This window comes from Bubalus kerabau, chromosome 2, assembly GCF_029407905.1.
Source record: "Bubalus kerabau isolate K-KA32 ecotype Philippines breed swamp buffalo chromosome 2, PCC_UOA_SB_1v2, whole genome shotgun sequence".
NCBI classification, from domain to species: Eukaryota; Metazoa; Chordata; class Mammalia; order Artiodactyla; family Bovidae; genus Bubalus; species Bubalus kerabau.
In genome coordinates, this window is record NC_073625.1 from 89,176,829 (window position 1) to 89,248,917 (window position 72,089).

The following is a 72,089-nucleotide window of genomic DNA, read 5'->3' on the forward strand; positions in this document are numbered from 1 at the left end:
CATATAAATTCTTTTAGTACAAGAACACGGTATATCTTTCAATCTCTTTGTGCTGTCTTCAGTTTCTTTCTTCCATGTCTCACAGTATTCTGAATACCAGACTTTAACCTCCTTAGATAGGTTTATTTCTAACTATTTTTTTCTTTTTGATGTGATGATAAATGGAATTGTTTCTTAATTTCTCTTTCTGATACTTCATCCTTAGTATAGAGAAGTGTAACATGCTTCTGTATATTAAGTTTGCATCCTGCAACTTTACCAAATTCACTGACAAGCTCTAAGAGTTTTCCAGTTTCATCATTAGGATTTTCTATGTACAGTATTATGTCATCTGCTAAATGTAACAATTTTACTTCTTACTTTCCAATTTGAATTATTTTATCTTTTCTTCTTCTCTGATTTATATGGCTAGGACTTCCAAGACTATGTTGAATTGAAGTGGCAAGAGTTCGCAACCTTATCTTCTTCTGGAAAAGGAAGAAGAGGAAATGCTTTCAGTTTCCCACCACTGAGTATGTTAGCTGTAAGTGTGTCATATATGGCCTTGAATGTTGAGGATAGTTATAGAGCATTCTCTTCACACACCAATGTACATCTTCCTGGGTAATCTCACTCTGATGGATTCCTATTGTTCCAGTGCCATTACCCCAAAGATGCTACAGAACTTCTTTTCTAAAAATAGAATGATTTCACCCTATGAATGCATGGCACAATTTTATTTTTTCTGCTTGCCTGAAACTGCAGATTGCTTTCTCCTGGCAGCAATGGCCTATGATCGCTATATGGCCATCTGCAAACCACTGCAGTACCACACCATGATATCAAAGAAACTCTGCATTCAGATGACCACAGAGGCCTACATAGCTGGAAACATTCATACCATGATTCATGTAGGGTTTCTGTTTAGGTTAACTATCCATCAGTCAGTCAGTTCAGTCACTCAGTCATGTCCAACTCTTTGCAATGCCATGGACTGCAGCATGCCATGCCTCCCTGTCCATCACCAACTCCCAGAGTCTACTCAAACTCATGTCCATTGAGTCAGTAATGCCATCCAACCATCTCATCCTCTGTCATCCCCTTCTCCTCCTGCCTTCAGTCTTTCCCAGCATCAGGGTCTTCTCTAGTGAGTCAGTTCTTCACATCAGGTGGCCAAAGTGTTGGAGTTTCAGCTTCAGCATCAGTCCTTCCAATGAATATTCAGGACTGATTTCCTTTAGGATGGACTGGTTGGATCTCCTTGAAGTCAAAGGGACTCTCAAGAGTCTTCTCCAACACCACAGTTCAAAAGCATCAATTCTTCAGTGCTCAGCTTTCTTTATAGTCCAACTCTCACATCCATACATAACTACTGGAAAAACCATAGCTTTGACTAGATGGACCTTTCTTGGCAAAGTAATGTCTAGGCTGTTTAATATACCATCTAGGTTGGCCATAGCTTTTCTTTCAATCAGCAAGTGTCTTTTAATTTCATGGCTGCAGTCATCATCTGCAGTCATTTTGGAGCCCAAAATATAGTCTCTCCCTGTTTCCATTGTTTCCCCATCTATTTCCAATGAAGTGATTGGACCAGATGCCATGATCTAAGTTTTCTGAATGTTGAGTTTTAAGCCAAGTTTTTCACTGTCCTCTTTCACTTTCATCAAGAGGTTTCCTATAGGTCTCATCAAATCAATCACTTTTTTTGTGATGTCCTACCATTATATAGACTCTCCTGTGTGGAACCTTACATCAATGAATTGATGATACTCATCTTTGCAGAGTCAGTTTTGTCTTCAATATTACCATAGTAATAATCTCTTATGTTTTTATTCTTTTCACAATTTTCATGATGAAATCCAAAGACAGAAAAGGCAAAACCTTACATGTGCAGCCCACTTTCTCTCTGTTTCAACATTCTATAGTTCTTCCTTCCTTTTCATGTATGTTCGACCAAATTCAGGTAATAAAGATGATAACAATATATCTATATCGTTATATAAAAATTACTATATAAAAATAGCAATTTTTTATACTCTACTGATTCCCTTGTTAAACCCAGTTATTTATAGTCTAAGAAATAAGGAAGTAATAAGTGTTCTGAAAAAAATTATGGAGAAGAATTTATAACATTATGAAACAACTATCATCCAATATGGACAACTGATTGTAATGTCATTAAACTTTTTTCAAAATCAAGGAATACTGAGAAAATGGAAATGGCCATGTCATATATAACATTAAATTACTAAAACATGATGATGTATTAGGAAAATTAACAAGTTTAAAAGAAAAGAGTGTGGTAAATACATTTCAAAAGCTAAACTACTAGAGGTTTCATAAGGAATGAACTAACTACCCTTGAGATCACAATTATGTGAAATTATGTTTCAGAGTATTAGTTCAGTTCAGTGCTCAGTCGTGTCTGACTCCTTGCAACCCCATGGACTGCAGCATGCCAGGCTTCCCTGTCCAAGTAAGTTACAATTTTCAACAAATTCTACAAATGCTAAGAATTGAAGTCAGTATATATGAGGTCACCTCCAATTCAATATTTTTGGCAAATTTCAGGAATCCCAAGGCAAAAATTTGCGAACTCTCACATATCCCAAGTTTTTGATTATTAGACTTTTCTTAAGAAGAACCATGTGATACAAATAGTCTTTATGTATCATTTGATTCTGAGTCTGTTCAACAGGTTTTCTTTTAATATGAAACCAAACTGAATATATATTTGCTAATCAAAAACATTTTCATCTTTATTATTAGTCAATATTCTCTAAAATTAAGTATTTTTTTACTCTATTACTCTCTGAAGTAAAGTATCTATAAATTTGTGATTTAAAAATCTATACTTGAATATGATGGTATTTATATTGACATCACCATGGATGTGATATTTCTAAATAGTTTGATTGGTTTACCATCATATATGACAATCCAATACATAGATATATTCTTAAATAAAGTTTTTCTTGCTGATACTGTTACTTGTCTTGCTTGTTATTAGGAATACCACCAAATTAAGACTGACTCCAAGATAAATTATTGATACATTTAAGGCATTAACAAAAATCACCAGGTTCTGATCAAGCAAAATGAGGTGGAAAATAGTAAAAATTTAAATATAAAACAATATCAAATTTAAATTTAATTTTAAATATAACAATTTAAATTTATTAAATGCATTTATTATTAAATCATTAATCAAAAATTTAATAATTTAAATCTAAGACCAGATATGGACCTAACAGAAGCAGAAGATATTAAGAAGAGGTGGCAAGAATACACAGAAGAACTGTACAAAAAAGATCTTCACAACCCAGATAATCACAATGATGTGATCACTGACCTAGAGCCAGACATCCTAGAATGTGAAGTCAAGTGGGCCTTAGAAAGCATCACTACTAACAAAGCTAGTGAAGGTGATGGAATTCCAGTTGAGCTCTTGCAAATCCTGAAAGACGATGCTGTGAAAGTGCTGCACTCAATATGGCAGCAAATTTGGAAAACTCAGCAGTGGCCACAGGACTGGAAAAGGTCAGTTTTCATTCCAATCCCAAAGAAAGGCAATGCCAAAGAATGCTCAAACTACCGCACCATTGCACTCATCTCACATGCTAGTAAAGTAATGCTCAAAATTCTCCAAGCCAGGCTTCAGCAATATGTGAACCGTGAACTTCCAGATGTTCAAGCTGGTTTTAGAAAAGGCAGAGGAACCAGAGATCAAATTGCCAACATCTGCTGGATCATGGAAAAAGCAAGAGAGTTCCAGAAAGACATCTATTTCTGCTTTATTGACTATGCCAAAGCCTTTGACTGTGTGGATCACAATAAACTGTGTAAAATTCTGAAAGAGATGGGAATACCAGACCACCTGACCTGCCTCTTGAGAAATCTGTATGTAGGTCAGGAAGCAACAGTTAGAACTGGACATGGAACAACACACTGGTTCCAAATAGGAAAAGGAGTACGTCAAGGCTGTATATTGTCGCCCTGTTTATTTAACTTATATGCAGAGTACATCATGAGAAACGCTGGACTGGAAGAAGCACAAGCTGGAATCAAGATTGCCGGGAGAAATATCAATCACCTCAGATATGCAGATGACACCACTCTTATGGCAGAAAGTGAAGAGGAACTGAAAACCTCTTGATGAAAGTGAAAGAGGAGAGTGAAAAAGTTGGCTTAAAGCTCAACATTCAGAAAATGAAGATCATGGCATCCGGTCCCATCACTTCATGGGAAATCGATGGGGAAACAGTGTCAGACTTTATTTCGGGGGGGCTCCAAAATCACTGCAGATGGTGACTGCAGCCATGAAATTAAAAGACACTTACTCCTTGGAAGGAAAGTTATGACCAACCTAGATAGCATATTCAAAAGCAGAGACATTAGTTTGCCAACAAAGTTTCGTCTAGTCAAGGCTATGGTTTTTCCTGTGGTCATGTATGGATGTGAGAGTTGGACTGTGAAGAAGGCTGAGCACAGAAGAATTGATGCTTTTGAACTGTGGTATTGGAGAAGACTCTTGAGAGCCCCTTGGACTACAAGGAGATTCAACCAGTCCATTCTGAAGGAAATCAGCCCTGAGATTTCTTTGAAAGGAATGATGCTAAAGCTGAAACTCCAGTACTTTGGCCACCTCATGCGAAGAGTTGACTCATTGGAAAAGACTCTGATGCTGAGAGCGATTGGGGGCAGGAGGAGAAGGGGACGACAGAGGATGGGATGGCTGGATGGTATGACTGACTCAATGGACGTGAGTCTGAGTGAACTCTGGGAGTTGGTGATGGACAGGGAGGCCTGGCGTGCTGTGATTCATGGGGTCACAAAGAGTCGGACACGACTGAGCGACTGAACTGAACTGAACTGAACTATAAAGTCCTTAGAGGAAAACACCGAAGAACAATCTTCAACAGAAATTGCAACAAGATCTTTTTCAATCCATCTTCTACAGTAAGAGTCATAAAAACAAAAATAAACAAATGAAACCCAAATTAACTCAAAAGAATTTTGCACAGCAAAGGAAATCATAAACAAAATCAAAGTACAACTCACAGAATAGAATAAAATATTTGCAAATGATGTGACTGACAATGGATTAACCTCCAAAATTTACAAACAGTTCATGTAGCTCAATATTAAAATAAACAAACATCCAATCAAAATATAGGCAGAAGACATAGACATTTCTCCAAAGAAGACATGCAGATTGCCAAGAGACACATGAAAAGATGCTTGACATCACTAATTATTAGAGAAATGCAAATCAAAACTACAATGAGGCATCACCACACACCACACGGGCAGCATGGCCATCATCAAAAAGTCTACAAACAATAAATGCTGGAGAATGTGTTTCAAAAAGGGAACCTTCCTACATTATTGGTGGAAATGTGAATTGGTACATTCATTATGGAAAACAGTATGGGGGTTCCTTAAAAAACTAAAAATAGAGCTATCCCTTCACTGAGCATATGTCTGAAGAAAAACAAGGTTCAACAGGATACATGCACCCCAATGTTGACTGCAGCACTATTTACAATGGCCAACACATGGAAACAACCTAAATGTCCATCCACAGAAGAATGGATAAACAATATATGGAACATGTATACCATGGGATATAATTCACCATAACAAAGAATGAAGTAAGGCCATTTGCAGCAACATGGATGGACCTGGAGATTTTACTAAGTGAAGTAAGTCAGAGAGAGAAAGACAAATACATATAGAATCACTTCTATGTGGAATCTTTTTTTTTTAATGATATAAATGAACTTATTTACAAAACAGAAACTGACTTAGAAGACAAATTTATGGTTACCAAAGGGAAAATGTTGAGGAATGGATAAATTGAGTTTGGGATTGACATGTACACTCTACTATTTAAAATAGTTAACCTACAAGGACCTACTATTCAACACATGGAACTCTGATCAATATTCTGCAGTAACCTAAACAGGCCCTTTAATGGATCACTGCCTTGTGGCAAGTGGGTTTATGTAATTCAATGAAGCTATCAGCCATGCCAGGCAGGGCAACCCAAAATGGATGGGATATAGTAGAGAGTTCTGAGAAAACGTGGTCCACTGGAGGAGGGAATGACAAACCACTCTACTATTTTTGCAGTGAGAATCCCATGAACAGTATAAAAAGGCAAAAGGATATGACACCAAAAGATAAGCCCCCAAGTTGGAAGGTGTCCAATATACTACTGGGGAAGAGCAGAGGGCAATTATACTATAGTGCCAGAAAGAATGAAGTGGCTAGGCCAAAGTGTCATTGAAATGACACTCAAATATGTATATGTATGATAGTGAAAGTAAAGTCTGATGCTGTAAAGAACAATATTGCATAGGATCCTGGAACGTTATGTCCATGAATCAAGATAAATTGGACATGGTCAAGTAGGTGAATTTAATTAAGATGACCATTATATCTACTACTGTAGGCAAGAATCCCTTAGAAGAAATGGAGTAGCCTTCATAGTTAACAAGAGTCTGAAATGCAGTACTTGGGCACAATCTCAAAAGCAACAGAGTGATCTCAGTTCATTTCCAAGGCAAACCATTCAACTTCACAGCAATTCAAGTCTATGCCCCAAGCACTAATACCAAAGATGAGGTAGACCAGTTCTATGATGACCTACAAGGCCTTCTAGAACTAACACCAAAAAAAGATGTCCTTTTCATTATAGGGGACTGGAATGCAAAAGAAGGAAGTCAAGAGATACCTGGCGTAGTAGGCAAGTTTGGCTTTGGAGTACAAACTGAAGCAGGGCCAAAGGCTAATAGAGCTTTGCCAAGAGAATGCACTGGTCACAGCAAACACACTTTTCAATAACTCAAGAAATGACTCTACACTGGGACATCACCAAATGTTCAATACTGAAATCAAATTGATTATATTCTTTGTAGTTGAAGATGGAGAAGCTCTATACAGTCAGTGAAAACAAGACCTGGAGCTGACTGTGGCTCAGCTCATCAGCTCCTTATAGCAAAATTGAGGCTTAAAGTAAAGAAAGTGGGGCTGACACTATGTCATTCAGTTGTGACTTAAATCACATCTCTTATGATTACACAGTGGAAGTGACAAACAGATTCAAGGGATTCGATCTGGTAGATAGAATGCCTGAAGAACTACGGACTGAAGTTCATAACATTGTACAGGGGGCAGTTGGCACCCCACTCCAGTACTTTTGCCTGGAAAATCCCATGGATGGAGCCTGGTAGGCTGCAGTCCATGGGGTCGCTAAGAGTCAGACACGACTGAGCGACTTCACTTTCACTTTTCACTTTCATGCACTGGAGGAGGAAATGGCAACCCACTCCAGTGTTCTTGCCTGGAGAATCCCAGGGATGTGGGAGCCTGGTGGGCTGTCGTCTATGGGGTCACGCAGAGTCGGACATGACTGAAGCGACTTAGCAGCAGCAAAGAAAAAGAAATGCAAGAAGGCAAAGTGGTTGTCAGAAGAGGCTTTACAAATAGCTGAGGAAAGATGAGAAGCTAAAAGCAAGGGAGAAAGGGAAAGATAAACCCAACTGAATGCAGAGTTATAGAGAATAGCATGGAGAGATAAGAAGGCCTTCTTCAATGAACAATGCAAAAAAAAAAAAAAAAAATGAGGAAAACAACAGAATGGGAAAGACTAGAGATCTCTTCAAGAAAACTAGAGATATCAAAGGAACAGTTCATGCGAGGATGCGCATGATAAAGGGCAGAATCAGTAAAGACTTAACAGAGGCAGAAAATATTAAGAAGAGGTGGTAAGAATATATAGAAGAACTGTAGAAAAAAGGTCTTGATGACCCAGATAACCATGACAGTGTGATTACTCACTCAGAGCCAGACATCCTGGAGTGTGAGGTCAAGTGGGTCTTAGGAAGTATTACTACCAATAAAGCTAGTGGAGGTGATGGAATTTCAGCTGAGCTATATAAAATAAAAAATACTAAAAGATGATGGTGTTAAAGTGCTGCACTCAATAGGGAGTTGCACTCAAAAGTGCTATCATCAAATTTGGAAAACCCAGCGTTGGCCACAGGACTGAAAACAGTCAGTTTTCATACCAATTCCAAAGAAGGGCAGAGCTAAAGAATGTTCAAACTACAGGACAATAGTGATCACTTCCCATGCTAGTAAGCTAGTACTCAAAATCCTTCAAGCCAGGCTTCAGCAGCACTTGAATCAAAAACTTTCAAGTGTACAAGCTGGGTTTAGAAAAGGCAGAGGAACCAGAGATCAAATTGCTAACATACTGGATCATAGGGAAAGCCAGGAATTCCAGAAAAGCATCGACTTCTATTTCAATGATTACACAAAAGCCTTTGACTGTGTGGATCAAAACAAACTGAGGAAATTTTTTAAAAAGATGGGAATACCAGAGACTATCTTACCTGTCTCCTGAGAAACCTGTATAAGGGTCAAAAAGCAACAGTTAGAACTTGAAGTGAAGTAAAGTGAAGTGAAAGTCGCTCAGTCGTGTCCTATTCTTTGTGACCCCATAGACTATACTGCCCATGGAATTCTCCAGGCCAAAATACTGGAGTGGGTAGCCTTTTCCTTCTCCAGGGGATCTTCCCAACCCAGGGATTGAACCCAGGTCTCCCTCATTGTAGGCGGATTCTTTACCAGCTGAGCCACATGGGAAGTCCAGTTAGAACCTTACTTGGAACAAATGACTGGCTCAAAATTGGGAAAGGGGTACGAAATGGCTGTCCATTCTCACCTGTTTATTTAACTTATATCCAGAGTGCATCATGCAAAATGCTGGGCAGGATAAATCACAAGCTGAAATCAAGATTGCCAGGAGAAATATCAACAATCTTAGATATGCAAATGATACCAATCTAATGGCAGAAAGCAAAGAAGAATTAAAGATCCTCTTGATGAAGATGAAGGAGGAGAGTGAAAAAACTGGCTTAAAACTCAACATTTAAAAAAATGCAAACTAGTATAGCCACTATGGAGAACAGTGTGGAGATTCCTTAAAAAACTGGAAATAGAACTGCCTTATGACCCAGCAATCCCACTGCTGGGCATACACACTGAGGAAACCAGAAGGGAAAGAGACACGTGTACCCCAATGTTCATCGCAACACTGTTTATAATAGCCAGGACATGGAAGCAACCTAGATGTCCATCAGCAGATGAATGGATAAGAAAGCTGTGGTACATATACACAATGGAGTATTACTCAGCCATTAAAAAGAATACATTTGAATCAGTTCTAATGAGGTGGATGAAACTGGAGCCTATTATACAGAGTGAGGTAAGCCAGAAAGAAAAACACCAATACGGTATACTAACGCATATATATGGAATTTAGAAAGATGGTAACAATAACCCTGTGTACGAGACAGCAAAAGAGACACTGATGTATAGATCAGTCTTATGGACTCTGTGGGAGAGGGAGAGGGTGGGAAGATTTGGGAGAATGGCATTGAAATATGTATAATATCACGTATGAAACGAGTCGCCAATCCAGGTTCGAAGCACGATACTGGATGCTTGGGGCTGGTGCACTGGGACGACCCAGAGGGATGGTATGGGGAGGGAGGAGGGAGGAGGGTTCAGGATGGAGAACACATGTATATCTGTGGCGGATTCATTTCGATATTTGGCAAAACTAATACAATATTGTAAAGTTTAAAAATAAAATAAAATTTAAAAAAAAAATTAAAAAAAAAAAAAACAAAAACTAAGATCATGGATCTGGTCCCATCACTTAATGTCAAAGAGAAGAGGAAAAAGTGGACGCAGTAACAGATTTTCACTTGGGCTCCAAAATCATTGCAGATGGTAACTGCAGCTGTGAAATTAGAATATGCTTGCTTCTTGGAAGAAAGGCTATGACAAACCTAGACAGCATATTAAAAAGCAAAGACATAACTTTGCTGACATAGGTCCATATAGTCAAAGCTATGATCTTTCCAGTAGTCATATACGGATGTAAGAGTTGGACCATAAAGAAGACTGAATGGCGAAGAATTGATGCTTTTGAATTGCAGTACTGGAGAAGACTCTTGAGAGTCCCTTGGACAGCAAGGAGTCAAACCAGTCAATCCCAAGGGAAATCAACCCTGAACACTCATCTTAAGGACTGATGCTGAAGCTGAAGCTCCAGAACTTTGGCCACCTGATGCAAACAGCCAATTCATTGGAAAAGACCCTGATGCTGGGAAAGATCAAAGGCAAAGGAGAAGAGGGCGACAAAGGATGAGATGGTTGGATGGCATTAGTGATTCAATAGATATGAACTTGGGCAAACTCTGGGAAATGGTGAGGTACAGGGAGGCCTGGCGTGCTGCAGTCCATGGGATCACAAAGAGTCGGACACAACCTAGTGACTGAACAACAACAACAACAACCTAAACAGGAAAAAAATTTGAAAAAGATAAGATAAAAATGTGTATAACTGAATCACTTTGCTGTAACCTGAAACTAACACAACATTACAAATCAACTATACTCCAATATAAAATAAAACTAAAAAGTAAAACAGCAATACATAAAAGATAATAAAAAAAAAAGGGGGGTTGTAAATTAAAACCAAAACAGTGTCTTGTTACTCTCCTATAGAAATCATCAGAAGATGGAATATAACTGAAATATACAAGTAGATGTGATAATCTGGAGGAAACTCAGAGAATGAAAGAGAACTTGGTCAAGTACAGAACCAAGGGGAACACAAACACTGTAAAAGCAAAGAGAGAAACACAATCCAGCATTAAAATTGAGATCAACACTCAGGAAGACAGAAGCAGTGAGTTTTACCACAGAACCAAAGTTGAAGATTTTCAATAGTACCAAACACCACAGCTTGGTTAGGCAGATAATTAGATGCTCTTTGGAGTTTCCTTTTAGCATTGGTTTTGACCTTACTGAGACAGAGGGTTCAGGGAATTATCAGGGAAGGACCCAAACACAACAATTTTCAATTTTCCCATGCCCTATAAGTACATATAAGTAAGATACTGTAAATATCTCCTATATCATGTATGCATATACTTCAGCCAAACTATCCACTTTGTAATTTGGTCTTGCTATTTCAATCTTCCAAAATTTAACATATGCTTCCAGTCTGCTGTTTCTTTTCTACATGTGCTTCATGTAGTACAATCCTACTTATCCACCAAGGTTCATGTGAAATGATACTTTCAATGAAAAAATCTTTTTTTTTCTTTCAGGTCTCTATTCATTTTATTCTCCTTATTTTCATATTATATGTTTATACTTTTTTATACCACAGCTTGAGTTGTTTCCTCGTTACCAACGTAACTGTCTTCTCCCCACTAGATTATGAACTTCTTTTCAGGAGCCATTTCTAAAATCTAACTACTCCTTATCCTGTGCATATTCTACCCACAGTTGTTTCCAACACCCTATATATTGTAAATATTTGATTTAAGGTTAAACAGAACTGAAATTTGAAAAATCAATGCAGCTTGTATTAGGAATCTAACTCATTTTGTTGTCAGGAGCCCAAAAGATGTAAGACATGACCAGTGACTTATGAATATTTAGCCAATGTCTTTACAATCAAGACGCATAACACATACAATTAATATTTGATAAAGTCACAAATGCATTATAAAGGCAGGAAATTATCACAAAGACCAGGAAAAAGAAAACCTTTTAATTTAGAGGGAGGACTAGAAAAATCCTCAGGAAAGAGATCTCATTTGAGATCAAGAATGAGTAGGACTGGGGTGATAGACAGTGAGAAAAAGATATTTTAGATGAGGAAACATAAGCAAATTAATGAAGCAGGTGCACAGAGGAAGAGCGAAGGAATGTACATGGCCAAGTGACCTGAGGTGAGAGGAAGCAAGCAAAGTGGAAGCAAGATACAGACAAACTGTGCAGCAACAGGGCTGGCAAAATAAAGGGAAATTGTTTGTTTAAAAACGAACCAAAGACCATTTTAAATACATGAGCAAGGGAGTATTATCTTTTTTTCATCTTCAGACAAATATTTGTTCAGCACGTGAAAGTGTCACATATTATTCAAGTGTTAAAAATAAAGAAATGAACATAAGAGAGACATCTCTTCCCTCTTAAGCTCATAGAGGCTGGGGGATGAGTGACTGATTACAGATATACTAACAAATATACAGCATGCTGAAGAGTGATTATTAGAATTAAGGGGGAATCAGCATAATAAAGACAAATGCAGCTGCTGTAAATTTAAAAGAAAAGAGAATAGTCTCAGTAATTCATATGTAGGAATATATAATATTAATAACATCAAAGTTTCCAAAATGGGTTTTGGAGGACATGGAGCCAAAGTCAACTCACAGAGGGAAGAAGTTGATACCGTGGCTGAATCTTCTACACCTCCAAATCCAATCATCTTTCATAAACCATATTAATCCCATAAACATATTAATTCATCCAGTAAGAGGTGAAACCAACCTCTTCTGACCATTTTACATTTTACACAAAGAATGCAAAGAATCATAAAAATTAGGTCAGTTAAATAAGATTCAGCAAGATGATCTCAAATTACCTTACTGACTTTAATAAAGGTCTTTCACTTTAAATTTTTCATTCATGCTCAGTGGCTAAATTGCGTCTGATTCTTTGCAACTCCATGGATTGCAGCCCACCAGGCTCCTCTGTCCATGGGATTTTCTAGACAAAAATACTGAAGTGGGTTGCCATTTCAAGAATACTGGAGTGGGTTGCCATTTCCTCCTCCAGGGGATCTTCCCGAACCACAGGTCATCTTTAATTAAAGTTAGGGAACCCTCTTACACTGTTGGTGGGAATGCAAACTAGTACAGCCACTGTGGAGAACAGTGTGGAGATTCCTTAAAAAACTGGAAATAGACATGCCTTATGATCCAGCAATCCCACTGATGGGCATACACACTGAGAAAACCAGAAGGGAAAGAGACACGTGTACCCCAATGTTCATCGCAGCACTGTTTCTAATAGCCAGGACATGGAAGCAACCTAGATGTCCATCAGCAGATGAATGGATAAGAAAGCTGTGGTACCTATACACAATGGAGTATTATTCAGCCATTAAAAAGAATACATTTGAATCAGTTCTAATGAGGTGGATGAAACTGGAGCCTATTATACAGAGTGAAGTAAGCCAGAAAGAAAAACACCAATACAGTATACTAACGCATATATATGGAATTTAGAAAGATGGTAACAATAACCCTGTGTACGAGACAGCAAAAGAGACACTGATGTAGAGAACAGTCTTATGGACTCTGTGGGAGAGGGAGAGGGTGGGAAGATTTGGGAGAATGGCATTGAAACATGTAAAATATCATGTATGAAATGAGTTGCCAGTCCAGGTTCGATGCACAATACTGGATGCTTGGGGCTGGTGCACTGGGAAGACCCAGAGGGATGGAATGGGGAGGGAGGAGGGAGGGGGGTTCAGGATGGGGAACACATGTATACCTGTGGCGGATTCATTTTGATATTTGGCAAATCTAATACAGTTATGTAAAGTTTAAAAAGAAAATAAAATTTAAAAAAAAAAAAAAAAAAAGTTAGGTAGTGTATGTCAGACTTCCCTGGTGGCTCAGAGGTTAAAGCGTCTGCCTGGAATGCAGAGGACCTGGGTTCGATCCCTGGGTTGGGAAGATCCCCTGGAAAAGGAAATGGCAACCCACTCCATTACTCTTGCCTAGAGAATCCCATGGAGGGAGGAGTGTATGTCATAGTGACCTAATCTCCCCATAGAAATACAGTGAGGTCATTGCAAGGAAATCCCTTTAGCATTTGATGGAAAATTTACATTTGTATGGAAAATAATTATTGACACTGGCCTATTAGTAGCCTTTCAGTTGTTTATTCTTTTAATCCCAAATGTGTTAGAGGTTTATATTCTGAAATTCTAGTAGACCTAAACCATAAAGCAAACAATGAGGTGTTACAAACCACTTAGTGAAATCAAGGTAAGAGGAATAGTCTAGTTCACTTTTACTTTTAATATTAATGTCAATTAATATTTATTTTTATGAATCATTGAGCATTTTTTGTTGTTGCTAGATTTCAACTAGTTATCATTCTAGCTAGTCTCAAAACTGAAAACTATGGGAACTAGGATGAGAAAATTTATTGCAATTTATGCTGACCTCTCTGATTATAATGTAGACCTTCAAAAAATACAGGAAAGAACAGAATATAATTCTGTTATATCATTAAGAACTACATACAGAAAGTTTTTTCTATCTTAGCTATTAAATATTTTAAAACAAAAAAATAAAGAAAACTTTCAGCCATTGCCTGTAGTTTGGAATTCAAATAAACCATTTTGACCAAAGAATTTATATAATTGAAACTCAGTCAAAATGTTCTTGTAGATCACTAAATAATAATAGAATATAGCCTTTAAAAGAAAAGCAAGATTTGTTCTCATAAATCACATTAAGATTTAAAGGATTTTCTCTCTTCCTAAGTGTTAGAAAACTAAAGTATAAAGGCGTGGCTTTCTTTTATTTATTAGCTTTTACATACTGTGACATACTTTAGAAAATCTTACATAATTTTTCCAGGAATTAGTAAAATAGTAGATACACTAATTCAGGTAAAATAAAGAGACGCTAATTTTTTTAAACAATGAATTTCAATACTATCCTTTGTAAACTATTCTTCATAATCAAATTTCAATTTTCAGACACCAAATAGTTCATTAAGGATGTTTGGTAGGATACTGAAAACAAGTTCACCCATCCCAGGTCACTGAACTGGACATAGGACTGGAATCAATCATGCTTTTTTCCCATAGCTCTCCACAGCTGTTATAGAAGTATAAGTCACAGGAAACCTCAAAGTATCTAGCATATAACACAGGGAGCTCAATCCAGAACTCTGTAACAACCTAGAGGGGTGGGATAGGGTGGGAGATGGGAGGGAGTTTCAAGAGGGAGGGGACATATGTGCACCTATGACTGATGCATGTTGATGTATGGCAGAAACCAACACAATATTATAAAGCAGTTATCCTGCAATTAAACATAAATAAATTTAAACATAAGAAATTGTGCATGCACACATGAAACAAAAGCAATACTGGATTTTACATAAGCAATTCTAATTTGTATCGGGTATATAAGACACTCTTGATCATTCAACAAATGGAGACTGGTATACAGTCTGGGGCACTGAGTAAACTTCATTAAGTATCATATATAAAAGTTATGCTTAATATAAAAGAGGAAAGGATTTAGATATTTGGGTACCTTCAAAGAGAATAATGGATTTAGCATGACACTGGGAAAACAGATAAAAGAGGTGATAAGCTATGGGTATTTCTTTTCTTAGCTTTCCAAGGTAGTTTTCTTTAATAAGAACAGGCCTCTCCTTAACCCTTAGTGATTTTCATGCAATTCCTAAGATATAAATTTAACATATCTGTGTACACATTTTAAACATACCCTCTACTGAGAGGGTGTGTGAAAAATATTGCTCAATTTAATATATACACACACACACATAATCATACATACACACATACATACACACACACATATGTATATAAAGTGACTTGATATTTAAGGACCTCTAATATAAAAACTGACATATGTTATTTGGGAATGCTGAATCAAATATGAGTGTCCTGGATATGTATTGGAGAAGGAAATGGCAACCCACTCCAGTATTCTTGCCCGGAAAATTCCATGGACAGAGGAGCCTGGTGGGCTACAGTCTACAGTCAATGGGGTCGCAAAGAGCCAGATACAACTGAGCACACATACACACACACTGATATGTATAGTATTCTTCATAAATTCTTAAAGACAAGCCTTTTCCATTGTAAGCATCCTCCCTAGAATTACCAAAATATTCTTGGGAAATCTGAGTTTCAGAGTCAAGATCATAAAAGCTGACATTACAGAGAAATGAATGTCTCATACAGGTATGTGTCCCTGTTTCCCAGAGGAAATAAGGAAGAGCTCTATTCAATATATTAAAAAAAAAATTTTGAAGGGAAAATTATTGACATTATAATTTCAAATCTTATCTCCACAATTCCTATGTCAACAGAAAAGGTGGATATGACTGAGGATAACCACTCCTTGACAACAGAGTTTATCCTGATAGGATTTACAAATCATCCAGAGCTGAAGACCCTTCTGTTTCTGGTGTTCTTTACCATCTATCTGATCACCATGGTGGGAAATCTTGGCCTGGTGGCACTGATAGTCACAGAGCATCGTCTTCACACACCAATGTACATCTTTCTGGGGAATCTCGCTCTGATGGATTCCTGTTGTTCCTGTGCCATTACCCCAAAGATGCTAGAGAACCTCTTTTCTAAAGACAGAATGATTTCCCTCTATGAATGCATGGCACAATTTTATTGTCTCTGCCTTGCTGAAACTACAGATTGCTTTCTCCTGGCAGCAATGGCCTATGATCGCTATGTGGCCATCTGCAAACCACTGCAGTACCACACTATGATGTCAAAGAAACTCTGCATTCAGATGACCACAGGGGCCTACATAGCTGGAAACATTCATCCCACGATTCATGTAGGACTTCTGTTTAGGCTAACTTTCTGTAAGTCTCATCAAATCAATCACTTTTTGTGTGATGTGCTTCCATTATACAGACACTCTTGTGTGGATCCTTATATCAATGAATTGATGATATTCATCTTTGCAGGGTCAGTTTTAGTCTTCACTATTACCACAGTAATAATCTCTTACCTTTTTATTCTTTTCACAATTTTCAAGATGAAGTCCAAAGAGGGAAAAGGTAAAGCCTTATCTACGTGTGCATCCCATTTTCTCTCTGTCTCAATATTCTATGGTTCCCTTCTTTTCATGTATGTTCGACCAAATTCAGTTAATGATGAAGATAAAGATATACCTGTTGCTATTTTTTATACTCTGGTGATTCCCTTGTTAAACCCATTTATTTATAGTCTAAGAAATAAGGAAGTCATAAATGCTATGAAAAAAATTATGAAGAATTTATAACTCTATGAAACAAATATCAATCATCCTTATGGACAACTGATTATAATGTCACTAAACTTCCAAAATCAAGGAACAGCAAGAAAGTGGGAAAAGGCCATGACATATATAACACTGAATTACTAAAACATGATTATGTATTAGTCAAATAAAGATGTTCAAAAGAAGAGAGTATGGTAAATATATTTCTAAATCTAAGCTACTAGTTTCATTAGGAATAAACTCAATAATTACAGTTGAGGTCACAATTGTGTCACAGTATAATCAGTTACACTAGTAACTGTATTTCAAAGTATAATAACTTAAAATCTTCAACAAATCCAGCAAATGCTAAGTATCAAAAGTGAAAGTATTAGTCTCTCAGTCATGTGCAACTCTTTATAACCCCATGGACTGAAGCCTGCCAGGTTCCTCTGCCCATGGAATTTTCTAGGCAAGAATACTGGAGTGGATAGCCATTCCCTTCTCCAGGGATCTTCCCGACCCAGGGATCAAACCTGGGTCTCCCACATTGTGGGTGGATTCTTTACTGTCTAAGCCAACAGTTTGAAGCCAGTCGCCTCCATTCATATAAAAGTCACCTGCATTCAATATCTTTGGCAAATTTCAGGAATCCCAAGGCATAATATTACAAGCTCCCTTATATCCCAAGTTGTCAAATATTAGTTTCCTCTTAAGCATCACCATGTGACAGAAGTAAACTATATGTTTCATTTTATTCTCAATTTGTTCAACAGATTTTGTTTGAATATGAAATCACACAGAATATATATTCGCCAGTCAAGAATATTTTCCTCTTTAGTGTACTATAGTCAATTTTCGGTCAAGTTCTCTGAAATACAGTATCTATAAATTTGTGGTGAATAATTCTGTACCTGAAGATGATGCTAATTATATTGACATCACTATGGATTTTATAATTTCATATAGTTTGATTGGATGACCATCATATATGACAATTCAACACCTGAATATATTCTTAAATAAAGCTTTTTCTCTCTGATATTATTATCTGTCTTTTTTGTTATTAGGAATACCACCAACTTGGACTGATTCCAAGGTAAAGTATTGGTATATACATAGCATTAACAAAAAGTTGCAGGTCCTGATAAAGCAAAAACAAGGCATAAAATAGTAAAATGTAAATATCTAAAGAATAATATTTTTAATCTTTACATGTGCAAACATAGAATAAAAAACTAATTTATACTTAGAATCTGTTCTCTGATTGGTGCTAAGCTAGACCTTTCATATATATTACCTGCCAAGTTATCAGATGTGATATTTTCATGCTTTTCATCAGTAAAAACCTCATACTTTGCAGTATTGAGGAGCTTGCCCAAGTTCATCAGATTTACCTAGAATTTGAATCAATTATTACTTTTTCCCCACGTGCTTGGGAGTTCCAAAAAAAGGAGATTCTTGTAGCCTGAAGTGTTTACTCCTTAGTAGCATCAGAGGTAACCTGTGCCTTAAAAATGGAGAAAAAATGATATCTGGAGGAAGACAGGAATGATCATGACCAGATTCAATGTTTATGGAAAAGAGTGTGGTACTGGAAGTGGAAGATGGGGACAGAGTCAGAAAGTGGGCAAAATTGTTGGAGAGAGCTATTGGTGAATATGGGGGAAAGGGGAGAAGCAGATCAAGTTACTTGAGAATCCTAAATGTCACCCTAAGAAATCTGAATTTATTTTAGAGCCATCAAACACTTAAGTGTCCTTGGAGCAGAGTAATACAATTGTACACTTCAAACACCTGATAGTGCAACTGACTAGAAAGAGACTAAAGCAAGAAGACTAACTCTATATCAGATGGGGAAAACAGAAACTGGAGAATACTCTGAAAGTAGAGAAATGCACAGACAGGAGCAATAGTTGAAAGAAAAGAATAATAAATTGTAGCTGTTGGATAATAAAATGAAGGCCTATTTTCTTTCCATGAATATCAAACATGATATAACTCATTTCGTATCACCAAAACTTAACAAGGTACCTAACACATTTGGTTATTCATTAAACATTTCTTTCAATATATTTTAATTATATAAGCAAATATATACTAGGCTTATTTTACTTTTGACTGGATTAATAAATTTTAATTTCATGGTTTTTATTTCTAATACTGTAAATATAGATAGACATATTACAATATAAACACAGTTCTTTATGGTCATAAGATACTTTATGAGCAAAAAAGGAATCTAGATAACAAAATCTTTGACAGTTCAGAATTAGAGGGATGTTGTATGTTGGGCTGGATAAAGCACAAGATGAAATCAAGATTGCCGGGAGAAATATCAATAACCTCAGATATGCAGATGACACCACCCTTAAGGCAGAAAGTGAAAAAGAACTAAAGAGCCTCTTGATGAAAGTGAAAGAGGAGAGTGAAAAAGTTGGCTTAAAGCTCAACATTCGGAAAACTAAGATCATGGCATCCGGTCCCATCCAAATGACCAAGTGAAGATGCTCAGTCGTGTCCGACTTTTTGCGACCCCATGGACTGTAGCCTACCATGCTCCTCCATCTATGGGATTTTCCAGGCAAGAGTACTGGAGTGGGTTGCCATTTCCTTCTCCAGAGGATCTTCCCAACCCAGGGATCAAACCCAGGTCTCCTGCATTGTAGACAGACGCTTTACCATCTGATATACAAGGGAAGTCCTTCCAGTCCCATCACTTCATGGCAAATAGATGGGCAAGCAGTGGCTGACTTTATTTTGGGGGGCTCCAAAATCACTGCAGATGGTGATTGCAGCCATGAAATTAAAAGACGCTTACTCATTGGAAGAAAAGTTATGACCAACCTAGACAGCATATTAAAAAGCAGGGACATTACTTTGCCAATAAAGGTCCATCTAGTCAAGGCTATGGTTTTTCTAGTGGTTATGTATGCACATGAGAGTTGGACTATAAAGAAAGCTGAGCACTGAAGAATTGATGCTTTTGAATTGTGGTTTTGGGAAAGACTCTTGCGAGTCCCTTGGACTGCAAGGAGATCCAATCAGTCCATCCAAAAAGAGATCAGTCCTAGGTGTTCATTGGAAAGGCTAAAGAAGCTGAAACTCCAATACTTTGGCCACTTGATGTGAAGAATGGACTCATTTGAAAAGACCCTGATGCTGGGAAAGATTGAGGGCAGGAGGAGAAGGGGACCACAGAGGATGAGATGGTTGAATAGCATCACCAACTCAATGGACATGAGTTTGGGTAGGCTCCAGGAGTTGGTGATGGACAGGGAGGCCTGGCGTGCTGCAGTTCATGGAATCGCAAAGAGTCGGACACGACTGAGTGATTGAACTGTACTGAACTGTATGTCCTATATTCACTGTCTATTTAAATGGATATTTTTAGTTTTCATACTTGAATGTACTGACTTAGCTTCCCTTTTCTACAGGTGCAATGATTTTTATTATGTATTTCTGTCCCACCCACCCCGACCCTTAGCAATTCTGTATCCCAGAGGACTGTTAAAGAAAGAATATGTGACTTATTTGGGGTCAATGAGATTAAAAAAAAAAGTGATTTTTCTAGATGTTTCTGGGAAATATGTATTGTTTATTTGAAAAGACATTCATAAAAGATAGGATTTCTCCCTCTTGAAAGGTGTGTGAACATGATAGCTGGCATAATCTACATCCATTTTGCCATCAAGAGGGAAACCAGCCCAGAGATGAAGTCAGTACACAAGAGAAGACATAGCTGAGGAAATCACAGAGAAATCAACCCAGGATCACTGGAATAAACTATTCAGCTGGTTTTATAATCCAACAGACCTTATTAATTTACCTTGTTTGGTCAGGACACATTATCTGTAACTGAATATATGAGAACTGACACATTCATGTCTCTTGCCTTGCATTTTTATAGTCTATTTTAAAACAATCCTCAAATAGTCTTTAGCTTACAAATTACTTTTCACCAGTACCCATTTGGCTATTCATCACATCTATTGTCTTTTTACCTTCACTGCATTATTCTCATTTCATATAACTCCACTTAAAATATATGAGCGATACAGAGGTTCCATAATTTATCCACAGAAATACTAAGGTGGAGCTCAGGAATCAAACCCAGGCTATCTAGCTCCATACCCATGCTCTTAGCCACTAAGTCATACTACACACAACATAAAGAAGTAAAAGTATCAGTAGAGGAAAACTTCCAAGAACCTACGCTGTCAAGTGGACAGGGAAATAGAACAGAGATTCAAGAATGATGTGAATCATTCTTGACGTGGGTAAAAATAAATTCTTCCAAATTTATTTCAAAAAATCTCAAACATATCAAAGTCAAGAGAATGGCCACAGATGTTTAAGTCAAGATTACACAACTGTTAACATTTTACATTTGACTTGTAAGCTATCTCCAAATACGTATGTGTGTGTGTGTGTGTGTGTGTGTGTGTTTGATGACATTATGAGAGCTTACCATAAAAACTTCAACATACATTTGAAAATAATAGACATTTATTCTAATCCCCAAGTAATTTAACAATATCAAGTATGAAGTTCACATTTGAACTTTTCCCCATTTTCCCAATATTGTTCTCTATAGTGATTTATTCTTTCAACAAGAATTCAATTAAAGGTAACTTAATTTTTTTTATTTTTACTTTCTATACAATTTTTTAAGGTTTCACTCCACTGACATTTATGACAAGTATTGGCTATATTCCTTGTGTTATGTAATACACCCTAGTAGCCTATCTTACACCCAGCAGTTTGTGCCTCCCATCCCCCCACCCCTACACTACTCCTCCTCCAGCTCCCCACTGGTAACAACTAGTTTGTTCTCTGTATCTGTGAGTTTCCTTCCTTTCTGTCATATTCACTAGTTTTTTGTATTTTTTAGAGCCCATATATCATACAGTATTTGTCTTTGTCTGACTTATTTTTCTTAGCATAATGCCCTCCTAGTCCATCCACAATGCAGCAAATAGCAAAATTTCATTCTTTTTATGGCTGAGTAGTATTCTAGTGTGACTTCCTCTTTATCCATTCATATGTTGATGGAAACTTAAGTTGTGTTGCTGTCAATTTCTTTCATCAATGAGTTGTAAGTTACCTGAGTACAGGTGTTTTTAGCTCCTTAATTAGATTTATTCCTAGGTATTTTATTCTATTTGATGTGGTGGTAAATGAGATTGCTCTCTTAATTTCTCTTTCTGAGAGCTCATTGTTAGTATTAATATGAAACAATGCAACAAATTTCTGTATATTAACTTTTCATCCTGCAAGTTTACTAAACTCATTAATGACTTCTAATAGTTTTTCAGTGGTGTCTTTAGGATTTACTATGTACAGTATCATGTCATCTGCCAAAAGTGACAATTTTACTTCTTTTCTAATTTGGATCCCTTTATTTATTTTTCATCTCTGACTGATATAGCTAGGACTTTCAAAAATATGTTGAACAGAAGTGGTGAGAGTGGGCATCCTTGTCTTTTTCTGAATATTAGAGAAAATGCTTTCAGCTTTTCACCATTGAGCATGATTCTAGCTGTGGGTTTCTCATATACAGCCTTTATTATGTTGAAGAATGTTCCCTCCCTAGGCCCACTGTCTGGAGAGTATTTTTATAAGTGTACACTGAATTTCATCAAAAGATTTTTTTTTTCTACATATATTGAGATGATTCAGTTCAGTTCAGTCGTTCAGTCGTGTCCAACTCTTTGCAACCCCATGAACCGCAGCATGCCAGGCCTCCCTGTCCCTCACCACCTCCCAGAGCCCACCCAAACCCATGTCCATTGAGTTGATGATGCCACCCAACCATTTCATCCTCTGTTGTCCCCTTCTCCTCATGCCCTCAATCTTTCCCAGAATCAGGGTCTTTTCAAATGAGTCAGCTCTTTATATCAGGTGGCCAAAGTATTGGAGTTTCAGCTTCAGCATCAGTCCTTCCAATGAATACTCAGGACTGATTTCCTTTAGGATGGACTGGTTGGATCTCCTTGCAGTCCAAGGGACTTGCAAGAGTCTTCTCCAACACCACAGTTCAAAAGCATCAATTCTTCAGCACTCAGCTTTCTTTATAGTCCAACTCTCACATCCATACATGACCACTGGAAAAACCATAGCCTTGACTAGACAGGCCTTTGTTGACAAAGTAATGTCTCTGCTTTTTCAATATGCTATCTAGGTTGGTCATAATTCCTTCCAATGAGTAAGCGTCTTTTAATTTCATGGCTGCAATCACCATCTGCAGTGATTTTGGAGCCAAGAAAAATAAGGTCAGCCACTGTTTCCACTGTTCCCCCATCTATTTGCCATGAAGTGATAGGACAGGATGCCATGGTCTTAGTTTTCTGAATGTTGAGTTTTAAGCCAACTTTTTCACTCTCCACTTTCACCTTCATCAAGAGGCTTTTTAGTTCCTCTTCACTTTCTGCCATAAGGGTGGTGTCATCTGCATATCTGAGGTTATTGATATTTCTCCCGGCAATCCTGATTCCAGCTTGTGCTTCTTCCAGCCCAGCGTTTCTCATGATGTACTCTGCATATAAGTTAAATAAGCAGGGTGATGTATACAGCTTTGATGTACTCCTTTTCCTATATGGAACCAGTCTGTTGTTCCATGTCCAGTCCTAACTGTTGCTTCCTGACCTGCATACAGGTTTTTCAAGAGGCAGGTCAGGTGGTCTGGTATTCCCATCTCTTTCAGAATTTTCTACAGTTTATTGTGATCTACACAGTCAAAGGCTTTGGCATAGTCAATAAAGCAGAAATAGATGTTTTTCTGGAACTCTCTTGCTTTTTTGATGATCCAATGGATATTGGCAATTTGATCTCAGGTTCTGCCTTTTTTAAAACTAGTTTGAACATCTGGAAGTTCATGGTTCACGTACTCCTGAAGCCTGGCTTGGAGAATTTTAAGCATTACTTTACTAGCGTGTGCTGCTGCTGCTGCCGCTAAGTAGCTTCAGTCGTGTCCGACTCTGTGCGATCCCATAGATGGCAGCCCACCAGACTCCCCCGTCCCTGGGATTCTCCAGGCAAGAACACTGGAGTGGGTTGCCATTTCCTTCCCCAATGCATGAAAGTGAAAAGTGAAAGTGAAGTTGCTCAGTCATGTCTTACCCTCAGCAACCCCATGGACTTCAGCTTCCCAGGCTCCTCTAAGTGTAATTATGTAGTACTTTGAGCATTCTTTGGCATTTCCCTTCTTTGGGATTGGAATGAAAACTGACCTTTTCCAGTCCTGTGGCCACTGCTGAGTTTTCCAAATTTGCTGGCATATTGAGTGTAGCACTTTCACAGCATCATCTTTTAGGATTTGAAATAGCTCAATTGGAATTCCATCACCTCCACTAGCTTTGTTTGTAGTGATGCTTCCTAAGGCCCACTTAACTTCACATTCCAGGATGTCTGGCTCTAGGTGAGTGATCACACCATCGTGATTATCTGGGTCGTGAAAATCTCTTTTGTATAGTTCTTCTGTGTATTCTTGCCACCTCTTCTTAACATCTTCTGCTTCTGTTAGGTCCCTACCATTTCTGTCCTTTATTGAACCCATCTTTACATGAAATATTCCCTTGATATCTCTAATTTTCTTGAAGACATCTCTAGTCTTTCCCATTCTATTGTTTTCCTCTATTTATTTGCATTGATTGCTGAGGAAGGCTTTCTTATCTCTCCTTGCTATTTTTTGGAACTCTGCATTCAAATGGGTATATCTTTCCTTTTCTCCTTTGCTTTGATTAGATAATTTTTATTCAACAATTTGTCAATGTTGTATATTACATTTCATTTATGGGTATCATTTTTGCATTCCTCTCTTTGAACATGCTATATCATCCTTTTTATGTGTTACTGGATTCAGTTTGCAAATATTCTATTGAGGATTTTTTTTCATCTGTGTTCATCAGTCATGCTGGCTTGTAATTGTATTTTTTTCTTGGTATCTCTGTCTGGTTTGGCGATCAGGGTGATACCGGCCTCATAGAATGAATTCTGTAGTGTTCTTTCCTTTGCAATTTTCTGAAATCATTTCAAACCATAATTGTTAACTCTTCTATAAATATTTGATAGAATTTACCCACAAAGCCATCTTGTCCTGGGTGTTCTTTTGTTAGGAATTTTTTAATTACTGACCCTACTTCATTATTGGTAACTGGTCTGTTTATATTTTTGAATGTCTTCTTGGTTCAATCTTGGGAGGTTGTATCTTTTTAAGAATTTGTTCATTTCCTCTAAAATTTCCCTTTAATTGACATAGTCACCATAGTCTCGTAAGATGCCATGTATTTCTATGGCACCAGTGGTAACTTCTCCTTTTTTATTTATTATTTTATTGACTTGGGCCCTCTCTATTTTTCTCCTGAAGAGTCTGGCAAAAATCCATCTATTTTATTCATCTTTTCAGTAAACCAGCTCTTAGTTTCACTGATTAACTGATCTTTCCTATTGCTTCTTTAATCTCCATTTTATGTATTTTTTTTCCTACTATCTTTAGGTTATCTTCTCTTGCTAGTTCCTTTAGGTATAGGGTTAGGTTGTTTAAGATTTTTCCTGTTTCTTGAGTAAGCTTGTATTGCTACAAACTTTCCTCCTAAAACTGCTTTCCGTGCATCCCTTGGGGTTTGGATTGTTGTTTTAGTTTCATTTCATGCAAAGATGGGCATAATAAAGGACAGAAATAATAAGGACCTAACAGAAGCAGCAGATATTAAGAAGAAGTGACAAAAATACACAGAAGAACTATACAAAAAATATCTTCATGACCCAGATAACTATGATGGTGTGGTCACTCACCTAGAGCCAGACATCTTGGAGTGTGAATTCAAGTGGGCCTTAGAAAGCATTACTACAAACAAAACTAGTGGAGGTGATGGAATTCCAGCTGAGCTATTTAAAATCCTAAAAGATGATGTTGTTAAAGTGCTTCACTCAATATGCCAGCAAATTTGGAAAACTCAGCAATAGCCACAGAACTATAATAGGTTAGTTTTCATTCCAATCCCAAAGAAAGGCAATGCCAAAGAATGTTCAAACTACTATATAATTCCATTCATTTCACATGCTAGCAAGGTAATGCTCAAAATCCTTCAACCTAGGCTTCAACAGTACATGACCTTCTAGTTATAGTTGGATGACTTTCTCACAGTAGGCACAAAAGTAAACTCGAAATTATTAAAGAATTAAATGTAAGACTAGAAACTATAAAACTTCTGGAAGAAAACATAGGTGATTTGTTCTTTGACATTGATCTTAATAGTATTTAATTGGATATGTCTCCTCAGGAAAGGCAACCAAAAGCAAAAATAAACAAAGGGGATTATACCAAACTAAAAAGTTTTTGCACAGTGAAGGCAATTAGTAATATAATGAAATATCCATGTAGAGAATGGGAGAATATATTTCCAAAAAACATACCTGATAAATGATTAATATCCTAAATATACAAAGAATTCATATAATCAGTATCAAAAAACAAGCAAACTTTAAAAATAGGAAGAATATCTGAACAGACATTTTCCCAAAAAAATCATACACATGGCCAACATGTACATGACAAGGTGTTCAATATGGCTAATGATCAGGGAAATACAAATCAAATCCACAATGAGACATCACTTTATATCTATCATAGTGAAGTGAAAGTTGTTCAGTCATGTCCAACTCTTTGTGACCCCATGTACTATACAGTCCATGGAATTCTCTAGGCCAGAATACTGGAGTGGGTAGCCTTTTCCTTCAGGGGATCTCCCAACCCAGGGTTGGAATCCAAGTCTCCCACACTGCAGGCAGATTCTTTACATCTGAGCCACAAGGGAAGCCCAAGAATACTGGAGTGGTAGCCTATCCCTTCTCCAGAGGATCTTCCTGACCCAGCAGTCGAACTGGGGTCTCCTGCTTTGCAGGTGGATTCTTTACCAACTGAGCTATGAGGAAAGCCCACACCTGTCATAAGTATTATACAAAAAATAACAAGAATGAGTGTTGGTGAAGATGTGGAGAAAGGGAGAGAAAGTAAATTGGTGCTGCCACTATGGAAAACTGAATGAAAAGTCCTCAAAAAATTAAAACAGATCTACCACTGATCCAGTAATTTCATTCATGTGTGATTTATCCAAAGCATGCCAAAAAAATGGAAAATATATGTTCACCCCTATTTAAGATATAAAAGCAATCTAACTGCCCATCAATAGATGAGTGGATAAAAGAAAGTGTGATAATAGATACATAATGGGGAAAAGGGAAACCTCTTACACTGTTGGTGGAAATATAGATTGATACAACCAGTATGAAGAAAAGTATGGAGTTTCCTTTAAAAACTAAAAATCAGGGAGGCAGAGAGGGAGGCTCAAGAGGGAGGGGATATATATATATAATTATGATTCGTTCACATTGCTGTACAGCAGAAACCAGCACAAATTGAAAAGCAATTACCCTCAAATTAAAAAATAAACAAAGGCATGAACAAGAGAGAAAATGAAGAACAGAACATGCTAAATAAGTAGCATCTTATATACAAACACCAAGAAAAAAGGATGAACACTGAGATATCACAAAACAATTAGAGCATTTCTGTTGGCTTCTTTTTGTAAAAATTCTTTCAATAAACTAAATTTTTCAGAAAAAAAAATTAAAACTATTATACGACCCAGAAATCTACTACTGGGCATATACCCTGAGAAAGCCATATTCCAACAAGACACAGGTATTCCCAATGTACAATGCAGCACTCTTCACAGTAGCCAGGACATGGAGGCAACCTAAATGTCCATTAACAGATGAATACATAAAACAGATGTGATACATATATACAATGGAATATTACTCAGCCATAAAAAGGAACTGAAATGGGTCATTAATAGAGACATGGATAGACCAAGAGTCTGTCATATAGAGTGAAGTAAATCAGAAAGAGAAAAACAAATATCGTATATTAATGCATGTATGTGGAATCTAGAAAAATGGTACAGATGAACCTATTTGCAGGACAGGAATAAAGATTCAGACCTAGGGAATGGATGGTGTACTGGGGGTGGGGGAGGGAGGGATGAACTGGGAGACTGATATTGATGCATGTGCACTGCCATGTGTAAAACAGACAACTAGTGGGCACGTACTAGGGGGATATTGCAGGGAGCTCAGCTCATTGCTCTGTAATGACCCAGATGGATAGGATGAAGGGAAGGTGGGAAGGAGGTACTAGAGGGAGGGGACATGTGCATACATTCAGCTGACTCACTTTGTTGAACAGCAAAAAATAACAATATTGTATAGCAACTATACCCCATTTTTTAAAAGAATAAAACAGATAAGAATAGGGAAAAAAAATAGAAAAACAATGAAAATTTGCCATTTGTCACAACACAGATGGGCCACAAGGGGATTATGATAAATGAGTGAGAGAAAGAAAATACTGTATGACTTCACTTAAATATGGAACTTAAAAAATAAAACAAATAAACATAACAAAACAGAAACAGAGTTATAAATTAAACAAACAGGTGCTGACCAGAGGGGAAGGTGTTGAGGGAAGGAGAAAAACACATAAAGAAAATTAAGAGATTCAAATTTTCAGTTGCAAATAATTGAGTCACAGTCAAATATACAGTGTGGTGAATATAGTCAATAAATATGTGACATCACTGGATGCTGATATATTGTAACTATAATTATCATGATCTTCAGTTTACATATACACTATACAGAAATATAAAATTACTATGTTGCATAACAGAAACTGAAATAGCATTGTAGGTCAATTATACTTCAAAAGCAAATGCTCATAGAAAAAGAGATCAGATATATGATTACTAGAGCTTTTGTGTATGTGTGTGTGTGAGTGAGTCTGTAGAAGGGCATGGGGGATTGTAAGAAGGCATTGAAAAAGTACAAATTTCCAGTTATAAGATAAATAAGAACTATCATGTAAAGGAGGAGGTGTTCGTGGAAGTTCAAGCCAACAGGAGAGGTCTTGCTATCTAGCAGTGAAAGAGATAGTGGAGTACAAAGACTTGGAGCTCACCTTCCCTTACAAACACATCAAAAATACATCTACACGTGGAACAGTTCTTACCAACTGAAATCTTGCAAAAGATATCTTAACAACCAATGCTGCAAGAAAGATACATAACTAGGTAGAATGAAAGACAGAAACAAAAAGGAATCAAAATGAGACGTGTACCTCTGGAGATGGAGCCATGATAGAGGAAAGGTTCCCTAATCCTGGGAGCCCCTTTGCCATTTGTGATGTCCACCAGGACAGACAGTTGGAGTGGCCTGGACTCTGCTGTAGAGGAGTATGCATGTGCTGGCTTGCTGCCAGGCAGAGCAGACAGGGACCTGCGCTGATGGCTGTCATGTCACTACATTTCTCAGCCCAGGATTGCTCTTACTAGTGCACACAGCTGCTGGGTATCGAATCTCGGACTTTAAACAGACAGACCCAGGGAATGGACTCAGTTTGGCTACATGGAGATGGCCTGAAGGTTCTGTGGTGTGCTACAGGTTGCTTGGCATGCACAAGACAATGTCCAGGCCCACCACAGGTGCCCCATTATCAGGACATGAAGGGTTTGGCATGGGTCCATCACAGAAGCCCACTGTCAGTGTCCTCACGGTCGGGCAAAGGTCCAGCAGCAGGGAGGTTTGGGAGCATGCACATGCCAGAGGTGGTATTAACATCTCAGCCATCTATTAGTGCTCACACAGCAAGGATGGGTCTAGGGGTGGTGCAAGCAGCAGAAGACTACATTGGCACACATACTGGGTGATGGGCAGCATTGCAGAATCACACTTCTGGCAGAAAGCCCCCGGGGAGGAACACTCAGTAGCTTCTTTCATAGTGAAAGCACTACAGTCTCACTAACATCACACCACAGCTTACAATCAGATCTGGAGTCTACCACTCCAAAAACTAGAGAGAGACTCTGCTCCTTGACAGGGCTATAAAAGCCACAGAGAAAAGAGGACACCCTGCCCAACACACAGTGCAGGCTCTGATTACCAAAGCAACACTCATACTCCCTATCAAGGAGACAATTGGCAGTGCACACTGAGGAAAGATGAGGCAGGCATCCATACAAAAAACCCTCACACCAAAAATATTACTCTTACAGTCAACACAGGGATGCTCCCACATAAAAACAGCCCATCAAGACCACAACAAATAAATGTTTCTCTTAAATTCATAGAGTTAGAGAAATTTAAGTAAAAAGAAAAAGCAGAGGAAATACTCTCAATTAAAAGAAATCACCTGAAGGAACAATGAAAGAACTCCCCAGTCTACCAGACTCCAACTTCAGAAAGGAGGTAATAAAAAAGCTAAAATGATGAGCAAATACTACCAATAGAGACACAAATCACTGTAACAATAAACCAGAACTATAAAGAGGAACCAATCAAAATTAGACAACTCAGTTGCCAAGATAAAAACTGAGTTAAAGGCAATGAATGGCAGACTAAATAATGCAGAAGAATGAGTGATCAATAAGACAGAAAAATGGAAATCACCCAATCACAACAGTAGACAGAAAGACCAATGAAAAAAATGAATGCAATGTATGATATCTATGGGATAATATAAAGCTTGCCAACCTACACATAACAGGTGCCCCAGAAGGACCAGAAAGAGAGAAAGGGATCAAAAATGTATTTGAAAAAATTTACGGCTGAAAACTTCCCAAACTTAAAGAAGGAAACAGATATATCCAGGTACGGGAAATACAGCAGGTCCCAAACAAAATGAACCCAAACACACACCAAGAGTGATCATAATTAAAATAGCAAAAGATAACGAGAGGATTCTAAAGGCAGCAAGAGAAAAATAAAGAGTCAGTTACAAATGAACCCCCATGTGGCTACCGGCTGATTTCTTGAAAGAAACTGCAGACCAGAAGGGAGTGGCAAAGATATAATCAAATCTGCAACCTAGGATACTGTACCCAGCAAGAAAAGCATAAACAAAGCAAAAAGAAAACCCTAGAATGGGAGAAAATATTTGCAAACAAAGCAGCCAACAAGGAATTAACCTCAAAAATATACAAACAGCCTGGGCAGCTCTATGTCACACACACACACACACACACAAACACAATCAAAAAATGGGTGGAGGACCTAAACAGACATTTCTCCAAAGAAGACATACAGATGGCAAAAAGCACATGAGAAAATGCTCAACATCATTAACTGCTGCTGCTGCTGCTGCTAAGTCGCTTCAGTCGTGTCCGATAAATACTAGAGAAATGCAAAATAAAACTACAATGAAGAATCACCCCCATACCAGTCAGAATGGCCATTATCAAAAAATCTACAAATAAATGCTGGAGAGGGTGTGGAGAAAAGGGAACCCTGCTACGTGTCGGTGGCAATAAAAATTGGTACAGCCACTATGGAGAACAGTATAAATGTTCCTTAAAAAACTAAAAATAGAGCTACTATATAAGCCAGCATGGTCATATACCCAGAGAAAACCAAAATTCAAAAAGATACACGCACCCCAATGTTCACGGTATTACTATTTACAATAGATAGGCCATGGAAGCAACCTAAATGTCCATCAACAGAAGAATGAATAAAGAAGATGTGGTACATATATACAATGGAATATTACTTAACCATAAAAAAGAATGAAATAATGCCATTTGTAGCAACATGGATGGACCTACAGATTGTCATACTGAATGAAGTAAGTCAGACACAGACAAGTAGCAAATGATATTGCTTATATGTGGAATTCAGGGGAAAAAAGGTACAAATCAACTTATTTACAAAACAGGAGTCACAGATATAGAAAACAAACTTATGATTACCAGAGGATAAGTGGGGAGGGCTCAACTGAGAGACTGGGACTGACATATACACATCACTATATATAAAACAGATAACTAGTGAGGACTGGCTAGATAGCACCAAAGGACTCTATTCAGTACTCTGTAATGGCCTATATGGGAAAAGAATCTTTAAAAAAGGAGTAACTATATGTATATGAATAACTGATTCACTTTGCTATATGCCTGAGACTATACAACACTGTAAATCAAATATACTTCAATTAAAATTTTTTAATGGATTAAAGACTTATGTGTAAAACCTGAAACCATAAAACTTCTAGAAGAAAACATACGCAGTACACTCTTTGACACTTGTCTTTGTAATATTTATTTGCATATGTATTCTCAAACAATGTAAACAAAATCAAAACTAAACATACTAAAATATATCACATTAAAAAGCTTTTGCACAGCAAAGGAAACAATCAACAAAATGCAAAGGCCACCTACAGAATGGAAGAATATACCTGCAAACAATATATTTGACTGGGGGTTAATGTCCAAAATATACAAGAACTCATACAACTCAACCTCAAAAAAATAAACAACCTGATTATGTTTGGGCATAAAAATGGGCAGAGTGTAGGAATAGACATTCTTCCAAAAAAAGACACAGAAATTACAAACAGGCACAGAAAATATACTCAACATCAACTAATTACCACGGAAAAGCACATCAAAACCACAATATCATCTCACTCCTGTCAAAATGGCACTTATCCAAAAGACAACAAATAATAAGTGTTGACAAGAATGTAGAGAAAATGTAACATCTGTGCACTGTTGATGGGAATGTAAGTTGGCAAAGCCACTATGGAAAACAATGGAGATTCCCGAAAAAAGTAAAGACAGAACTACCATGTGATCCAGCAATTCCACTCCTGGACATTGATTTGAAAAAAATTAAAATGCACGCCTGTGTTGATTGCAGTATTATTTACAATAGCCAATAAATGAAGCAACTTAAGTGCCCATCAACAGATAAATGGATAAAGATGTGGTATACATGTATAATAGAATAATGTTGTTTATTCACTAAGTCATGCCTGACTCTTTTGCAACCCGTGGACTGTAGCCCACCAGGCCCCTCTGTCCATGGGATTTCCCAGGCAAGAATACTGGAGTGGGTTGCCATTTCCTTTCTCCAGGGCATCTTCCTGACCCAGGGATTGAACCCACATCTCCTTCACTGGCAGGCAGGTTCTCTACCTCTGAGCCACCATGGAAGCCAATGGAATAATACTTAACTATAAAAAAATGAAACTTTACCATTTGTGATAACATGGAAGGATCTAGAGGATATTATGCTAGGTGAAATAAGTCAGAGAAAGATGAATATTGAATGATTTCACTAACTGTGGAATGTAAAAGCCAAAATAAACAAACAACCATAACAAAACAGTTATAGATACAGAGAACAAACAGCTGGTTGCTACAGGGGAAACAGAATCAGGGAGGAAAGAAATAGGTGAAGAGGGTTAAGCAGAACAAACTTTAAGTTGCAAAATAACTGAGTCACAGGTTTTCAATGTACACTGTGAGGAATATAGTCAATAACCAATATTTTTGTATGGTGATATATTGTAACTAGACTGACATACATGAGGAAATGAGGTGGTAATCGTTTTGAAATGCATAGAAATACCAAATCACTATGTTGTATACCAATAACTCACATAGTGTGGTATGTCAATTATACTTCAAAAGCAAATAAACAAGCAAATTCAGAGAAAGAGTGGTCAGATTTGTGGTTACCAAAAGTTAGGGGTGTGGGGAGGGGGAACTGGATGCAGTCAGTCAGTCCAAAGATACAAACTTTCAGTTATAAATAAGTACTAGTGATATAATGTTGGAGAAGGCAATGGCATCCCACTCCAGTACTATTGCCCGGAAAATCCCATGGATGGAGGGTGGGCTGCAGTCCATGGGGTCGCTAGGAGTCAGACACGACTGAGCGACTTCACTTTCACTTTCCACTTTCATGCATTGGAGAAGGAGATGGCAACCCACTCCAGTGTTCTTGCCTGGAGAATCCAGGGACGGGGGAGCCTGGTAGGCTGCCGTCTATGGAGTCGCACAGAGTCGGACATGACTGAAGCGACTTAGCAGCAGCAGCAGCAGCAGTGATATAATGTACAACTTGATAAATAGAATTAACACAGCTGTATGTTACATATGAAAGTTGTTAAAATTCCAAGAGCTCTCATCACAAGAAAAAAATGTTTTTCTGGTTGTTTAATTTGGTATCCATATGAGACAATAAATTTCACTAAACTTATTGTGGTGATCACTTCATGATATATGTAAGTCAAATTATTATGCTGTACACCTTAAGCTCATACAGTACAGTATGTCAATTATAGCTCAATAAAACTGCAGGAAAAAATCACTATGTACTGGCATAAAAACAGGCACATAGACCAATGGTACAGAACAGAGAGCTTGGAAATAAACCCATACATGTATGGTCAGCTAATTTTTGACACAAGCAGCAAGAATGCACAATGGGGAAAAGATAAGTCTATAAATGGTGTTGGGAAAACTGGATATTCATACGCAAGAGAATGAAGCTGAACACTGATCTTACACTGCTGCTGCTAAGTCGCTTCAGTCGTGTCCGACTCTGTGCGACCCCATAGACAGCAGCCCACCAGGCTCTCCCGTCCCTGGGATTCTCCAGGCAAGAACACTGGAGTGGGTTGCCATTTCCTTCTCCAATGCATGAAAGTGAAAAGTGAAAGTGAAGTCGCTCAGTCATGTCCGACCCTCAGCAACCCCATGGACTGCAGCCTACCAGGCTCCTCCATCCATGGGATTTTCCAGGCAGGAGTACTGGAGTGGGGTGCCATTTATGACTTAAATATAAATTCATAAAACTCTTAGAGGAAAACATGGGGGGAAAGCCGCTTGACACTGATACTGGCAATAATTTTTTTGAACTTGACACTCAAAGCCAAGGCAACAGAAGCAAAAATAAATAAATGGGACCATAGCAAACTAAAAATCTGCACAGCAGAGGAAACCACCAAGAAAAATGAAAAAGCAACCTAAGGACTGGGACAAAATATTGACAATACATATTTCTGATAAGCAGTTAACATTCAATCATATAAGAAATTCATACAACTCAACAGTAATAATAATTCTATTAAAAATGGGCAGAAAAACTCACTAGACAATTTCAAAAAAAAAATACAAGGTTTACAAAAAATGCTCAGCACTACTAATCATCTAGGAAATGCTAGTCAAAACCATAATGAGATATCAACTCATACCTGTTAAAATAGCTGTCATCAAGGAGACAAGCGATAACAAGTGTTGCCAAGGGTGTAGAGAGAAAAGGGAACACTTGTGTACTATCAGTGAGAATGTAAATTGGTACAGCCACTATGAAAAGCAGTGTGAAGGTCTTCAAAAAATTAAAAATAGAATATCATATAATCCAGTAATTTGATTTCTGTTTATATGTCAAAGAAACTGAAATTACTATCTTGAAGAGAGATCTGCTCCCTCAAGTTCACTGCAGCATTATTTATCCACAATACAAACAAAACAACCTAAGCATCCATTCTGGGATGAATAAAGAAAATGTGACACAGACACACACACACAATGGAATGGTATTAAAGTCATAAAAAAAGAAGGTAATCTTGCCATTTCAAACAATATGAATGGACCTTGAAGGCACTATCATACTAAATCAGAAAAAATCAAACTCGGAGAAACAGAATAGAATGCTGGTTGTCAAGGGCTAAGGACGGGGGAAACGGCACAACGCTGTCAAAGGGAACAAACTCCCAGTTATGAGATGACAATATATCTATACTGCGATAGTTAACAATACTGTTTTACATACTTGAAATTTTCTTGAAGGAGTAAATATTAAAAGTTCACATCAACACCGAAGAAGGGTAATTATGTGAGGTAATGGAGGTAACTAACCTTATGTCTCAATCACTTCACAACAGATATCTGTATAAAATCATCACATTATAGTGCTTACATTTATACAATGTTGTATACCAAATACATCTCAAGAAGCAAGCAAAAAAAAAAGGTACTTACCATTATGAATGCGCCTGAGATGGTTCTTCAGGGGAAAAGCTGGAGGAACAGGGAGCAACCGCCTCCCAAGATAAATTCTAGACACGCCACTTTTGTCAGAAGAAACTGGCCCTGAAGGTATGCAGTGGACCAGGGTGTTCGCGTTCCTGTGACCAACGACTTTGGCCTACCTGAAAGCCTGGTCTAATGCTCAGACAGAAGCGGGCATGGTTCGCCCCGGACCTTCCACCGCCTGGAAGATCGTTCCCTTGCGTGTGCGCAGTTCACTGCCCCGTGCTGGCCTGGGGCGTCGCACAGCCACAGACTTTGGCCTGAGCACAGTCTTTAGTTCCCCACACCTGGCGGGGCTTCGGGGATGAGGGGCCGCCGCTCTGTGGCTCTGCCTTGAGCATTAGAGGAGGCTTCAGGGAAGATTGGGATTTGCTTAAAATAGGTTGTGTGTACCAGATCCCTTACACACGAGTCTGAGGGGGCACCCAGGTATTTTTCACCCCAGACATTTAATTTTGAGGTATATTTTTGCTTATTGATATAGATTTGTTTCCTTTTAATATTTTTAAACTTAAGACGCTCTTTCTGGGGCGTCCCTGGTGGCTCAGTGGTAAAGAATCTGCCTGCCAATGCAGGAGACATAGGTTCAATCCCTAGCCTGGGAAGATCCCACAGGCCACGTTCCACAACCACTGAGCCTGATCTCGAATTACTGAAGCTGATGCAGCAAGAGAAGCCACTGCAATGAGAAGCTCTCATAGGCAAGTAGAAAGTAGCCCCGGTTCACCACAACTAGAGAAAAACCTGCACAGCAACAAAGACCCAGCACAGCTATAAATAAATAAATAAAATTATTTTTATTTTTTTTCCTGTTTTTATTTTTATTATTTTTTTAATTTTATTTTATTTTTAAACTTTACATAATTGTATTAGTTTTGCCAAATATCAAAATGAATCCGCCACAGGTATACATGTGTTCTGTGATTCCACTTTCTTAAAGGAATATGGTAAATAGTTCCGGAAGAATATACATTCAACTGATGGTGGGTTCTTTTAGGTAGCCACCAAAGATTCATGTATAGTTTTTTAAATCTCAGTTTCTCTTTTTACATACCTGATTTTTATGTCTGTTCATTTTTCCTATACATAAGGATGTATAAAAGTAATCATTTTATAATGATTTATAATAAAAGCATTTCATTTTGATAAATGTAAATTCACAAAGACTGGTGGATTCTGTCGTGTTTTCTGTCTATGAAGTTACCTTCTCTTACTGTTTTTATGCCAGTGTCAAAGTGACGTATCTGGTCAACTTGATTCAGCACTTGCCCTTCAGTTTGAAAACCAGATTCAGTCAGTGTGATGGAGTTAGTATGTGGTTCAGTCACTGAAAGAACCACTCTCTTTCTCCCAAATACAGAGGCCCTGAAGGAGCCGGTCACAGTCACCCCACTTCACCCTCCCCGGAAGGCTTTGATTCTGGGCCCTTTCAGAGCTGCCAGCAGAATCTAGACTAGCGATTGATGAGGTTGAGAGGCAACTTAAAGAGCCCAGGAATATGCACAAACACTTATACAAGTGAGAGTGAGACTAGGTGGGAGAACCAAGGGGAGTACAGAACCCTAGAGAGAGCTGTTCTAAGAGAGGTGTGGAGAAGATGGGGAAGTGGGCAGCAATAGATATAGACAGAGATGGAAACAGGAGAAATAGAAAAGTGCGACAGAAGACACGAAACGAGGGAAAGGGCTGGAGAAGGGATTCCAGCGTTCATGTCACTCAGTTAGGAGAAATGGAATAACGCCAAGGTTGATCTCAGTGGCGATTATATTACATGGGTATACAAATATGTAAAACTTCATTGGACTATTCACATAAGATTTTATACTGTATTACATGTTGTTGTTGTTCACTTGCCCAGTGATGTCTGACTCTTTTCAACCCCATGGACTACAGCATGTATTTTAATTCTTAAAAATACATCAAGCTCCAATGCTGAGCTCAGATTCTGAGGGCTGAAAGGTCCCTGTTAATTGAGGGAAGAAGTCAAGGAGAATCCATTCATATTAATAGGGAGCAAAGTAAAACCAAAAACCAGAAGAAAAAAAATATATAGTTTTCCAGAAAGAAGTACCAAATGGCAATTCTTTTTCTTTCTTTCAATTTAAGCTTGATTGATACATTAATCATCAAGATTATAAATATAAATTACCTGATAGAGGGGGAAACAGTGAAAACAGTGTCAGACTTTATTTGGGGGGGCTCCAAAATCACTGCAGATGGTGATCGCAGCCATGAAATTAAAAGACGCTTACTCCTTGGAAGAAAAGTCATGACCAACCTAGATAGCATATTGAAAAGCAGAGACATTACTTTGCCAACAAAGGTCTGTCTAGTCAAGGCTATGGTTTTTCCAGTGGTCATGTATGGATGTGAGAGTTGGACTGTGAAGAAAGCTGAGCGCCAAAGAATTGATGCTTTTGAACTGTGGTGTTGGAGAAGACTCTTGAGAGTCCCTTGGACTGCAAGGAGATCCAACCGGTCCATCCTAAAGGAGATCAGCCCTGGGCGTTCTTTGGAAGGAATGATGCTAAAGCTGAAATTCCAGTACTTTGGCCACCTCATGCGAAGAGTTGACTCATTGGAAAAGACTCTGATGCTGGGAGGGATTGGGGGCAAGAGGAGCAGGGGACGACAGAGGATGAGATGGCTGGCTGGCATCACCGACTCAATGGACGTGAGTCTGAGTGAACTCCGGGAGTTGGTGATGGACAGGGAGGCCTGGCTGCAATTCATGGGGTTGCAAAGAGTCGGACACGATTGAGCAACTGAACTGAACTGATACCAATATGTTTTCCCTGATGGCTCAGCATAAAGAATCTGCCTGCAATACAATAAATGCGGGTTTGCTCAGCGTAAAGAATCTGCCTGCAGTGAGTAAAGGCGAGTTTGATCCCTGGGTGGGGAGCATCCCCTGGAGAAGGAAATAGCAACCCTCACCAGTATTCTTGCCTGGGAAATTCTATGAACAGAAGAACCTGGTAGGCTACAGTTCATGGGGTCACAAAAGAGTTGGACACAACTTAACAACTCAACAACAACATATATCAATATAAATGATATCATCAATCACTGATATTTTGTTGTTATTGAGTCGCTAAGTTGTGTGTGACTCTTTGCAACCCTGTGGACTGCAGCACATCAGGCTTCCCTGTCCTTCGTTATCACCAGAGTTTGCTCAAGCTCATGTCCCTTGAGTAGGTGATGCCATCCAACCATTTCATCCTCTGTCATCCCCTTCTCCTCAGGCCCTCAATCTTTCCCAGTATCAGAGTCTTTTCCAAGGAGTCAACACTTTGCATCAGGTGACCCAAGTATTGGAGCTTCAGTTTCAGCATCAGTCCTTCCAATGACTATTCAGGGTTCATTTCCTTTAGGATTGACTGGTTTGATCTCCTTGCTGTCCAAAGGACTTTCAAAAGTCTTCTCCAGCACCACAATTCGAAAGCATCAATTCTTTGGCACTCAGCCTTCTTTATAACAAGAATCTTTTTTTTTTTTGATTAGTTTATTTATTTTAATTGGAGACTAATTACTTTACAATATTGCTGTGGTTTTTGCCATACCAGCATCTTTTATGACTCCTGCATAGGCAGGCTGGTTCTTTACCACAAACGCCACTTGGGAAGCCCCATTGATATTTATATTTATGTAAGTAATAATTGATGTTTATATATATATATATCAATTATATAGATATATCCAAATATTGATGTTTATATCAATATAAATTAAATTCTGTAGCTTCCCTGGTAGCTCAGAGGATAAAGCATCTGCCTGCAATGCAGGAGACCCGGGTTCGATCCCTGGTTTGGGAAGATCCCCTGGAGAAGGAAATGGCAACCCACTCCAGTATTCTTGCCTGGAGAATCCCCTGGACAGAGGAGCCTGGCAGGCTACAGTCCACAGGGTCGCAAAGAATCAGACACGACTGAGCAACTTCACACACACACAAATTAAATTCTGATATAGGGCTCCAAAACAACACAATTTAAAGATGCTATTTTTTTTTTTAAGCTCCAGACTAGAAAATACTGAAGATCCTCTTGGATAAAGAAATTACATTCATTGAAAATCATTTATGTCTCATTGAAGGTGAAACTTTGTCTTGAGGTTTTGTTGGTGGTACTAAATCATATTTATAAAAGGCTTAAGTTCTCAATAAGAACAGACATTGTTATTGTTACTGAGTTCTTTTGTAGTTGGAAGTCCTCACAACATTTTACAAAAGAACGGCAAGAAATATTTGTTGACTACTGTGGTTTGATGATGCGAGGAGGCATTCAAGCCCTTAGGAATTCAAGGTCCTTCACTAGTGAAGTCATTTCCATTTTAAAGCTGAAGAGTGTAGAGATCCCTTATGAAGTAAACCTCTGATGTATACTATCTGGGGACAGGGCCCTAGAGTGATTCACCTGAGACTGGATTCTTGTTTTGTTTTGTTTTTTAATGAAAGGATTGATTATCAGACTGCTGGAGATTTTCTAGGGCTCTTTGTGTCATGTAATGAAATTGTGATTCTTGAAAGATAGATTCAGCCCTCCTTGCTAATGATGTCTCTGGCCCAAAGGGCTACCTCAGTACAAACTCTTCTCTTATTCTGTCATATCTTTACTGGAAATCCCTGTTTCCTAATAATGTCCACTGTGCATTGCCTGCAAATGAAGCGAAATTCATTTGCAGCTATGGAACTTATCCAATTCCCAGTCTCTAAGAACCAAACTTTAAATAAAGTCTCCAGTGAGGACATTCAGGTTTGCTAAATATTTCACTAGATATTATCCATTCATGCAATTTCCCCCCATCTAACTAAAGTTAAAATTAACCAAATCATACAGAGCCCTAAATAATTTTAACAGCATACTAAAAAAAAAAAGAAAGAAAGAAAGAAAAGACACAAAAGCATTAAACAAGATAGCAGTAATTACAATAAAATTACTACTCTAGTATAATAAAGTTTCCTAATGTTTGCATAAAGTTCAGAAGCTTTTCTTGCTTGCCCTTTATACAGTGTGTCTATTTTTTTTTATTTATTTTTTTATTGAAGGATAATTGCTTTACAGAACTTTGTTGTTTTCTGTCATACCTCAACATGATCAGCCATAGTATACATATATTCCCTCCCTTTTGAACCCCCCTCCCATCTGCCTCCCCATCCCACTCTTCTAAGTTGATACAGAGCCCCTGTTTGAGTTTCCTGAGCCATACAGCAAATTCCTGTTGGCTACCTATTTTACATATGGTAATATAAGTTTCCATGTTACTCTTTCTATACATCTCACACTCTTCTCCCCTCACCCTATGTCCATAAGTCTATAATCTGTCTGTTTCTCCATTGTTGCCCTGTAGATAAATTCTTCAGAACCATTTTTCTAGATTCTGTATATGTGCATTAGAATATGATATTTTTCTTTCTCTTTCTGACTCACTCCACTCTGTGTAATAGATTCTAGGTTCATCCACCTCATCAAAACTGACTCAAATGCATTCCTTTTATGGCTGAGTAATATTTGCTGGGAGAAATATCAATAACCTCAGCTATGCAGATGACACCATCCTTATGGCAGAAAGTGAAGAGGAACTAAAAAGCCTCTTGATTAAAGTGAAAGAGGATAATGAAAAAGTTGGCTTAAAGCTCAATGTTCAGAAAACGAAGATCATGGCATCTGGTCCCATCACTTCATGGGAAATAGATGGGGAAATAGTGGAAACAGTGGCAGACTTTATTTTGGGGGGCTCCAAAATCACTGCAGATGGTGATTGCAGCCATGAAATTAAAAGATGCTTACTCCTTGGAAGGAAAGTTATGACAAACTTAGATAGCATATTCGAAAGCAGAGATATTACTTTGCCAACAAAGGTCCGTCTAGTCAAGGCTGTGGTTTTTCCAGTGGTTATGTATGGATGTGAGGGTTGGACTGTGAAGAAAGCTGAGCCCCGAAGAATTGATGCTTTTGAACTGTGGTGTTGCAGAAGACTCTTGAGAGTCCCTTGGACTGCAAGGAGATCCAATCAGTCCATTCTAAAGGAGATCAGTCTTGGGTGTTCTTTGAAGGACTGATGTTGAAGCTGAAACTCCAGTACTTTGGCCACCTCATGCGAAGAGTTGACTCATTGGAAAAGACTCTGATGCTAGGAGGGATTGGGGGCAGGAGGAGACGGGAATGACAGAGGATGAAATGGCTGGATGGCATCACTAACTCGAAGGACATGAGTTTGGGTAAACTCCAGAAGTTGGTGATCGACAGGTAGGCCTGGCGTTCAGGCAATTCATGGGGTCGCAAAGAGTCGGACACAACTGAGCGACTGAACTGAACTGAACTGAATATTCCATTGTGTATATGTACCACAACTTCTTTATCCATTCATCTGTCAATGGGCTTCCATGTTCTAGCTATTGTAAATAGTGCTGCAATGAACAATGGGGATACATGTGTCTTTTTCAACCCTGGTTTCCTCAGGGTACCTGCCTAGGAGTGGGATTTCTGGGTCATATGGTGGTTTTATTCTTAGTTTTTTAAGGAATCGCCATACCATCTTCGGACACGACTGAAGCGACTTAGCAGCAGCAGCAGCGTACCATCTTCTATAGTGGCTGTATCAATTTACATTCCCACCAACAGAGCAAGAGAGTTCCCTTTCCTCCACACCCTCTCCAGCATTTACTGTTTGTCAACTTTTTGATGATGGCCATTCGGACCAGTGTGAAGTGATCTCATTGTGTTTTTTATTTGCATTTCTCTAATAATGAGAGATGCTGAGCATTTTTTCATGTGTTTGTTGGCCATCTGTATGTCTTCTTCGGAGAAATGTCTGTTTAGGTCTTCTTCCTACTTTTTGAATGGGTCATTTGTTTTCCTGGTACTGAGTTGCATGCTCTGCTTGCATATTTTGGAAATTAACCCTTTGTCAGTTGTTTCATTTGCTATTATTTTCTCCCATTCCAAGAGTTGTCTTTTCACCTTGCTTATAGTTTCCTTTGCTGTGCAAAAGCTTTTAAGTTTAATCAGGTCCCACTCACTTACTTTTGTTTTTATTTCCATTACTCCGGGAGGTGGGTCATAGAGGATCTTACTTTGATTTATGTCATCGAGTGTTCTGTCTATGTTTTCCTCTAAGAGTTTTATACTTTCTGGTCTCACATTTAGATCTTTAATCCATTTTGAGTTTATTTTTGTGTATGGTGTTAGGAAGTGTTCTAATTTAATTCTTTTATATGTAGCTGTCCAGCTTTCCTAGCACCACTTATTGAAGAGGCTGTCTTTGCACCATTGTATATTCTTGTCCCCTTTGTCAAAAATAAGGTACCCGTAGGTGCATGGGTTTATTTCTGGGCTTTCTATCTTGTTCCATTGGTCTATATTTCTGTTTTTGTGCCAGTACCATACTGTCTTGATGACTGTAGCTTTGTAGTATAACCTGAGCCCGAGGTTGATTCCTCCAGCTCCATTCTTCTTTCTCAAGACTGCTTCGGCTATTCAGGGTCTTTTGTGTTTCCATATGAATTGTGAAACTTTTTTCTAGTTCTGTGAAAAATGCCATTGGTAATTTGATAGGTATTGCATTGAATCTGTAGATTGCATTTGGTAATATAGTCATTTTCACAATATTGATTCTCCCTACACAGGAACATGGACTATCTCTTCATCTGTTTATATCATCTTTGATTTCTTTCATCAGTGTCTTATAATTTTCTGAGTACAATTCTTTTGTCTCCTTAGGTAAGTTATTCCTAGATATTTAATTCTTTTTGTTGCAATGGTGAATGGGATTGATTCCTTAATTTCTCTTTCTGATTTTTCATTGTTAGTATACAGAAATGCAAGTGATTTCTGTGTATTAATTTTGTATCCTGCAACTTTGCTAAATTCACTGATTAGCTCTAGTAATTTTCTGATGCTACCTTTAGGGTTTTCTGTGTACAGTATCATGTCATCTGCAAACAGTGAGAGCTTTACTTCTTCTTTTCTGATCTGGATTCCTTTTATTTCTTTTTCTTCTCTGATTGCTGTAGCTAGGACTTCCAGAAGTATGTTGAATAATAGTGGTGAAAGTGGACACCCTGGTGTTGTTCCCAATCTTAGGTGGAATACTTTCAGTTTCTCACCATTTTAGAATAATATTTGCTTTAGACTTATCATATATGGCCTTTACTATGTTGAGGTAGTTTCCTTCTATGCCCATTTTTTGAAGAGTTTTAATCATAAATTGTTGAGGTCCTTTAATGGACCGGAACCTGGTGGTCTGGAATCGATGCTAAGAAAGTAAAAGAGAGAGAGAAAGAAGCTGATATTCCTTGGTTTACGCAGAAAACCAATAAAGCCCTTTGACACAGGGCTTGTGTCACTCATGAAGGCACCTGGCGCCCTCTTTAGGGGGTGAAGGCACAGTGCGCCTTCACCAGAGGGTTTTAGAAGCCTGGGCAGGAGAATGAGCATGACAGGTCTCTGTACTCCAAAAGAATTAGCTTGAGAGAGAGAGAGAAGGAAAGCAAGACACAAGGACCAAAGCTCTGATGGAGCAAAGGTGTTTTAATCAACATGGTGTGGGCATATATACTGTCTTACAAGGTAGTTATTCTCAGCAAATATAAAGATTAAAATTCCAGACGTACAAAACATAGGCGACCCATATTAAAGAGAGAGAGTTGTAAACAATCACTTTTACCATATGGTTCATAAGAAGGAAGAGGGTACTTACCACCGTATTGAAAAACTAACGAATGAAATGCCTGGATTCCTCAGCCCCAGGAGAGGCTTGCCTCTCCTCTTAGATCCTGAATATTCAGGAATTAATAAGGAATAGAGGATTCCTGACAGATCCAAAACAGCACACAGGAAGCCTCCTGTTAAATGCTTCCTGACAATAAATGGGTGCTGAATTTTGTCAAAGACTTTTTCTGCATCTATTGAGACTATCATATGTTTTTTATCTTTCAATTTATTAATATGGTTTATCACATGGATTGACTTGCATATATCGAAGAATCCTTGCATTCCTGGAATAAATGCAAATTGATCATGGTGTATGAGCTTTTTGAAGTGTTGCTGAACTCTGTTTGCTAAAATTTTGTTGAGGACTTTTGCAACTATGTTCATCAGTGATATTGGCCTCTAGTTTTCTTTTTTGGTGTTGTTTTTGTCTGGTTTTGGTATCAGGGTTATGGTGACTTCATAGAATGAGTTTCCAAATGTACCTTCCTCTGCAATTTTTTGAAAGAGTTTTAGAAGGATAGGCATTAGCTATTCCTCCACTCTCTTCTCTTCAAGTCTTTGGGTTGGCATGCCCTCACTCTTCAAGGATGGATTCTCCTGCTATCTTCTAAATAAAATAGAGCTGTAACACTGATTTGCCTAAGAGCTATAACACGGTTTGTCCAAGACCCAAGAGCAGTGACGCGCTGAGGGCTTTCATGTCCAAATCTTTGTTGTGATGAGACAAAGAGCTGAGGAACATACAATCGTGTGACACCTATGGTGCTGTGACTCGGGTTTAACCTGACTGAAACAACCTCTTGTGGAAGAGGCCAAGCACAGCAGGAGCCCAACTCAGGGAAGCTTCCACGCTAGAAGTGGAAGGCGAAGAAACCCAGCGCAGGGGAAGGCCCATCGTGCTGGAAACCAGGACAGCGAAAAATGAACTCAGCAGAAAGCTCATGCGGCCCAGTCTCAGATTCCAGAAGACCTCCGGTTAAGCCCTAGAGCCCACGTTGAAGGTTAGGAAGGGCAGCAGTGAGGAGATAGCCCCCGTCCAAGGTAAGGAGCAGCGGCTGCGCTTTCCTGAGCAGCTGTGAAGAGATACCCCACGCCCAAGGTAAGAGAAACCCAAGTAAGATAGTAGGTGTTGCAAGAGGGCATCAGAGGGTAGACACACTGAAACCATACTCACAGAAAACTAGTCAATCCAATCACACTAGGACCACGGCCTCCTTTAACTCAATGAAACTAAGCCATGCCCGTGGGGCAACCCAGGATGGGCGGGTCATGGTGGAGAGATCTGACAGAATGTGGTCCACTGGAGAAGGGAATGGCAAACCACTTCAGTATTCTTGCCTTGAGAACCCCATGAACAGTATGAAAAGGCAAAATGATACGATACTGAAAGAGGAACTCCCCAGGTCAATAGGGGCCCAATATGCTACTGGACATCAGTGGAGAAATAACTCCAGAAAGAATGAAGGGATGGAGCCAAAGCAAAAACAATACTCAGCTGTGGATGTGACTGGTGATAGAAGCAAGGTCCAATGCTGTAGAGAGCAATATTACATAGGAACCTGGAATGTCAGGTCCATGAATCAAGGCAAATTGGAAATGGTCAAACAAGAGATGACAAGAGTGAACGTCAACAGTCTAGGAATCAGTGAACTAAAATGGACTGGAATGGGTGAATTTAACTCAGATGACCATTGTAGCTACTACTGTGGGCAGGAATCCCTCAGAAGAAATGGAGTAGCCATCATGGTCAACAAAAGAGTCTGAAATGCAGTACTTGGATGCAATCTCAAAAAAGACAGAATGATCTCTGTTCGTTTCCAAGGCAAACCATTCAATATCACAGTAATCCAAGTCTATGCCCCAACCAGTAATGCTGAAGAAGCTGAAGTTGAACGGTTCTATGAAGACCTACAAGACCTTTTAGAACTAACACCCAAAAAAGATGTCCTTTTCATTATAGGGGACTGGAATGCAAAAGTAGGAAGTCAAGAAACACCTGGAGTAACAGGCAAATTTGGCCTTGGATTATGGAATGAAGCAGGGCAAAGACTAATAGAGTTTTGCCAAGAAAACGCACTGGTCATAACAAACACCCTCTTCCAACAACACAACAGAAGACTCTACACATGGACATCACCAGATGGTCAACACCGAAATCAGATTGATTCTATTCTTTGCAGCCAAAGATGGAGAAGCTCTATACAGTCAGCAAAAACAAGACCAGGATCTGACTGTGGCTCAGATCATGAACTCCTTATTACCAAATTCAGACTTAAATTGAAGAAAGTAGGGAAAACCACTAGACCATTCAGGTATGACCTACATCAAATCCCTTATGATTATACAGTGGAAGTGAGAAATAGATTTAAGGGCCTAGACCTGATAGATAGAATGCCTGATGAGCTATGGAATGAGGTTCGTGACATTGTACAGGAGACAGGGATCAAGACCATCCCCATGGAAAAGAAATGCAAAAAAGCAAAATGGCTGTCTGGGGAGCCCTTACAAATAGCTGTGAAAAGAAGAGAAGTGAAAAGCAAAGGAGAAAAGGAAAGATATAAGCATCTGAATGCAGAGTTCCAAAGAATAGCAAGAAGAAATAAGAAAGCCTTCCTCAGCGATCAATGCAAAGAAACAGAGGAAAACAACAAAATGGGAAAGAACAGAGATCTCTTCAAGAAAATGAGATACCAAGGGAACATTTCATGCAAAGATGGGCTCGATAAAGGACAGAAATGGTATGGACCTAACAGAAGCAGAAGATATTAGGAAGAGGTGGCAAGAATACACAGAAGAACTGTACAAAAAAGATCTTCATGACCCAGACAATCATGATGGTGTGATCACTGACCTAGAGCCAGACATCCTGGAATGTGAAGTCAAGTGGGCCTTAGAAAGCATCACTACGAACAAAGCTAGTGGAGGTGATGGAATTCCAGTGGCGCTATTTAAAATCCTGAAAGATGATGCTGTGAAAGTGCTGCACTCAATATGCCAGCAAATTTGGAAAACTCAGCAGTGGCCACAGGACTGGAAAAGGTCAGTTTTCATTCCAATCCCAAAGAAAGGCAATGCCAAAGAATGCTCAAACTACCGCACAATTGTACTCATCTCACACGCTAGTAAAATAATGCTCAAAATTCTCCAAACCAGGCTTCAGCAATGTGAACCGTGAACTTCCAGATGTTCAAGCTGGTTTTAGAAAAGGCAGAGGAACCAGAGATCAAATTGCCAACATCACTGGATCATGGAAAAAGCAAGAGAGTTCCAGAAAAACATCTATTTCTGCTTTATTGATGATGCCAAAGCCTTTGACTGTGTGGATCACAATAAACTGTGGGAAATTCTGAAAGAGATGGGAATACCAGACCACCTGATCTGCCTCTTGAGAAATTTGTATGCAGGTCAGGAAGCAACAGTTAGAACTGGACATGGAACAACAGACTGGTTCCAAATAGGAAAAGGAGTTCGTCAAGGCTGTATATTGTCACCCTGATTATTTAACTTATATGCAGAGTACTTCATGAGAAACACTAGGCTGGAAGAAGCACAAGCTGGAATCAAGATTGCCGGGAGAAATATCAATAACCTCAGATATGCAGATGACACCACCCTTATGGCAGAAAGTGAAGAGGAACTCAAAAGCCTCTTGATGAAGTGAAAATGGAGAGTGAAAAAGTTGGCTTAAAGCTCAACATTCAGAAAACGAAGATCATGGCATCTGGTCCCATCACTTCATAGGAAATAGATGGGGAAACAGTGGAAACAGTGGCAGACTTTACTTTTTTGGGCTCCAAAATCACTGCAGATGGTGACTGCAGCCATGAAATTAAAAGACACTTACTCCTTGGAAGGAAAGTTATGACCAACCTAGATAGCATATTGAAAAGCAGAGCCATTACTTTGCCAACAAAGGTCTGTCTAGTCAAGGCTATGGTTTTTCCTGTGGTCATGTATGGATGTGAGAGTTGGACTGTGAGGAAGGCTGAGCGCCGAAGAATTGATGCTTTTGAACTGTGGTGTTGGAGAAGACTCTTGAGAGTCCCTTGGACTGCAAGGAGATCCAACCACTCCATTCTGAAGGAGATCAGCCCTGGGATTTCTTTGGAAGGAATGATGCTAAAGCTGAAACTTCAGTACTTTGGCCACCTCATGTGAAGAGTTGACTCATTGGAAAAGACTCTGATGCTGGGAGGGATTGGAGGCAGGAGGAGAAGGGGACGACAGAGGATGAGATGGCTGGATGGCATCACTGACTCGATGGATGTTAGTCTCAGTGAACTCCAGGAGTTGGTGATGGACAGGGAGGCCTGGCGTGCTGCGATTCATGGGGTCGCAAAGAGTCGGACACAACTGAGTGACTGAACTGAACTGAACTGAGTTGTTTTTTGATGTGTGTCTATATGTGTGTGTGAGTATAATTCTAATTGAGATGTTGGGCCTAATTGTGGGATATTTTAATATGACTCCTCTGTTATGGATATGGCTCTGTTCATGTAGTTTAGATTGGAAGCTTCCCTCAAGGGTTGGGAATTCTTAGTGGCAATCTCAAGCAAAAGAGCTAAGTCCTCAGACAAAACAACATAAGGGGAGCTCCTGCCCACTCTCCTGTCTCTCACATTCTTAGAAATAGCTCTAATGGAGTTGAGCCATGCCTAAACTTCCAGACAACTGGGAAGAAACAGCATCTGCCCATGAGGGGTAGGATTGGAGACTGGTAAGGAGGCCTTGCCATAGGAAACCAAAAGGACAAGATGACTGACTCACCTGTATAAACCAGATTATCAAGATCAGCAGCATTCAGACATTTTGAATGCCCTGGTGTGTCACAATCAGTCATGATATGCATCACAATTATTCTGTTTCTAATAATAAGCTTCATGGCAAATAGATGGGAAAACAATTGAAACAGTGAGACACTTTATTTTCTTGGGCTCCAAAATCACTGCAGATGGTGACTGCAGCCATGAAATTAAAAGAAAAGCTATGACAAACCGAGACAGCATATTAAAAAGCAGAGACATTACTTTGTCAACAAAGGTCCATCTAGTCAAGGCTATGGTTTTTCCAGTTGTCATGTACTGATGTGAGAGTTGGACTACAAATAAAGCTGAACACTAAAGAATTGATGCTTTTGAACTGTGATGTTGGACAAGACTCTTGAGAGTCCCTTGGACTGCAAGGAGATCCAACCAGCCCATCCTAAAGGAAATCAGTCCTGAGTATTCATTGGAAGGACTGATGCTGAAGCTGAAACTTCAATACTTTGGCCACCTGATGCGAAGAACTGACTTATTGGAAACGACCCTGATGCTGGGAAAGATTGAAGGTGGGAGGAGAAGGGGACGACAGAGGATGAGATGGTTGGATGGCATCACCGACTCAATGGACGTGAGTTTGAGTAAACTTTGAGAGTTGGTGATGGACAGAGAGGCCTGGTGTGCTGCAGTCCATGGGGTCGCAAAGAGTCAGACACAACTGAGTGACTGAACTGAATAATAAGCTATCATACTTTAATATGGTTTTATACATATAATATATACACATACACATACACATGAACTAAAAAGGATTCCATATTATCTCAGTAATACCTTCCTCATTTCTTTACAATATAGTACCTTGAGTGGAAGAAATACAGAGAGATCATAGCTAGCCAGTGGGCAATTATTCATTACCTGACAAAGCCCATAGGCGCATATCACTCAATCAACATCATCTGCCAACTTGCTTTCTCAGTGGGGAAAAGGTTTGAGAATTACTCCTCTTGTTGCATATTGCTAAATTTTGTTTCCCAAAGTATGTTTAAGTCTGATGGGCCAGAGTGATTGAGAGAGCAATGCTTTTTTGGGTCACCATGGTCTTGGCAGCAATAGTGACTACTTCTCCAGGGATGCGAATCTGGGAATTCTCATGAGAATTTGTGAGAATCTCATGAGAATTCAGATACATGAGAATCTGGGAAAAGGTTTGGAGGATGAATTTTGCCCCTCACACATGGGAACTGGCACTCTACTGCCAAACTAGAATGTTATTCTATTATGAAAAAGACAGATTTCTTCCAGAAAGCTTTTTCAACACCCCGAGACAAATTAATTTGCTCCCATCTGTTCTCCCATAGTTCCAAACATATGATTATACTATAGATTCTACCACCTTGCATTCTAAGTATTTGTTTACATCACTGCCTCCTTAGTACACTGAGAATTTACTGTAAACAAGGATTGAATCTTACACAGCTTTGAATTACTATTGCTTATTCACTGTGCTTAGCATTGGAATAAGCATAATAAGCACTGTTAGCTCTTTGCTTTCCTTTACTTCTTGGCTGTGTCACACTGATCTTATTTCCCTGACCAGGGCCAGACTGGGGACCTCAGCAGTGAAAGCTCAGAGTCTTAAACTCTGGACCACCAGGGAATTCCCCAACTGTCAACTCTTGAACAAGGGGCCAAACAAGACCAGAAGAACAAATCAATATTCATCACATTAAATCTGGGGTCCTTTTTTGTTGTCTTGGGTTTTCGTTTCGTTTTGTTTTTTTAAATAACAATCTTAAAGGCATCTTTAGTTCACAGCCTTAATCTTATCATGATACCTAGGGGCACCCAAACAATTATTTGTTAATTTATGCCGTGTCCACATGGAAAATATCGCACACAGAATAAAGAAATGAATCACACACAGAATTCTTTTTCTGAAACTCAGCTTTGATAGAGTCAGTCCCTTGACAAATTTATTCAGGTCCTACTAAATAGTATTCAAGCTCTTTGATTTGGCATTCTGACCTCATCTTTTTTAGGACGCTTCCTGTAATTTCTCCATCACTGTATTCTATTCCCGCCAGGCATTTTGGATATTAGATAATCTGGCCTAATCTAAGCCAGAGAGTACCAGAAGACTGGAGTGGATTGCTATTCCCTTCTCTAGAGGTTCTTTCCAACCCAGAGTCCAAACCCATGTCCCCTGTGTCTCCTGCTTGGCAGGCCAATTCTTCACCACTGAGCCACCTTAAAGTAAGTCATTTGTACAGTCCATTTAAGCAACCGTAAAAAGAGGTGGGAAAAGTGCTACTTTAAGACCTCTGCTCACACAATCTTTCCTCTGAGTCAATAAACCCTGTTTCAGTTCCCACTTCTTTTATGAAGCCTTTCCTGAACAAGCCAGAGGGAATTTTTTCTTCCCACCTACAACTTTATATTCATATTGGTAACAAAGGTAAATTAAAATCAAACATGGCCTTTAATATTTGCTTAGAAATGGGCATTTGCCCTACTCTTTAGGTCTCAAAGGATACAAGTAATTATTCCAATTTAGTATTCTTGTAAAGTTTAGGAAATTAAATCTCTCAGGCGAAACTCTGATGTCAATGCCAAGTAAATCCCTCTAGAATTATTGAAAATATTTGAGCCATTCTCTACCCACGACATAAATATTATTGTTGATTTGTTGGTAGAAATGTTCTAAACAATCAAGAAGATAGAATTTTATTTCTGGATCTACTTTAAGAACCGTCATCAGGCAACCAAATAGCCTTTCTTAAGCTCTTATTGGGGAAATCCAGGTGAGAAAATGCTTAATTTGGGGATAGAAATATTAACCTCCAGAAACATTTATTTAAGTTCTTTAAGGTTTTCTCCTTACAATTTTTATTTGAAAATGTTTAAAGTTCCTTGAAGTCTTTTGTCTACCCTAAAGGTCCACTGTATAAGAAATGGATGAATGACTATAATTTATCTGCATCATTTCTGAATTTAAAAGAAGCCTAAATTTACCCAAAAATAAATAAGTAAAAACATACTTTTCTAGTAATTACAGAAAACATTAGCAACATTTTTGGAACTTCTTTTAAAAATGTGGTTTGCCATATAACTTACAACTCAACAGGAAAAATGTAACATTAGCCTCTACAAGGAAATGGTGTTTAAAATTTTTGTGTCAGACATTCCCTATGTATTAAATAAACAATATAAGGAAGGAATATATATTTAAATCATGCTTTTAAACTCCTGATATAATTTTAAGGAGCTTTTCAGTTTATCTTTTAATTTTTAGAGAAATAAAATATCAATGTATTTTAAAATATCATTTCTGTCTGATTAATTATCATCAACTGGGGAAAATGAAGGAAGCTGATGTTATGTACTTCAAGTTGGCAAGTATAAGCCATTTAATGAACTTATTCAAATTATATAGATTTAAAATTTTTGGTTTTTTAGACTTCAGGTTATCAAGAGTAAGGCATTTAATGAAAAAATATTAATTCAAATTATATAGATTTCAAATATCCATTTCTAATATTGTTTCTAAAGGAATTAGTTACAAATAGTCTGAATTTAAAAGTTAGTAAACAGTTTCAGGAAGCCAAAACAAGAGATCTTCTCTCTAAAATATAGAGTATATTTATGGTTAATGACTATTCAGCAAATTATCAATGTGCAAATGTCCAGGAGAGTCTACTAATCTTCTAAGAGGGTAGACATCACAGAGCAGGCATTTAGTAAATAACAAATCTATGAATTGACTAAAACAAATGAAGGTAGATTGAAATAAAGCATTCACCAATAGATTAGAACTGTTGGGCTATAAGGAAAAATATGAGAGATAGATAATTGAAGTTTCAAGACACACTGAAATTTAATAAATATGAGGATTATAGAATCTCAGAATATTGTGAAAACATTTGATGTTAGTAGAACTTGACACTGAAGCGTTAGTGCTTTAATAAAGGTAAGTGGTTTCAGGAATGCATTACCACAAGACATGAATATATTCCTAAATGATCTGAAATGTGTGTAAGACTGTTGGCAAATTCTTACTTAAACCATGAATTTTATTATCATTGGAATGGAGCAGACACTTGCTCAACGTTTTCATTGTGATTTAGCCACTACAGAATTATAAAGTGCAGAAAACATTAGTTGGATTAGATTTAAGAGCATGTCATTTTATTTATTTAATTAAAAATATGCTTTCTGATTATAAAAGTAATATTTATTGTAGAGAATTTGAAATAGAAGGAAAAAACAGACAAAAAAGATTTATAATTTCCACTGCACAGGGAAAGCTAGTGTGAAAAATTTTTTGTGTTTCTGCCTGCCCTTTTCATTCATCTGTGAGTATTTATTTGGAAAACTAGAATTATTATATGCACAAAACTTTGTATTCTGTTTTTCACATAATGTTTTATTATGTATGTTTTATCATTACTTTAAATATTCTAAATAAATATTGTTTTAAAGTATTGCACAATATACCATTGTATGGATGATTCACATTAACTTAATTATACTGACCAAATGTTTACAATTAGAATTCTTCACTATTATAAATAATGCTCTGGTGGGCATAATTATATATAAATCTCTGTGTGAGGTTCTAAATATTTCTTTCTTCTAGATTCATGATTACTGGTCACAGATCTGAACATTAGTTTCCTTCACCTATAAACAAATTATTTTCCAATAATTGTACCAGTTTATACTTTTGCCAGAAATACAGTTAGGTTCCCATTTTACTGTACTTTAAACAACACTATATATAGTATCATTTTTTAAATATGGTTATTTTGATAGGCAAAATAATTATCCCCTTGTAATTATTTCAAATTATGTTTTTCTGATTAGTCAAACATTTTCAATTTGTTAAAAATTTTATTTCTTTTGATATTTTTATTTCTCTGTCTTTTATCTATTTTCTAGTGATTATTACTATTAATTGGGCTTCCCTTGTGGCTCAATTTGTAAAGAATCTGCCTGCAGTGCAGGAGACCTGGCTTTGATCCCTGGGTTGGGAAGATCCCCTGGAGAAGGGAAAGGCTACCCACTCCAGTATTCTACCCTGGAGAAATCCATGGACTGTAGAGTCCATGGAGTTGCAAAGAGTCGGACATGTCTGAGCAACTTTCACTCACTTCACATTCCTATTGACTGATAGAAGCTCTTTATGAAATAAAACAATAGAAATGGTATTCTATTTATTGAAACAATTTCCTAGTTTGTGTCTGACATTTGATGTTATTCGTGATGTTTTTCACAGATAGCTATATAACTGAATTTATCAATTTCTAACCCTTAGGAATGCTTCAGTTTTTTTAATAGCATTTAAATTTCTTTACATTTTAATATGCACATGGACACAGGAGCAACTTTATACTGTATGCCTAAATGATATTTTAAATACCATAAAGACTAGGAAAATAGTTTTAAAAAACATTTTATAATAGAAAAAATATATATAACATAAAACTTATCATTTTAACTATATTTAACTGTCTATAGTTCAGTGGCATTAAATTTATATTGTTGTGCATCTATCATCACCATCCAACTCCAGAACATTTCATCTACCCAAACTGAAAATCTACCCATTAAACAATAATTCCCCATGGCTTCCCTACCCAGACAACCTTTAATCCCTGTAAGTAGCATCACACAATATTTGTCTGTTTGTGCCTAGCTTATTTCACTTGGTGAAATGTTATCAAATTTCATTCATGTTTTAACATGTATCAGAATTTCATTCCTTTTTAAGGCTGAATAATATTCCACTTTTTGTCTATACCACATTTTGTTATCCATTCATCCAGCAGTGGACAGTTGGGTTGTTTGCACCTGTGGCTATCCTGAATAAAATTCTATGAACTGAGAGTACAAAAATGGTCTTTCAAACAACAATGTTAATCCATGCAGATACAGTCACTGAAATAGTTTGAGAACACTGACAGCAACTGAAAGTGGTGTAAAAGTGTTAGTCACTCAGTCGTGTCCAACTCTTTGAGACCCTATGGATTGTATGTAGCCTGCCAGGATTCTCTGTCCATTAAGTTCTCCAGACAATAATACTGGAGTGGGTAGCCGTTCCCTTATCCAGGGGATCTTCCCGACCCAAGGATGGAACCCAGGTCTTCCACATTGAGGGCTGATTCTTTACCAGCTGAGCCACCAGGGAAGCCCATTTGATACCTATTCAGATCAGATCAGATCAGTCGCTCAGTTGTGTCCGACTCTTTGCGACCCCATGAATCACAGCACGCCAGGCCTCCCTGTCCATCACCAGCTCCTGGAGTTCACTGAGACTCACGTCCATCAAATCAGTGATGCCATCCAGCCATCTCATCCTCTGTCTTCCCTTTCTCCTCCTGCCCCCAATCCCTCCCAGCTATTGGTGACACCTAAATTACTCACCTTTACCTAAACCACACAGAGAAAACTTTTGCACTGAATCTTCCTCTCAAGACCTCAAAAGCCATCTCTGTCCATCTAACTTGACATTTTTCTTGAAAATATGCTGGGAAAATGTTAAATAACTAGCTTAAAAGGTAACAGCTCCGGGAGATTGATACTCCGCCAGATAAGCGTATGCATCCAAAACCACATAACTTGTGAAAGTATTGTGGAAGAAGCTCCTTGCCCTTTTGGACAAGAGAGCTCAAGAGTTGAATTGAGCATACTATAGATTACTACCTCATTTCTCCACAACTTTTTCTTTTTTTCTTTCCCTCAACAGAGGAGTCAGAAATGGCTAAAGAAAATCATACCATAAAAAATGAGTTTATCCTCACAGGATTTACAGATCACCCAGAGCTGAAGACTCTTCTGTTTGTTGTGTTTCTTACCGTCTTTCTGATCACCATGGTGGGCAACCTTGGCCTGGTGATACTGATTTCAAAAGAGCATCATCTTCACACACCGATGTATATCTTTCTGGGAAACCTCGCTCTTGTGGATTCTTGCTGTGCCTGTGCTGTGACTCCTAAGATGTTAAGGAACTTCTTTTCTAAAAACAGAATGATTTCCTTCTATGCATGCATGGCACAATTTTATTTTCTTTGTACTGTTGAGACTGCAGATTGCTTTCTCCTGGCAGCAATGGCCTATGACCGCTATGTGGCCATCTGCAAACCACTGCAGTACCACACCATGATGTCAAAGAAACTCTGCATTCAGATGACCACAGGGGCATACATAGCTGGAAACCTGCATTCCATGATTCATGTAGGTCTTCTATTTAGGTTAAATTTCTGTGGATCAAATCACGTCAACCACTTTTACTGTGATATTCTTCCTTTATACAGGCTCTCCTGTGTTGACCCTTATGTCAATGAACTGGTACTATTTATCTTCTCAGGTTCAATTCAAGTCTTCACAATAGGTAGTGTCTTAATATCTTATCTCTACATTCTGTTAAGTATTTTCAAAATGAAATCCAAAAATGGGAGGGTCAAAGCTTTTTCTACCTGTGCATCCCACTTTTTGTCAGTTTCATTATTCTATGGATCTCTTTTTTTCATGTACATTAGACCAAATTTGCTTGAAGAAGGGGATAAAGATATACCAGCTGCTATTTTGTTTACGGAAGTCGTTCCTTTACTTAATCCTTTTATTTATAGCCTAAGAAATAAGGAAGTAATAACTATCTTGAGAAAAATTCTGAAGAAAGAAAAATCTCAAAAAAGTTTAAAACAAATGACGTCTACTATACATTAATTGTTTAAATGCAGAAAAAAATTCCAAGTAAAATTTAGTTCAGTTCAGTTCAGTTGCTTGGTTGTGTCTGACTCTTTTTGACCCCATGAACCATAGCATGCCAGGCATCACCAACTCCTGGAGTTCACCCAAACTCATGTGCATTGAGTTGGTGATACCCTCCAACCATCTGTCATCCCCTTCTCCTCCTGCCCTAAATCTTTCCCAGCTTCAAGGTCTTTTCAAATGAGTCAGCACTTCACATCAGGTGGACAAAGTATTGAAGTTTAAGCTTCAACATCAGTCCTTCCAATGAACACCCAGGACTGATCTCCTTTAAGATGGACTAATTGGATCTCCTTGCAGGCCAAGGGACTCTCAAGAGTCTTCTCCAACACCACACTTCAAAAGCATCAATTCTTCAGCACTCAGCTTTCTTTACAGTCCAACTCTCACATCCATACATGACTACTGGAAAAACCATAGCTTTGATTAGATGGAACATTGCTGACAAAGTAATGTCTCTGCTTTTGAATATGCTGTCTAGGTTGGTCATAACTTTCTTTCCAAGGAGTAAGCGTCTTTTAATTTCATGGCTGCAGTCACCATCTGCAGTGATTTTGGAGCCCCCAAAAATAAAATCAACCACTGTTTCCACTGTTTCCCCATCTATTTGCAGTGAAGTGATGGGAACAGATGCCATGATCTTTGTTTTCTGAATGTTGAGCTTTAAGCCAACTTTTTCGCTCTCCTCTTTCACCTTCATCAAGAGGCTCTTTAGTTCTTCTTCACTTTCTGCCATAAGGGTAGTGTCATCTGCATATCTGAGGTGATTGATATTTCTCCCGGCAATCTTGATTCCAGCTTGTGCTTCCTCCAGCCCAGCATTTCTCATGATGTACTCTGCATATAAGTTATATAAGCAGGGTGACAATATACAGCCTTGACGTACTCCTTTTCCTATTTGGAACCAGTCTGTTGTTCCATGTCCAGTTCTAACTGTTGCTTCCTGACCTGCATACGGGTTTCTCAAAAGGCAGGTCAGGTGGTCTGGTATTCCCATCTATTTAAGAATTTTCCACAGTTAATGTGATCCACACAGTCAAAGGCTTTGGCATAGTCAATAAAGCAGAAATAGATGTTTTTCTGGAACTTCTCTTGCTTTTTCAATGATCCAGTGATGTTGGCAATTTGATCTCTGGTTCCTCTGCCTTTTCTAAAACCAGCTTGAACATCTGGAAGTTCATGGTTCATGTATTGCTGAAGCCTGGCTTGGAGAATTTTGAGCATTACTTTACTAGCATGTGAGATGAGTGCAATTGTGCAGTAGTTTGAGCATTCTTTGGCATTGCCTTTCTTTGGGATTGGAATGAAAACTGACCTTTTCCAGTCCTGTGGCCACTGCTGAGTTTTACAAATTTGCTGGCATATTGAGTGCAGCACTTTCACAGCATCATCTTTTAGGATTTTAAATAGCTCAACTGGAATTCCATCACCTCCACTAGCTTTGTTCGTAGTGATGCTTCCTAAGGCCACTTGATTTCACATTCCAGGATGTCTGGCTCTAGGTGAGTGATCACACTATCGTGATTATCTGGGTCATAAAGATCTTTTTTGTACAGTTCTTCTGTGTATTCTTGCCACTTCTTAATATCTTCTGCTTCTGTCATGTCCCTACTATTTCTGTCCTTTATTGAGCCCATCTTTGCATGAAATGTTCCCTTAGTATCTCTAATTTTCTTGAAGAGATCTCTGCTGCTGCTGCTGTTGCTGCTGCTGCTAAGTCGCTTTAGTTGTGTCTGACTCTGTGCGACCCCATAGACGGCAACCCACTAGGCTCCTCTGTCCCTGGGATTCTCCAGGCAAGAATACTGGAGTGGGTTGCCATTTCCTTCTCCAACGCATGAAAGTGAAAAGTGAAAGTGAAGTCACTCAGTCGTGCCCGACTCTTAGTGATCCCATGGACTGCAGCCTACCAGGCTCCTCCATTCATGGGATTTGCCAGGCAAGAGTACTGGAGTGGGGTGCCATGATCTCTAGTCTTTCCTATTCTATTGTTTTCCTCTATTTCTTTGCACTGATCACCAAAGAAGGCTTTCTTATCTCTCCTTGCTATTCTTTAGAACTCTGCATTCAGACGCTTATATCTTTCCTTTTCTCCTTTGCTTTTCACTTCTCTTCTTTTCATAGCTATTTGTAAGGCCTCCTCAGACAGCCATTTTGCCTTTTTGCATTTCTTTTTCTTGGGGATGGTCTTGATCCCTGTCTCCTGTATGACGTCATGAACCTCCATCCATAGTTCATCACGTACTCTGTCTATCAGATCTAGTCCCTTAAATCTATTTCTCAATTCCACTGTATAATTATAAGGGATTTGATTTATGTCATACCTGAATGTTCTAGTGGTTTTCCCTACTTTCTTCAATTTAAGTCTGAATTTGGTAATAAGGAGTTCATGATCTGAGCCACAGTCAGCTGCCGGTCTTGCTTTTGCTGACTGTATAGAACTTCTCCATCTTTGGCTGCAAAGAATATAATCAATCTAATTTCGTGTTGGCCATCTGGTGATGTTCATGTGTAGAGTCTTCTCTTATGTTGTTGGAAGAGGGTGTTTGCTATGACCAGTGCCTTCTCCTAGCAAATCTCTATTAGCCTTTGCCCTGCTTCATTCTATACTCCAAGGCCAAATTTGCCTGTTACTCCAGGTGTTTCTTGACTTCCAACTTTTGCATTCCAGTCCCCTATAATGAAAAGGATATCTTTTTTGGGTGTTAGTTCTAAAAGGTCTTGTAGGTCTTCATAGAACCGTTCAGCCTCTTCAGTGTTACTGGTCAAGGCATAGACTTGGATTACTGTGATATTGAATGGTTTGCCTTGAAAACAAACAGAGATCATTCTGTCATTTTTGAGATTGCATCCAAGTACCACATTTCGGACTCTTTTGTTGACTATGATGGCTACTCCATTTCTTCTAAGGGATTCCTGCCCACAGTAGTAGATATAATGGTCATCTGAGTTAAATTCACCCATTCCAGTCCATCTTAGTTCGCTGATTCCTAGAATGTTGACGTTAACTCTTGCCATCTCCTGTTTGACCACTTCCAATTTGCCTTGATTCGTGGACCTAACATTCCTGGTTCCTATGCAATATTGCTCTTTATAGCATTGGACCTTGCTTCTATCACCAGTCACATCCACAACTGAGTGTTGTTTTTGCTTTGGCTCCATCCCTTCATACTTTCTGGAGTTATTTCTCCACTAATCTCCAGTAGCATGTTGGGCACCTACCAACCTGGGGAGTTCATCTTTCAGTGTCCTATCTTTTTGCCTTTTCATACTGTTCAAGTGAAATTACACAGAGAAAATGTACAAATTTCATGTAAAATATTAAAATATATCATAATACAATCAACTTACACAGAAACATGTAAGGTAGGAATGTCTTACTTCAAAATGACAAAACCCAAAACCAAATTTTGAATTAATTCAAGAAATAACACAAGACTTCCCTGGTGGTCCAGTGGTTAGCACTTCACCTTTCAGTGGAAGGTGTGTGGGTTCAATTCCTGGTTGTAGAATTAAGATTCCATATGCCTTGCAGCCAAAAAAAATTAAAAAATAAAAATAAAAACAGAAAACAGAATCAGTATTGTAACAAATTCAATAAAGACCTTAAAAAATGGCCCACATCAAAAAAATCTTAAAAAAAAAACACACATACATTTCCAAGATCATGGATTGTTTTAGCATCAGGGATTATCAGCAAACAAAAGAAAAACAGCAATTATATCATAATAAAACTGAAAAAAAAGTTTTTAAATTGTCAGACAAAAGGAAGAATAAAAACAAATTTCACACTTACAAATATAAAAGATAGTTCTATTAAACCTTAATAGCAAGTGTACATTAATAATTTGGCATGTGAACACTCCAGTTAAGCTAAAAGGGTTTAAGGGCATGTGAAGCTTCAACCCATGAAATCACTTACAACCATTTGTGACAAAGTTGAGGCGAGTGAATTTTGTGGAATCACTTTTAATAGCACATTGTAGTTAGACTAGAGGTAGTTAGGAAATAAAGGTGTGATATAAAAGTGAATACTAAATTTCCAAGTTGACTTTCCTATCAACTTGTGTAATGAAAGATGGAATGTCAATCTTCAAGAGTAGTTATCTTCACAGACATTTATTTACCCCCATATAAATATGCATAATAATGCTATCACATAAAGTTCCAGGCAAAACCTCATTTAGGACTTGAAGAGTGTGTTGCCAGTGAGTTAGGCTAAATTTCTCTATCCACCTTCTTGAGACATGAGGAAGGGGTTCAACAATGAGGACACTTACTACACTATATGGAAACATGAAGAAAAGTATGCTTCTTGAACTGTGGCTAGGGCTTATCTGAAACTATTTTTTTCTTTTCCTGCTGTAAAACCTGAAGTTCTGGAAGGTAGGTAGAATTGCATGACCTTCATGTGACATAATGAAAGAATTTCTTTCCAGTTATTTATTCAACATAGATCTATAGAGAACCTGCTATGAAGAAGCACTGCTTTAAGTGCTGGGATAACTAGCTACCAAAATACCAGGTTTTCCATCTTTTTAAATAACAGAACATTGCCATAACTTTAATGATTAACTTCTTCCAAGAAGGACTCTTATCAAGTAAAAGAAATCCCCCCCTTCCACCTTTTCTCCTGATGCTCTGAGGTCACATCTAAATTACCAGGTCATGTTGTAGCTATGGCCCAGCCTAGCTAGCCACCCAAGACCGACTTCACATGGAAAATCAACATGTTGAGTGTATTTAGAGAAAGTGGCAGGCATGCAAGTACAATATTTCTAATTCTCTAACTCATGAATACAAAACTATAACTACTTAGTTTATATTTGTAATTTCCATAAAAATCTAATTCAGCTCATCCCATGTAAGCAAATATTTCAAGATTGAAAATGGAGACATTTCAAGATTTCCTTTGTTGTTTCAATCCTCCTACCCATTTTTAGCCCCTGCAAAATTGCTCTGAAGTTGGCATTGCTTGCTGATGCAGATCTGTTTTATCAGTGAGCCAATTCACTACCTGGTTTCAAATACTGGATCATAACTGATGCTGATGAAGCATCAGGGAGGCAGAACTTATGCCTCTATAGTCCATTCACCTCTATAAATCATACTAAATGTTAGAACTTTATGTCTTCAGGTTAATATCATAAATCTCAGGTTATAGTTTTAATCTGTTAAAATGGGACTATATTTGGACTATGTATAAGGGAGAAATAATGTGTTTTATTAGACAATTGTTCCTACATCAGAGAAAATAAAAGACCTCATGGCAACCTTAAATGTTCCTGAGTCCTATATGTCTTTCAGAAATTTAAAATTAATGTTATAAATTATTTCTATTAATTTGAAGTTTTCATTAATTTTTTACTAAAATACAGTTTTAACTAAATAAAGACATGACTATCTCATTTTTTTTCCAAAGAGGGTAAACTTGCTAATGGGGTTAGGCTCATTTATTACTTGAAAAAATGTTTAGGAACTTCCCTGGTGGTCCAGTGGTTAAGACACTGCACTTCCACCACTGGATTGCAGGTTCAATCCCTGGTTGGGGAACTAGGATCCCTTCTGTTCATGGCATGATCAAAACAAAAATTTTAAGATATCTGTAGTTTACACTGGGTATATGAGGTAGGAGAGGAAGTATGCTGTGATACAAAAACAACATAAATATACAATATAGCATTGCATAGTAACTTTATTCAAAAATATTTCAAGTGTAAATACTTACTCGGTACAGTCTTAACTTAGTTTAATCTCCTATAGCTCACAAGTACAAAGGTTATATTTTGCTACAAACATTTACATTGTACTGTTTCAGCAAAAATTCACTAATATTCTATGGATCTTGTAGTTAATAGATAAACAACTTGCAAAACTTCAGAAAATTGAATTATAAAGATAATTTTAAAATGTATGTAACATAACTATACTTAAAGGTAAAATAAAAATTTAAAGAAACTAAAGAAATTTAAAATATATGCAACAATCTTCTTTATGACTCTATAACGACCAGACAATATGTTTTAAAAGATTTCTTACAGAACTACTTAGTGGTTAACTCTTCAAATCCTTAAAAACCAAATATCTCTTGGACATTAAAAGGATAATAAAGGAATATTATGAATAATTCTATGCCCATAAATTTGATAACCTAGATGAAATGGACCAATTCCTTGAAAGATACAATCTGTCAAAACTCATACAAAAAGAAATAGAAAATCTGAATGAGTTTATATCTATTACAGAAGTTGAATCAATAATTAATTAACTTTCCAAAACAAAAAGCACCAGGCCCAGAGAGGTTCAATTAATAATTTCTACAAAACATTTAAGGAAGAAATTGTACCAATTTCCTACAATTTCTTTCCAAACATTGTGGACAGTGGGAATATTTTCTAACTCATTCTATGAAGCCAATATCACTCCAAAACCAAAACCAGACAAAGACAATACAAGAAAACTATAGATTAATATTTCTCATAAACATAGATGAAAAATTTTCAGCAAAATATTAGCAAAGTGAATTTAACAATATATTAAAAGTTATATACCATGACCAAGTGGAATTTATTTCAGGTATGCAAGGCTGGTTCAATATTTTAAAAAGCAATTAATGTAGTCTATTACATCAGCTAGTTAAAGAAGAAAAATTACATAATCACCTTAATAGATGCATAAAGAGTATTTGATAAAATTTAACAACCACTCATGATAGAAATTCTCAGTAAACTAAAAATGGGGAAAGATGTCCTCAACTCAATAAATAATATCTACATAAAATTATAGTTAACATCAAACTTATGGTGAGAAACTTGAAACTTTCCCACTTGATCAGAAGCAAAGCAAGCAAAAACACCGTAGCTTTTCAACATTGTACTGGAATGCTAGCTAATGCAATGAAACAGGAAAAGGAAATACAAAAGGATCTTGAAAATTTTAAATTACAATGGCAGAAATTTTTTAAAGTCAATTTGAGTTAAAAGATTAAGCTGACCTAATATTTTAGAAAGTAGAAAAAAAGGATTGAAGATTAAAGTAAAAAGATAAGGAGTTTATATAATAGGAATTGTCATCATCTTATCAAATAATAGGAAAAAATAAATACTACTTGGGAAATACTTACATATTAATAAATACAAGAAGAATACACAGGATGATTGTGAAGTGAAATGATGAGACAAAAGAAAACAAGGATTAAAACCAGACTAAAGTGACAGAGAGCTACCAAGAAGTGTTCAATTTAAATATTTAATGTTCCTATTGGCCATTTCGGAGAAGGCAATGGCACCCCACTCCAGTACTCTTGTCTGGAAAATCCCATGGATGGAGGAGCCTGGTAGGCTGCAGTCCATGGGGTCGCGAAGAGTCAGACATGCCTGAGCGACTTCACTTTCACTTTTCACTTTCATGCATTGGAGAAAATGGCAACCCACTCCAGTGTTCTTGCCTGGAGAATCCCAGGGATGGGGGAGCCTGGTGGGCTGCAGTCTATGGGGTCGTACAGAGTCGGACACGACTGAAGCGACTTAGCAGCAGCAGCATTGGCCATTTTTATGTCATCTTTGGAAAAAAATACCTATTTAGTTCTTCAGGGTGTTTTAAAATCAGATTGTTTTTTGTTTTATGAGTTTTTCATATATTTTAGATACTAACCCTTTACTAGATACATAGTTTGCAAAAATGTTCTCTCATTGTATAGGTTGTCTTTTCATTTTGCTAATTGTTTCTCTTGTGTGCTGAAGCTTTTGAAAAGACACTCAACATCACTGATCATCAGGGAAATGCAAATTGAAACCACAGCGATGGTATTACCTCACATCTGTTGGAGTCTTATCATCAAGAACACAAAAGGCAACAGGTGCTGGCATGGATGGTATTGAAAAGGCATCTCTTTCACACTGGTGGTGGAAATGCAAACTGGTCCAACCACTGTGGAAAACACATGGAAGTTCCTCAAAAAACTAAAAATAGATTTACTAATCCAGCAATTCCATTTCTGCATATATATCCAAAGAGAATAAAAACAGGATTTTAATGAAATAGCTACACTACAGTGTAATGTTTATTACAGCTTTATTCACAATAGTCAACATATGGAAACAACCAGTGCTCATCAATGGATGAATGAATAAAGAGAGATGTGTTACATACACACAATGGATTATTTGATCCTAAGAAAAAAGATTGTCATTTGCAACAATATGGATTGACCTTGAACACACTGGGCTTCCTTGGTAGCTCAGATGGTAAAGCATCTGCCTGCAATGCGGGAGACCTGGGTTCGATCCCTGGGTTGGGAAGATACCCTGGAGAAGGACATGGCAATCCACTCCCGTACTTTTACCTGGAAAATCCCATGGACAGAGGAGCCTTGTAGGCTACAGTCCATGGGATCGCAAATAGTCGGACATGACTGAGCAACTTCACTTGAACACATTACGCTGAGATAAGTCAGACAAAGAAAGAGAAATACTGTATGTTATCACTTATACATAGAATCCAAAAAAGTCAATCCTATAAAAAGAGTAAAATGATGGTTACCAGGGGATTAGCATGGGGAGGGCACAGTGGTAGTGCTTAAGGCTACAAACTTGCAACAGTTAGGGATCTAATGCACATAGAGACCTATGCATGATATAATGAATATAGACAATAACATTGTACTATAATTATGGAATGTGATAAATAACAATAGCAATCACATCACAATATATAAATATTGAAGTACACACTTATACAAAGTTACATGTCAAATTTATTCAATAAAAATTTTTAAATAATTAAACTTCTAGAAAATAATTTTGTGTCATAACAGTAAGAAAAAAGGCCTTATTAACTAAAGGAGAATTTTTTTTAATAAGAGAAAAGTGATATCATAATATATTACATGGCATAGATATCAGCAACAAATATATATTCAAAATAATAAAAATAATGACTACTGATTTAACCAAAGTGGTGATTTAACTGTATTGAGAGGGTAAAGGGAATGAAAGAGTATTCTCTGAGGAGGGCTGTGGTATAGTGAGAGAGCTATTATCTTTCTCTACAGAAATATCTATAAGAAACTATAAAAAGCAGTATAAGCATATCACATAGAAATACAAAAATGAGTCTAGAAAAAATTTAGGAGAGTTGAAACTGGTTGAGGGTTGAGGAGGGCAAAATTAGGGTGAAGGTATAGATGCCATTTTTTTAATTATAAAGGCTTTTATTATAAGCCTTTATTATAAGGCTATTTAAAATTATCTGATATTTGAAATGCTGCAAATTATTTTTATAAAAATAAAAGAAGAATTTTAAAACATTGGTAACATTATTTTAAACTTGAGTCTTTTGCTCCTTTCCACGTCCAATGTTTATGACAGAAAATTAAATTAGCATTTTTGAAGAAAGGTATGTTCCAAACATTTGAAATTCCAAGCTTTTTTTGGTCTCTGTGTTCCTCAGAAATTTGCAGCAACATGGATGGAACTAGAGGAAGAGAAGTAAGTCAGAGAAAGAAAGACAAATACCATGTGGTATCACTTACACATGGAATCTAAAATATGACACAAATGAACTTATTTATGAAGCAAAAGCAGATTCACAGATATAGAGCACAGTCTTCTGGTTGCCAAAGAAGGGGTGTGGGGGAGGCATGGATTGGGAGTTTGGGGTTAGGAATGTAAACTATTATATACAGAATGGATAAACAGGATCCTTCTGTACAGCACAGAAATTGTATCCAATATCCTGTGATAAAGCATTATGGAAAAGAATAGTAAAAGAATGTATGGATATGTATAATGGAATCATTATGCTCTACAGCAGAAGTGAACACAATACTGTAAATCAGCTTTATTTCAATAAAATAAATTTTTAAAAAATTAACAGAAACTCCTGGGAAAAGTATATTATTACAAAAAGTGGCAAGAGAATTTGCATCATAAATGCCAAGAGAGGACCTAAAGGAAAGGTACATATTAAATGCTGCATATAAAGAATGAAAGAATTTTTGGCCAAGGTAAAAAATGAGTCTTTAGGCATCTAATTAGGGTAAGACTTTAAAAACTGCTGGGGCAGGCCTAGACAAGAAGCAGAACTGGCCTGATGCAGCCACAGATTCTGAGATATTTGCAACTTTGGGCTATGCTGGGCTCCTGTGGGGATAAAACTTCTTTACCATCTCACCACGACTTACAGTCCAATTACTTATTGCTGCATGATCCCAAAACTTGATGACTTAAAACAACAACAATCACTATATTATATCTCCCATGGTTTGGGGTTGACTGTGCTCACCCAGGCAAGTTCTTATTTAGTATTTATCATGCAGTTGTAGTCAAACAGTGGCTGGGGCTACAGTCATCTCAAAAGCTTCTTCAGTTGTATGACTGGCCGTTGATGCTAGCTGTCAGATGGGATCTAAGCCAACACATGGCCTCTCCTTGTGATCAGCGTTAAGGGTTGAATTTTTGGCAATAGGATCCTTACAGGCGTAATCAAGTTAAAATGAGGTCATTAGGATGAGCCCTAAACCTATATGACTAGTGTCCTTTAGAAAAAGGGGACACAGAGACAGATATGCAGAGGGAAAACAGTGCAGAGGGACAGGAGAATGCCTTACGAAGGTGGAGAATTGGAGTCATGCACCTAAGTCAAGGAACAACAAGGAGTGCTAACAAACCCCCAGAAGATGGGAGGAGGCAGCGAATGATTCTTTTCATAGGTTGCAGAGGGAGTGTGGCCCTGCCAACACCTTAATTTCAAACTTCTAGCCTCCAGATCCGCCAGATGACACAATTCTGCTGTTTTAAGCCACCTTTCTGTGGTACTTTGTTATGGCAGTGCTCGAAAACAATACACTTGGGTTTCCTGACAGCATGGCTACTGAGTTCCAAGAATATACCGAGAGGAGGGCAGGATTGCATGACATTGAAGGCCCAGCTTGGGAAGTCACATAAAAGCAATCTTTGAGACAATCAGTACATTTTATTCATTTAAGGAAAGGGGACAGAGTGTCAATGCCACTCTATAAGATGTTCTTGTGGAATGAGATATACTGTGTTGGCCTTCACAATTTATACAGTTTACAAGAGCTTCCCTCACAGCTCAGTTGGTAAAGAATCTGCCTGCAATGCAGGAGACCTGGGTTTGATTCCTGGGTTGGGAAGATCCCCTGGAGAAGGAAATGGCAACCCACTCCAGTATTCTTGCCTGGAGAATCCCATGGACAGAGGAGCCTGGCAGGTTATAGTCCATGGGGTTGCAAAGAGTCGGACATGACTTAACGACTAAACCACCACCACCACAAGAGTTGAGGAAGAGTTGAGAAGGATATCAACGGCTAGTTTGAAGGGAAAACATTAAGGACTGCTTAGTCACTTATTCTTTGTAAAATTTGTTCTTCCTTGGATAAAGAGGACTCTTGTGAAACAAAAAACAAAGCAGGGAACACCAAATGAATTCAGCTTTTCAGATATGGAGCTTCTCAGATGTCCCTTAACTCCCATGGTCCCAATAAGCCAAAATACTACAAAAGAGGTACAGTTATCATCGCCCTGTGACAAGTAAGAAAATGAAGCCCAGTATGGCTGAGTCACTTGCTCAGGGTCCCAGAGTAGAATTTGTGTTCTGAATTCCAGGCTAACTGCAAAACCTGCATCTCACCTATCATGTAAGAAGTCACATGAAAGATCTGATGAAGATGTCTGATGAAAGATCATCCTGAGGGCTGCACTGAATAGTTCAACCCATGCAGTGCAGAATAGCATGGTACTTCTTATTTACTCTCCAAGATTTAAAAATCAGGAGAGTATTTATGAAAGCAAAATGTAACTTTGAAAAACTGGGAGATCTGGCAATAATTATTTCTTTTTATGCCACCTGCCTGGTGTCTTTGAACATCTGACCATGTAACTTACATTACAAAATAGTGCTTTTCATCATACTTCATTATTTCAATTTTGCAGTGAAAACATTCACCAACTTGCTACTATAAACTATATTGATTTGAACAATTTCTGACTGTCTCAGTTCACCTTTTATAGTGAAAATGTTAAAAAGGAAAAAAATGAGCAAAAATGCCCAGAAGGGGTAATTTATTAGCTAATATATAATTATATATAGTGTTTTTTTTTAAAGGCAAAATAACCAACAATAAACAAGTTAAATATATTAATTCCATTTTAAAAAAGAAAATCTTACACAGTAGATGACTACTGAGCTGTAAGTCCTTTTTTTAAAAAAGAGTTTTATTGGGCAGGATTTTAGGTATGAACTTGATAGAAATATGATGGGACAATAGTCAACATAATTCATTTTAAGCAAGTGTATGTTATCCTTTTATTAAATATGAACATACTGTTTCACTTAAATTATTTTCATGCTTTTTAAATAATTTTACGCGTGTTGTTTTTGCTGGTGAATCTATATCAATGCCGAGGAACTAAAGAAACAAAACTAGTTAATCCTGTTTAATGTGTCAACAAGAAAGTAAATTCTATTTTACAAAAGATAGAAAGCCAAATGTTTATGTGGGGAAGAGTGTATTATCAAATTAGTATGCTAATTTTGGAGATATGAGTCATTGCATGCTGATATGACTTACAGATATATTTTGAAAGATTTTCTTTAGAAAATAAAGATAGAAGAATATGTGTGTCATATAGAAAATTTGAAATAAAAATCCAAACCTTTTTATTAAGAGAAAAAATTACTGGGAGTTTTTTAAACTATGATTTCATGGAGAGATATGCATCTGTGTGAAACTAGTTCTTCACAAAACCAGAGATGGAAAATGAGAGGTAACACACCCTGCAACACTGATGGGCATCTTAGGGCATCTAAGCACAGGTATTTATGTCATCTACAAAGGTGGAAGTGAAGTGAAGTTGCTCAGTCATGTCTGACTCTTCGGGACCCCATGGACTGTAGCCTACCAGGCTCCTCCGTCCATGGGATTTTCCATGCAAGAATACTGGAGTGGGTTGCCATTTCCTTCTCCAGGGGAACTTCCTGACCCAGGGATTGAACCCAGGTCTCCTGCATTGCTGGCAGATGCTTTACCTTGTAAGCCACCAGGGAAGCCCCAACAAAGGGGGAAGCTGGAGCTATATTTAGCATGTTTGCAATAAATCTGGAGATTATTATAATAAATCTTTAATAAATTAATATAATAAATTATTATAATAAATCCATAACAAGTAGACTAAAAGAGTTGCTTGAGGTTATCACAGTTAGGGACGACAGGACAAATTGGTTTATCCATCTCTGGATAAAGATTAGCTGTATAGAGATTAGCTCTATGAGTAGGCAAAGAAATGTAATTTGAGGGGCTCTAAACAATTCTCCTAGTCAAAATATTTCTTCATCTCCATAGCAACGACATATTCCACCATTAGAATGTTGAGACAAACATGGTGAATAGATTTTATCTTTCCTGACAAGTGAGCAAGTAAGAGCATGACTGAACGATTAGGGATGCTGTTCAGGGATTCAAAAATGAAATGTGTTATTCTCCCCTAGTTTAGAGGCAGCCCATGTTCCACATGACTTCCATGAAAGTAGGGGTGCAGTCTGCATCCCCAGGGCCTCCCGCAATGCCTAGCACCAGCTGAGGTGCTCAAACAGTATATGAAGAAAGGCAGGCAGGAAGGGAGAAAGACAAGAAGCAAAAAATTAGGATTACAGCCTTGAAAGTCCAGGTGTTAAAATGGAAATAACTTCCTCAGAAAGTGTGACTCATTTTCTCAGTAGCATAAAATCAACTCAATCTCTATTTTACCAGCTATTCAGAAGGAAACAGCCCAGAGTGGAGGAATGAGGCACAATTCTAGGAAGTGGTCAGTCCCACACACCAAGGCAAGACTGTGCCCTAAGTATGATACCTGGAAGACTGGGGAAGCCTGAGGATGCCAGGCTGCACAGGAAGAATCAGAGCTGGATATGGCAGGGAGCAGGGCCCTGAATGCAGTTATCTTAGCTCTGTGCTGGCTGAACACAGAATGTGACTACCCAAAGAGTGCATCACCTGAGCACTCTCTTAAGAATCTCACGCTGTCACAAGAAAAAACATAAGGCTGAAATTTATCATGACAAGAAGTCTTGCAGGGCCAAGTTATGAGCACCAACGAGATGATGTTTTTTGCATAATTTCCTCAGCAACCTGAGGGCTGTTACACTTTCCACTGTCTCCTCTTCATCTCTTCCTGTAAAGTGTGTCCTCTCTCTTCCTGTCATCATCAGGAAGGCATGTACTGAGTTTAACATTCTCTTAGTGTGGGAAATCATATAGAGTGACACACAGTGAAAAGAAACACACAGGTGCAATCTCTGCTCCTCACAAATTTACCTAATGAAGTTCATTAAAATGGAGAAGGAAATGGCAACCCACTCCAGTATTCTTGCCTGGAGAATTCCATGGACAGAGGAGCCTGGCGGGCTACAGACCTTGGGGTCACAAGAGTCCAACACAACTTAGCGACTAAGCCAGCCAGGACATTAAAAAAGGAAAGAAAATGGTATAAGCTATTTACAGTATATAAATTGAATAAAATTAACTAATGTGCATGAGTGCTGTGCTAAGTTGTTTCAGTCGTGTCCAACCCTGTGCAACCCCATGGCACGTAGCCTGCCAGGCTTCTCTAGTCATGGGATTCTCCAGACAAGAATACTGGAGTGGGTTGCCATGCCCTCCTCCAGGGGAATCTTCCCAACCCAAGCATTGAACCGCATGTCTCTTACATCTCCTGCATTAACAGGTGGGGTATTTACCACTAGTGCCACCTGGGAAGCCCATAATTAACTCATATTAATTGGCTAATGTAATTGACTAATATTAAACTAAATAGTTTAATAATAGACTTTCTAAATAGATTTTCCTGGTGGTTCAAATGGTAAAGCGTCTGCCTACAATGTGGGAGACCCAGGTTCGATCCCTGGGTTGGGAGGATCCTCTGGAGAAGGAAATGGCAACCCACTCCAGTACTCCTGCCTGGAAAATCCCATGGATGGAGGAGC

The 72,089-nt window shown here is 38.0% G+C and overlaps 2 protein-coding genes, 1 non-coding gene and 1 pseudogene across 3 annotated transcripts; all 4 read left to right on the forward strand.

Annotated features, from left to right (window-relative positions):
• Positions 1-411: 411 nt before the first annotated feature.
• LOC129643437 (olfactory receptor 5K3-like) lies at positions 412-2,109 on the forward strand (annotated as a pseudogene).
• An 11,414-nt stretch (positions 2,110-13,523) lies between these two features.
• Positions 13,524-13,595, forward strand: TRNAS-GGA (transfer RNA serine (anticodon GGA)). Its single transcript has one exon. It is a non-coding gene; the product is annotated as a tRNA-Ser (tRNA).
• Positions 13,596-16,013: 2,418 nt separating this feature from the next.
• LOC129643435 (olfactory receptor 5K3-like) lies at positions 16,014-16,940 on the forward strand. Its single transcript, XM_055567887.1, has one exon. The coding sequence runs from the start codon at positions 16,014-16,016 to the stop codon at positions 16,938-16,940; it is 927 nt and encodes a 308-aa protein (XP_055423862.1).
• A 39,132-nt stretch (positions 16,941-56,072) lies between these two features.
• On the forward strand, positions 56,073-57,041 carry LOC129643434 (olfactory receptor 5K1). The gene has a single exon (XM_055567886.1). It carries the CDS (start codon positions 56,073-56,075, stop codon positions 57,039-57,041), a length of 969 nt encoding a protein of 322 aa, XP_055423861.1.
• Positions 57,042-72,089: the final 15,048 nt, after the last annotated feature.

Excerpts from the sequence above, each read along its gene's own strand:
- LOC129643435 (XM_055567887.1), top strand. The coding sequence starts at position 16,014 with ATGACTGAGGATAACCACTCCTTGACAACAGAGTTTATCCTGATAGGA.
- LOC129643434 (XM_055567886.1), top strand. The coding sequence starts at position 56,073 with ATGGCTAAAGAAAATCATACCATAAAAAATGAGTTTATCCTCACAGGA.